Source organism: Azolla caroliniana, unplaced genomic scaffold, assembly GCF_043228905.1.
Source record: "Azolla caroliniana isolate FFs.n. ecotype wild unplaced genomic scaffold, voAzoCaro1.0.p SCAF_1, whole genome shotgun sequence".
Taxonomy (NCBI): Eukaryota; Viridiplantae; Streptophyta; class Polypodiopsida; order Salviniales; family Salviniaceae; genus Azolla; species Azolla caroliniana.
Genome location: NW_028230436.1, coordinates 108,127 through 178,835, shown reverse-complemented (window position 1 = coordinate 178,835; position 70,709 = coordinate 108,127). Strand labels below are relative to the sequence as shown.

General features: G+C 41.0%; 4 protein-coding genes across 6 annotated transcripts; 3 read left to right on the top strand and 1 right to left on the bottom strand.

Moving 5' to 3' along the window:
* The first annotated feature begins 13,815 nt into the window (after positions 1-13,815).
* On the top strand, positions 13,816-16,790 carry LOC147868061 (SPX domain-containing protein 2-like). 3 transcript variants are annotated; one of them, XM_087314752.1, is made up of 4 exons: positions 13,816-13,974; positions 14,210-14,471; positions 15,382-15,529; positions 15,873-16,790. In XM_087314752.1, the coding sequence occupies exons 2-4, from the start codon at positions 14,370-14,372 to the stop codon at positions 16,310-16,312; spliced, it is 690 nt and encodes a 229-aa protein (XP_087170878.1). In that variant the 5' UTR covers positions 13,816-13,974; positions 14,210-14,369; the 3' UTR covers positions 16,313-16,790. The 3 variants fall into 3 exon arrangements, with proteins under 3 accessions (XP_087170878.1, XP_087170870.1, XP_087170864.1); XM_087314744.1 differs by having other exon boundaries at positions 14,199-14,471; XM_087314738.1 differs by lacking the exon at positions 13,816-13,974 and having other exon boundaries at positions 13,994-14,471.
* A 2,328-nt stretch (positions 16,791-19,118) lies between these two features.
* Positions 19,119-21,929, bottom strand: LOC147868060 (uncharacterized). The gene is made up of 6 exons (XM_087314726.1): positions 21,557-21,929; positions 20,581-20,733; positions 20,348-20,441; positions 19,964-20,046; positions 19,727-19,880; positions 19,119-19,646 (listed from the first exon to the last, which is right to left on the bottom strand). Exons 1-6 carry the CDS (start codon positions 21,806-21,808, stop codon positions 19,411-19,413), a joined length of 972 nt encoding a protein of 323 aa, XP_087170852.1. The 5' UTR covers positions 21,809-21,929; the 3' UTR covers positions 19,119-19,410.
* A 10,143-nt stretch (positions 21,930-32,072) lies between these two features.
* LOC147868059 (protein ENHANCED DISEASE RESISTANCE 2-like) lies at positions 32,073-38,021 on the top strand. The gene is made up of 22 exons (XM_087339840.1): positions 32,073-32,334; positions 33,314-33,385; positions 33,465-33,518; positions 33,594-33,659; positions 33,743-33,798; positions 33,875-33,954; positions 34,766-34,894; positions 34,986-35,020; positions 35,163-35,266; positions 35,340-35,435; positions 35,643-35,707; positions 35,801-35,872; positions 35,954-36,118; positions 36,201-36,439; positions 36,532-36,598; positions 36,673-36,848; positions 36,934-37,035; positions 37,107-37,154; positions 37,252-37,395; positions 37,482-37,577; positions 37,660-37,761; positions 37,865-38,021. Exons 1-22 carry the CDS (start codon positions 32,164-32,166, stop codon positions 37,958-37,960), a joined length of 2,235 nt encoding a protein of 744 aa, XP_087195966.1. The 5' UTR covers positions 32,073-32,163; the 3' UTR covers positions 37,961-38,021.
* A 2,307-nt stretch (positions 38,022-40,328) lies between these two features.
* On the top strand, positions 40,329-42,576 carry LOC147868058 (serine/threonine-protein kinase PCRK1-like). The gene is made up of 4 exons (XM_087339851.1): positions 40,329-40,881; positions 41,075-41,338; positions 41,490-41,612; positions 41,732-42,576. Exons 1-4 carry the CDS (start codon positions 40,432-40,434, stop codon positions 42,287-42,289), a joined length of 1,395 nt encoding a protein of 464 aa, XP_087195977.1. The 5' UTR covers positions 40,329-40,431; the 3' UTR covers positions 42,290-42,576.
* Positions 42,577-70,709: the final 28,133 nt, after the last annotated feature.

Here is a 70,709-nt window from a genome sequence, read left to right as displayed (position 1 = left end):
TTGTGGGGAGTCGTGTCGGCGATAAAATCGGATCGGGATTATTTGATCGGAGCTGAAGTGGTGATCGAGACGGATTGTCTTCCGATACTTGGGATGATGCGGTGTTGTACGATACCGGATGTGGCTATGCTAAGGTGGATTGCATATGTCAAGTCACTTAATCCGGAGGTTCGACACATCTCGGGGAAGGACAACGCGGTAGCGGACATGTTATCGAGGGCGCGGTTTGAAGACGACATAACCGAATCAGATAATGAAGAAGTTTCCGAAGACTACTTCACGTCAGAACACATATGCCGAGTGAACGTGATCCGAGAATTCCGGGAAGAAGAATACGAGGGGGAAACCTTGATGATCGGGAAGATGCTACAAGAGGTCGAGGATTCAACCAATGATAAAGAAAGGAGAGCCGAGATCCGAAGGAAGAAGAGGCAAGTCCAAAAGTTCTTCTTGGAAAACGGTTTAATATGGAGGACGCTGAAAAGACCGGATGGGATACCACTTCGAGTAGTCGGGACGAAAGAGCAACGAAACCGGATAATGTCCGAGTTCCACGAATCCGATTGGGCTGGACATCGAGGAACATGGGCAACTTTTGTGAAAATCAAGCAAAGATATTGGTGGAAGAACATGTATAAAGATGTCGCGGAGTTCACAGAAAGCTGCGAGAAATGTCAAGTCTACTCCGGGGTCCGACACCGAGATGAGCTGCATCCGACATTCTCACCGACAATCAACTTCAAGTGGATGGTCGACATTGTAGCTATGCCGACCGGGATTGGACAAAAGAAATACTTGGTGTTAGCTCGAGAAGATCTCACAAACCAAGTTGAAGGTCGAGCGCTTCGGAGGAAAACGTGTGCCGCGGTGTGCCAATTTCTTTTGGAAGAAGTGTTTTGTAGGTACGGCTGCGTAGGACAAGTGATTGCGGACCGGGGAGAACTCGACTCGGACAAAGCTAGGGGATTCTTCGCCAAACATGGAGTTCGGTTAACGTTGACAACGGCCTACAATCCGGAGGCCAACGGGAAGATCGAACGAGGACATAGTCCGATCGTGAAAGCACTTGCGAAGGCATGCGACGGAAGGGTGAAGGATTGGCCACAAATGCTTCCGTATGCACTATGGGCGGATCGGACGACGCATAGCTCCGTGACCGGTTACATGCCGGCAGAACTCATGACCGGACAAGCACCGGTAATGCCAACGGAAACCGCAATCGCGACATGGACAATACTACCGTGGAAGGAAGAGATGAGCCGGGAAGAACTACTAGCGGTCCGGATACGACAACTGGAGGGAAGACCGAAAGATGTAGCGGAAGCGTCACGCCGACAACAAGAAGCACGGTTCCGGAACAAAAGCCGGTTCGACACAAAGCACCGACTACGACCGAGGAGGATTGAAGAAGGAGATTGGGTGATCGTCTATGATAGTAGCTTGGACCATCAACATACAACGATGCGGAAATTCGCGAAAAGGTGGTTCGGGCCGTACGAGGTTCGGAAGGTCTTCGACAACGGGACGTACCGACTGTCCGAGTTGGATGGAACAATACTACGAGTGCCTATAGCCGGGAAGCGGGTGAAGATTTTCAAGAAGCGGACCGACGACAAACCTTATGTGATCCAAGTCGAGGCCGACAACGAGGAGCAATCGGACGAAGACCACAATGATGCGGGAAGCGAAGAAAGTGGATTACAACTCATAGTCGACATAAGGGGAGAATCGGAGGAAGCTTCGGATGAAGACGGATACGAAGAATCAAGAACTTCGGCACATACCGGAGGATGTGCGGGTTTGGAGGGGGCGAGTGTCGTAGTGTAGGTTGCACACTATGTGGAAATTATATTTTTGTCCCTCCGGATAGAGAATGGAGTGCTCGGTGAGAACCGGAAGAAAACGGCATACCGGCAAGGAGGAAAACGGCATACCGGCAAGGAGGAAAAACGGCATACCGGCAAGGAGGAAAAACGGCATACCGGCAAGGAAGAAAACGGCATACCGGCAAGGAAGAGCCGGATAAAGAGACATAAATGTAAAAAGAAAGGAAATACTCACTACTGCGCAAGGCGTGATTCGAACTCTGCACCTCCACGTTGACAAACCCCAACCTTACCATTACATTAACTTATCTTAAGTGCTTTAAATATAGATTTAATACGTATAAGACCTTTATTTATGCATACCTTTATTAAAAGGTAAATCGTGTATTTTTTAATATATGAAAAAGACGAGACACTAAAAATAACTCATGCACATCTAGCGTGCATGAGCCCTATACTTAGGAAATAAAAAAGCATCACATGCACATTTAGTGGACATGAACACTTTTTGTAAAAATAAAAAAGCATGAAGCCATGCTTAGCTCTTCTTTCCTTATATAAGGAGGAGAGAAATATGTAAAGGGTTGTTGATTATTTGGATTAAGTATTAATCAATACAAAATTTATTCGTGGGATTCACGATTTATACATCTACTTCTCTCTTAACACCCTAAGTACCAATTAATATAGTATACTCGTGTGATTCACGAGTTTCTTATCTTTCTCTTTGCTATTTACTCATAATTAATCTCTATCTCACGAACTTCTTTCTCCTAGTCCAAGACCTCTGTGGTTCCCACCCGACTCACGCAACGATCCGGAGCCGAAAGGCACGACAGCGCCATAAAGGCGCCCTCGTTATTCACACTAAATGTACAAGGGTGAGCACACATGCTGCACCCCATCGATGTAGCCAATATTTCCCGGTTTCCACCTCTGGCCGAAATTCTTCACGACAGCGCGAACACAAACACAAAGAATATACATATACGCATGGATAAACACACACACATGTATAGAACATACATACATAGACACGCTACAACACTCTTTTTTAAACGCTAATTGTTTTAAAAAATGGGGGAAGAAAACGGGGGAGACTACATATGTTTGTGTTTTAGCAAAAACTGGAGGCAAAAAAAGGGGGAGTGAGAGAGACCGAGACAGAGAAAAGGGGGTTGTGGGGGTTAAAAGGTGAGAGAGAAAGAGAAAGAAAAATAGGGTGTCTACCCAATCATCGAAATAAAAATAAAAATAAAAATAGAACTAAAGCTAAAAGAGTTATAATATTTGTACAAAACGTGTTATGGTGTAACATATTCGATAAAGGAAATGACTATCTACTAGGCCTAGTTTCATTTCCATCCAAGCCTCTCAAAAAGAAGTGGGAGGTCAAAGGGTTTCGGTGTGGTGTGACCCGTTGTTGTGAAGGATTCCAGCCATAGGAAGAAAACAGAGCCGGATGCGCGTGAATGGGGTGTGCGCGGATGCACACGAAATGTGTTTTCATGTACACAAGTGTATATTAAATAACATAGGACTAGTAAGTACTAGAGAGTGTGATTTTGATGGGTACTTTAATGTCGCACAGAAAGAGAGGAATGAGAAGATATGATATGAGAAAATGGAGGAGAGGATCAAGAACAAAAAGCAGTTGCCTTAATAGCCTGATGTAACGGTCTCTCCCTCCTTGACTATAAAACGAGGGAGAGAAGACTCAGGGGGGCATCCATCGATTGGAGAATGAAGTGCTGTCGGACCGAGCTTTGCAAGCTTCCTTATTCTCTGTTTTCCGGTTTCTTGTCGTTGTGCTGCGAGGCCTCCGTTTCACGTTGGTAGCCTGTGTGCTCCCGATTGGAGGCTCACTAGTGTCTGCGTGAGTGTGGGTATAAATAGCTCAAAGCTCTTTTACCGGCCACGTCCGGTTGTAATCTTTTTCAGTGTTCTCTATTAATCATTAATTTGCCGAGTCTCCCCGTGTCCTTATCTCTGTTCTATTTCCGTTTGAGTATGCACATCCGAGTGCGTGAGCCCTTGAGCTCTTCGTTGTTGTCCGACAACCGTGCGCTCACCATCTGGCTTCTTGGAATCGATTCGGATCGGGTATGTTTCCAAAACCTTTCCGGCGAAGTTGCCCGGAAACCAATTCGGACAACCTTCTTCTCTCATCGACTCCTTGGTTTGAGACCCCGATCGTCCCGCTCGTTTCAACACATACGCATCGATTAGCTCGACATCTTTGGTGAACTCAACATGAGAAGGATGACAGAGGAGTCCTAAGATGAGGGGAAGTGAACTTGAAGAGGCCATGGCCATGGTTGTCGACCGAAGAGAGCGCAGGTGGCCTCAACAAGGCCATAGAGACGGTAGTCGGCATGATAGGCCATTTCAACATAAAAGACGCGAGGAGGTACTTGGAGGGCTACTAGGCCAAAGTGATAATGCGAGACATCTCGGAGGAAAGGTGGTTGTTCGGATTCCCGTGAGTAGTGACACCGAGCATCCATGCGTAGGTGCTCGAGGTTTAGGCCGACTATCGGGACTCGACAGAATTTGAGGGCCGGCTCCTCGAAAGTTTTGGTTTCGACGACTCACTCAGATTGTCGAAGCGGGAGTTCATGGAGTGGGTTGAGGGCCCCGAAAAAGGGAGGAATACATTAGTGCTCGTCCGGGAATTCAAAAAGTGATCCGCCCATCTCTCAGCGTTAGACTAGACTTTGCTTGATACGAGCAACGTCCTACTTTAAGCCTATCGACGCGCTTGACTAGGAGAAGGTAGGTCTCCTCTTGGAGACAGACAAAGGGCTCATGACTGACTTGGCCGTGGTCAAGAGAGTTTGCAACCGTTTCGACAAATGGCAAGAATGGAACGATGCGGGGGAGTCGACAACCGGCCCTATTGCCAAGAGGTTGGAGGAACCAATCCCGACTCGAACATAACAGACAAGACAGTGGCTTGAGTCGGGCGTGGCTCTGGCCAACATAGTCGTTGGACCATCCGGGGGCACATCCCTAGAGGAGTTGACCAAGATGGTGGGTGATCTTCAGATTACGCAAGCTTGGAGGGATGGCAGGGGTCAGTTGCGTGACCAACGCTGAACTACCTCAGGTGCATGTGGTGCGACGGTGTCAGATACATGCAGAGAGACTACGTTGACTCCGCTGACGCACTTAAGAGCAATGTGGTGTACCTTTGGAACAATTGGGTGCATGCGAACGACATGTGAAGGCCCCTGGAAATAAAAATCGGTCGGGGTAGAATGAAAAGGCTGATGGAGGAGGTTGTGACGCGACATGCCGAGACCCTCCGTTATTCGGCATCGGCCGATATTCGGGTTGGAGGGGAGAACGGCAAGACGACGAAAGACACCGGATTCTGGCCGGTGGTGCCTAGAAGGGTTCTCTAGAAAGAAGTTGGTGAAGGAGGACGCGGACTGTGCGGAGAGGAGGGTCCAAGAGGTCACCGGTTGGATCGATCTGGTAAAGGAGAAAACCAACTTTGTGGAAGCCGCGTGCAAGAACTACGAAGTTTTGGTTGAAGACAAATAGCCCGGAAAAGCTGGAGGGGTCGATCCCTAGGGAGGTGTTGGGGATTGCTAGGAAGCAGTTCCACGATTCTATAGTCGACCTCGTGAAAAGAAAGTGACTTTCTTCGGAGCCGGAGCCGGAGAAGCCGATCGAGGTAAAAGCAGCCCATATCGACGAGGTGGTGACCAAGGAACAAAATGTCAGAAGTCACTACATGAAACCGCACTAGGCAATGGCTATGATGGAGACACCAATCCGGATCAGTGATGTGCAGGAGCCGGTGGTGGCATTGATCGACCACGGATTGGAAATAAATATGATGGTGTGATGGTTAAGAGCTTGACCCATATACCATAAGGTCATGGGTTTGAGTCTCGCCATATCATGACACTTTGGGTACATAATTCATGTTTCACTTTCAATGATACATCAAATGGTTTTGCTTCTCAAAATGTGTTTGCTTTTTGCTTCTCAAAATGTGTTTGCTTTTAAACTCTTGTATACTCAATATAGTAATTACATAGAGAGCAATTTAAAGCCCAGAATAGGTAGATTGTTGCGTAGACTAACGAATATGTAACAAGTGGAAGGTCACATTTGTAAAGTAGGAAAATGAAGAACACTTCATTAGACTTGAAGGCTATTTAAAATATGGAGAGGATACCTAGTGAGGTGATCTACTAAATAAAAATATTAAACATATTTAAGCTTCTGAGTGGTTGTTGTAAAGGGGGAAGATAGTCTAGTTGATTGATAAATGAATAATTGTATGTGTTGTAATATAGAACTATTTCCATTACTTTCCTCTAGTCTAATGAATAATTGTTTGTTTCAAACATCATTTGAACCTTAAGTGTAATGGTGTTTTGATTTGAAACATGTTTCATTATTATTGCAAGTTGGTTTTACATGTGTTTGTTTGTTGCAAACTATGTAATATGAGGAAACAGTGTGCTAGAGAGAGATGTTGTATTGCCAATAGTGTGATTGATATGTATAATGTAAGCCAAATGTTGCTTGACCCATGCAACACATATATTGTTTGATAAGATTCACATATTGAATCAACATATATTAATCTCTTCCTCATTAAAATATGTTGTGATGTGAGTAATTATCGAGCATTTGAAGGGACTTCTTGCGGTGGAGTATTCATAATGATTGTTGATGAAATTTCATAAAGTTTAAATAGAGAATAGCTATCAAACCAAATAATGAACTCTTGAGTCTTTATTAGTAAAACAATCCTTAGCACTTTAGTAAACCCTAAACCTTAGGTTCAATGCAAAATTTGATTCATGTTTGTAGCTTCCCATGTTTGTCTCTCTCCCTTCTTGAAATATAGACATGCAAGAATCAATTGCTAGTTGCTAGATTCCCATGGCATCCCCAAGTCTCTCCTATCATGACATTCCCTTCCCTTAAATCAAGTCGAGCCACTTCCCTTATGTCCTTCAAAATTCAATTAATCTTTTCTATGTGTGTGTGCCTACAACTACAAACTTGTGATGTAAAAAAATGAACACATTTAATAATTAAGGTATTGAATTCAATAGCACTATTAGTGCCCCTAAATGTAAATGAAGTGTAAAGTGACTACATACCCTAAAACCAAATGCTGAAACCCTAAAAAAGAAAGAAGTTGAAGAAGAAGTAAACCTAAAAGACCCCAAAATTGACCAATAAGCAAAGTGAACCCTCTTCTCACTAAGAGGGAACAAAGATTCAAACTTTTCACCTATTGAATATAAAGAATGGCTCTAATCACTAGGTCATTCACTTTTAGTATTCTTTTCATTTATCATTTCCGTAGTTGTAACTTGTTGGCCTTTGAGATATTCGGGTACCTAATTTGAGTCGAGTGACTGGCCAGGCGATTGCGTTTGAGTCAAGTAACTCGTCGAGTGACCAAAAACAAGATTTTTTTTATGCCACTTTTTAATCTAAATCGCACACACCCTTAGTTGGGCGACCAATACCTTATGTGGCACGACTCTCTCGCCATGCCTCTTTATGATTTAGGCGCAAATAGACATGAGCCACCACACACACACACACACACACAACACATAGATGTGTACACATATGCCATACATCTAAGATATACAACACATACAATACAATACAATACAATACATACACACATACACACATGTATAAAATATGCATGTGTCTTCTATGTAAGGGCATTTTAAATGAGTTGTTATTAAAATATATAGTGACATGAAGGGGTATTTTTATTAATCGTTTTTTTATAGAAGGGTATCTAAAATAGTAAAAAAAATACGTATAAGGGGTTTATAAAAGATGTCATGCACGCACGTGATACACGCCTTTAGATATAGTGGAGCCCTAGGGATCACAAAGCTCATTGATCTTCAAGGTGTAGCATGTGATGAACATATCCCTTTGTTGGATGTTATTCAACTCTTGGCAGAGTTAAAGCGTTCTCGCGGTTGTGTTGGCAGCGAAAATCTTTCTTAGATTCTCCCACGCTTCCGTCGGCGATGTGGCTTCTCAAATGTAGCCAAGCATGTGGACATGGACACATGTTGCCAAGCAATACATCACTCGGCTCGCCGCTTGCTCCCATGTTGAGTAGTCAAGATCCTTTGGGTCAGGTTTGTTTTCTTGTGCTCATTGAATGTAGCCCCAATAGCCTTGGCTGACAAGGTATTGGTGCATCTTGTACTCCCAAGATGCAAAGTTGTCTCTATCCAACTTCTCTCTAGGGAGAGCGCTCCCCATTCGAGTATTCATTATGTCGATGAAGATTTCTTCCTTCTTCTTCTCTCTTCGACACGAGCTATGTATCGACACTATGATAGTGATGAGCTGGATTTCTTTGAATCGTCAGCGTAGACACAACACACGAGGATAGGTTAGATTGAGCTACCAAATCATTGTGATACCATGTAAAGAATCGAGTGTGATTCTCTATGCCGCAGAAGAGATTAAGGATGTGTGATTTGTGTGTTATGTGTACAGTGTGTGTGTAAACGAGGAGAGAAGAGAGACACAAGATAGGTAGAATACTCAAGATGTATATTAACAAGGAGAATAGTAAGTACAAAGATATAGCATTACAAGGAGAATAACCAACACTTATAAAGTAGGAGGAGGGTGCTTTATATAAGGTCACCTTCTCTCTTCATTAACTAACTAAAACGCCCACTCTCGAACCTTGGGGAATGTGGAGACTCATTAGTCATGGGGAATATGGAACTCATTAGTTATGTGTCATAGAATATGATTCTATGACACATAGTTAATGTGCAGTGAGTAGTGGTGACTTTGACCTTTGAGTGCTCATAGATTCTCAAAGGGTGTGTTCACACACTAGACTAGGTTGAGCTTGATTCTCAACATCACCATTACTCGACCCAACCTCAACTACCCGATCGGCCTCCTTAGCCAATTGATGCAAACACTGTTGGGAGACAGGTCCCTCCGGATGGGAAGGGAGAAGAACAATGTTGATGAACAAACTCGGCCGAGGCCGATAGGCCTCGGCCGAAACCGGATGAGGAGTACTCGGCTACGGAGAGCCGGATGGTGCAGACCCGGTGAGAACCGGATGAGGAGTACACAGCTACGGAGAGCCGGATGGTGCAGACCCGGTGAGAACCGGATGAGGAGTACTCGGCTACGGAGAGCCGGATGGTGTAGACCCGGTGAGGAGTGCTCACCGGATGAAGAGACATATTCGTAAATATGTTTCTGAGAGTCCATCATGGCTATATTTGTAAATAGCCGAAAAGTCATATCAATATAAATATGACTTAGGGCAAACTTTTAGTGCCAGTTGTAATTCTTGTTTGCGTGAGATCGGAGCGCGTAACTGTGTATCGAGAGAGGAAGAGTTCGTTGCCTCAGTTGTAACCGCCACCTGTGGCGAAGACCGTGAGCACGAGGTCGTTGCCTCTGTGAACTCACTGTTGTACACTTAAACATAGTGATAGTTTGCAGCTTGTGGGCTGCCGTGGTTTTTTCCCTAGTTTGGGGTTTTCCACGTAAACATCATGTGTACACTTCTCTTCTTTGTGTCGTGCATTCTTTATTTCCCGTTTTTCTGTGTATGATTCTAAGCTCGGTTGTGGCCGAGCGTTGCGTATAAGGAGCGTTGCAGTTCCTGTCAAACACCCCGTGACATTCATCTGGATTTCGTTAAACAAGTACTAAGGTACGTAAGTGGTACGACGGATTACAGTATCCTCTACAAATCGGTCACACCAATTCGACTCGAAGGGTACACAAAAGCCGATTGGGCCGGCCACACATCCAATAAACAATCAACATCGGGATTCGTCTTCTCCCTCGAAAGCGGAGCCATATCATGGAGTAGCAAGAAGCAACCGACAGTCACACTATCTAGCACAGAAGTTGAATATAGGGGCATAGTTGTCACAACATGTGAAGCCATTTGGCCGAAAAGAGTATTGAAGGATCTGGGCGTTCTCATCAAGGATCCAATTCTCCTCTACTGCAACAACATGAGCAATATCCACCTAGCTCGCAACCCAAATTTTCATGGTCGGACTAAGCACATCGAGGTGCACTATCATTTCATTTGAGAACGTGTTCTAGCCAAATACGTTGACTTGCAACACGTCAACATGAATCTGCAGACGACCGACATCTTCCCAAAGGCCTTGGGAGCCGACAAGCTGCGGCAGTTCACAACAAACCTAGGTCTCTCGACCGCCAACCAACCGAGCTTGAGGGGGAGTAAGGAGTCGCAATGCAATCCAACATGAAGTCAAACGGAGTTGCCACCCGACATGAAGTTGGATGGAGCAGAGTGAGCCGGCCGCGGATCCGACTACCAAAGTCGACTCGAAGACCAATCTAGACCCAAAGCCGATTATCCGACGATCGACAGTTGCGTTTGAAGGGGAGTGTTAAGAATCAAACTTAATTTCCCTAGTGTGGGAACACACCTACAAATACCCAAGTGTATGAACATCCCACCTCCTTGTATCATAAACTAACTGTGATAGAAGTTATTAAGTCATATGACACATATTTAGTAGGTAATTAAGTCTTCACCTCTTTTCCTTCTCTTTGTAAGATGTTGGTTGTTTGTTGTCATGTTAATACAGTTCTCTCTCTCTCTTATCGTAATTAGAGTATGTCGTTTAGACTACTAACACTACATCTTGGGTTTGAAACCCAATTTTTTCACCTTTCTATTACTCAATAGATATCTCTTATTTCACTAGATGCCACTGTGGAATGTAGGGGTTGAACCCATGACCACATGGTTTCCATTGGGCAACCTTACCAACTAAGCTACATCCATTTGCCCTCGCTCTCTCGAAAATATTATTTTCAAAACTGACTCTCCCACACCAATTGTTGCTTCTTTTTTTGTGACTTCCAAAGTGGTGGCGTTGGCTTTATCTACACGACTTCTCAATATAATTTTCTCGCCTTTTTCCAATGAATGGTATATCGCTTGGAAGAAATTGCACCTAGCCGGTCGTGGGCATTGCCAATAGTGATACATTATGAAAGGGTGCCAGATGGGAGAATGGGTGGGACTCGTGTCGGGTGTAAGCCACAATTGTTGATTTCACAAAGAAATAGAGTTAAGCAGAACTTCAAGGGGTTTATAATTTTTTATGCTAACAGTGGATTATGTAACTTATCAGGGATCCGTTCCAGTACAACGAGTGATATTATGTTTCAAGCGGAAACACAAACCGAAGGCGTGACCTAGAGTCAAATCTCATAAGCAGCCGACGACAATCTTGAGGAATCACTAGCAAGAATATGCTTTGCATTTTTCTTTCCACTTTAAAGCAACAATCTTTGAACTTGGAAATGGCAATTTTCCTTGCAAGCTTGAAATGCACGCCTTCCCCAAAAGCGGAACCACCTAACGAGTATTTTAAATAGCAAGCATGATGAATCGGCATGTTCATCAAACATGTTCTTCATGCATGCATGAAGGCCTTCATGATGATGAAAACCACTTCTTTTCTTTGGCCGGCTTCTTCCGCCTTTTTGTCTGCGGAAGCACTTTGCCTCACACACACACATAGTTCACTTCCACTACACATAATCACACCCGATTCTTTACAATTACGAGTACCGACATTGAAGGGCATGAAACCCAAAACAACTACTACTAACACTATCATGCTATATTCTACGTGAAGGGTAATCTAACTAACACATTAGCAAAGACCCCAAGATAATTTCTCAAAACTATACATTGGGAACGAGGAAGACTTGGTCGAACAGTTACGATAGTAGCCGCAAGCAATTATAAATTACCCACAACCAATCTGGTATTCTTGTAGGTACCCCCCCCCCCCCCCCCCTCCCTCGATGTCACATTCTCAATCTGGCCATGCAGTAATTGCAAGACAACTATTATATTCAACGTTTATTGTCGTTGGAAGTCATCTTTTTTTATCATCCATCCCATCTTTGCATGCTTGCAAAAGTTGATGAGCAAATTGGGGAGTGATGGAGGCCTTTTCAGAGTAGTTTGACTTTATATTGGCATAAATGTATGTGACATCATGGTCTTGGCCAAGTACCTTGCCTTCTATTGTTATTGTGTCCCATGAACCTTCTCATCGGTGGAAAGAGGTGTCCCAAGCTTCTCTCAATATACTTGGCTTCTGTTGTTGTGTTTGTGGAGCTTGTGAGTTTGCAAGCCTTTCTGAGGATTGTATGCATTATATTTTGCCCACTAACCGATCCTTCGTCCCTATTCATGTGTGTCTTTGCACCTGCGCTTGCTAATGATGTTTCCCCAAATACGAGTAGAAACATCCAATCACGATAATATGTGCCACCTCTTCTAGCCATGATAATCATGTTGTGGGTTCGAATCCCAAATTATACACCTCTATTCATCCATACATATCTCTTAATTTACTAGATGCTAATGTGGAATGTAGGGGTTGAACCTATGACCTTATGGTATCCATTGGGCAATCGTACCATGCCTATATCTGTCATTCTTTTAGGCGAGAACATACAATTTTGTCAATAAATGTGTGTGAAAAATACTACTTACAATGGCTCTCTTTCTCTCTCCTTTTCTTTTATCGTTATTACCTTACCCTAGTGGTAAGTTGTTAGCATTATAAGCACTGCGTTCTGGGTTTGAAACCCAACTTCCTCACCTCTCTATTATATACTTCTTATATATCTCTCCCATGACCACCTGGTCTCCATTGGGCAACCTTACCAACTGAGCTACATCCATCTCTCTCAAGTTGAAAATGGTCGCTCTAATGGAGTCGTTAGAGAGGAAAGGATATGTAGATTATGTTACGTAGAGATAGAGGATGAGTATCACTTTGGATGCAAGTGTTTCGCTTCTATCGAGATAAGGGAAAATACCAAGACAAACTAGGACCCTCTCCCACTCTTTCGCAAGTATTGCATACTTAAGTTATAAAGACACTAGGTATGTATATCTTAGAGCTAAAACAATATAAAGAGAATTAAGCTACAAAATGTTAACCATAATCTTTTTAATATTCACCAACATGTAACCATTGAAAATTTTAAGGGAGAAGAGGGGACAATGAACGTGGACAGACCTCCACCACCCAACCTCTCCCTCCCTAAAGCAAAAAAAACATTACACTTGCACTAACCCATTGTGGATTCAATAGCCCTACATGTCGCAATGCACACGAGGACATCCCTAAGTGTTCTGTGTATTATTTAAGTACGTGTCTAGCCCAGTAGGATATGACACACTAACAATAAACAGGAACTTGTAATGCACAAGTGGATAATCGTTGGGCATACATATGTCCCATGACTACAACTTTACTCCAACATATTTTGATGCAGTGACAATTTTACAAAAAGTCCTAATGTCATGTTGATGTCCTTATCTGTTCAATGTCATCTCTTGATACAAAATTATCCCAATAAGCTATTGAGTTCTATGTCTTGTCCTCCTAAATATTTAGTTCAATAAGATATTGATACATGGACATGAGAGGGAGATACAGAGGGAGGAGAAAGAGTACATGTTGTCAACAAAGTTTATTCTTAATGTAGATAAGGAAATCTTATGTGTTATTGATTGGATCGGCTCTTAAGAGAAAACTACTCTTTGGAAGGAGAGGGAGATGAGAAATGTCACTTGAGATCTAATGGAGATTTGGCCTCCTTCCATTTCTTTTAATCATGGGATTCGATTGGGGTAGTTTGCAACGGATCAATCGCTCACTACAGATGCATGTATGTATATAATGGCACACATGCCTTGTGAATCTATTCATTCCTTCCTTCCATAACAAACAAACAACGTGTGGATGGGGTTCTATTATAAGTCCGAGAGCCAAGCACACGTAAGTTGCGGGTCGGCTTGAGAGTCAAGTTCGACAAAAAAGAAGAAGAGTGAGGAGACGAGATGAATCATGGAGTTTCGTGAGTAGAGAGTAGTAGGAGTAGGAGTAGTAGTATTAGCGAGTAAGTGAGAGTGTGTTGTGTGAGGCAAGCCTTTTTCCTTTCCGAAATAAATCAAATCAAATCGAAGAAGAAGAAGAAGAGAATATGCGCAAAAATATTCCCTGAGTGAAGAAACAGACTCCATCGAACCTGCAGTTCAAATCCTGTCTCCATCAGCTCTCACAAGGTATATCCTTCTCTTCATGCTTCTTTGGTTCTTCCCTCCCCTACACACAGATATCTATCTATTTATATATACATCTCGATCAGTTTAAGGTAAATCTCTGAGAAGAACTTCCCTCTTTCCTATCTGTTTGAAGCGTTAAAGATAATCTTGAAGAAACTTTCCTTCTGTTTCTCCATTCCTGCATTTTCTTCATTCATCTTCTCATCTCTTCTATTATCATGAAGTTTGGTAAAAGGCTTCAACGCCTTCTAGATGATAGCATTCCGCAGTGGAGAAACCAGTTTATTGACTACAAAAGCCTCAAGAAAGCGCTCAAACACATTTCATTTCTTCCGCATGACGAAGAAATCTTTAGAAATCTTCACACTAAGAATCCCCATGATCAGAGGAGCCATATGCTGCAAGGTATGGATTTTATCGGTCTTTTAAACACAGAGATCGACAAGATGAATAGCTTTTTCCTGGAGAAGGAGGAGGAGTTCGTTATTCGTCTCCAGGTAATGTTATTACTATGTAGGCTGCTTTTGGAGTGAGTCTAGATTCTTGTATCTGCGTTTCAATCATGGTTGGACTTGGAAAGAATGTTAGACAAAGTCCTGCTAAGAATTTTTATTCAACTTGCAAAAGATGTTTATTGATAAGCATAACCATAAAGAAATGTTGATCAAACCTGGAAATTTAACTTACAAGGGAATGTTTATCGGTCAATATTGCTTGCAAAAAAACAGTTGGTCAAACTTGCAACGAAATCTTGCTTGAACGTGCAACTCTAAAAAAAATGTTGATCTTACGTATTTGTCAAGAAAATTTCACTGAAATTTGAGAATCATTTCAGATTAGTACTGCCTTAGCTGAATAATGGAGTTCCCTCTCTCTCCTCAAGTCCCTTTTTGTGAGGATCATACCCCATAGACTGCATCTTCTACGTGTTCACCATATTATCTCCCTAATTTTTGGCAGGCAACATTATATTTAAATCTAGGGCACCTCCCCAAACTTTGTTATTCATATATAATCAAAATGGCAGAGCTTAAAAGAATTCAATAAAATCGAAATTCCAAATAATACAACTGCTTAAATGAGGAATTGATATTTTGTCCTTAGGATGTGATCTACATATATTCTGGAAGCTATGTGCTGCTGCATTATCTCTTGGATTTCTTTATAAATTGCTTTGTATAACCTAAATCTGCTTATAATGTTGACAGAACTGCTTACTGATATGTGTGAGGTCTCTCTTTTTTAATTAAACGAGACATAGGTTAAATTAAAATTTCAGAAAATGTTGCTGTGCACTTCAGATAATGTGGACTAGGCTGTCTCTGGCTAACATTAGGCAGACAAATTTCTGTTAAAATAATTTTGATTATCTCTAGGCTTTATAAAAGGGGTTTGTTATCATCACAGAATGTAAAAGGGAAGTTTGAAAGAATTCAAGAATCTCGTGGTTCAAGTCTTGAACCGAATGCTGAGGTAATGGAGATTCAGAAGGCCATTGTGAACATTCATGGAGAGATGGTCCTACTGGAGAATTACAGTGCTTTGAATTACACAGGTAATAGCTCTTGCTTGATATAAGGTTTATGCAATTTTGTTGAATTACAACTCTTATGTATAGCATTGTTATCTTTCATGAATATAACTTAAAGATGTAGAAGGCTTATGTAAACATGTTGAACAATGCATAGCATTATTTTCTCTTGTTGAGATAAATTAAATATCTAAAAAGCTTATGCAATTGTGTAGAATGAGAGCTCTAATGATCAGCGTTATCCTCTCTTATTGAAGATCAATTAAAGATGTAAAAGGCTTATGCAATTATGTAAAATAAGCAATCAAATATGCCTTCTAATTGTTAGCGTTCTTATTCTTATTATTCTTTTTGTCTTTTCTTGCAGGTCTTGTGAAGATAATCAAAAAATATGATAAAGTAACTGGTGGAGTCTTGCGGATGCCATTCATTCAAAGCATCCTTCAAGAGCCTTTCTTTGCAACTGATATTATCTCCAAATTAGTTCAGGACTGTGAGGAGACCTTGCAATCCTTATTCCCACTGACCAGATCAGCTAATACCTCCTTAACTTTAAAAGCAATGACTACTGGATATGACCAAGAGTTTGATTTATTTTCACCTGGATGGGAGGTAGAGATGAACATTGTAGGTGATGATGATGTGGAAAGGATGATGAAGAACACCATAGCTGCTTGGAAGATACTGAAAGAGTTCAGGAAAGGGAGTTCTACTTATAATCTCTTCTCTATCCCCCCTTTCGGCTACAGTGAAGAACATGATGAATCTGCTCAACATTGTGAGTCAGTTACTACACTGGTATACTAAAGCTACCATAACATACTCCGTCACCATTAGAAATTGTCATACAAAATTGAATGGAATTTGCAACTGTGTTTGACCTCTGTGCGGAATGGATAGTAGTGTGCACTATTGTGGGATCGTGTAATTTAGTTCGAAACAATTCTCAATTCGCCCAAATTGTGGTTGGGCCTCTATCCATATGAACGTGGCAAGTAGCATAGAAGCATAAATTATTGGCCATTTGATCACAATACTCCTGTGTCAACATCAGATCGTGTAGTATGTTCTGTTCAGTGATTTGATCTTGCTGGACATTGCTTTGACCAAGGTCAATGAAATTGTGAAGGGTGCAAAAAATATGAAACATGCAGTTCTAGTCCATGTTTTGCAACTATGTCAATAATTAGTTTTATGTCCAAGACATTACGTAATGCTGATAAACTTTAGCATCAAGGGGGCTACCCCCAAATCAAATATATGAAATTTACCTACCATCCATGCACATATTCCCAACTGAACATCACCCTTAATGAGAATATCACATTCAACATTCGCCATTCTCATGACTCATAACTCTTTTTGTCAAGCCAATGCCTGAGAAATTTCCCCAACATGCTTTCAATGATTAAAAACGTTTGACTTTGTAGCACAATGGCTTGGTGTTTATTAATTTTGAAAGAATTTTATAAAAGATTGCCCTTGCTCTTTAATTATGTTGCTATGAGCATTATCACTAAAAATCTGGTTGTTGACTCTATTAATTAGACTATTCTAATTTATTTGCATGACACTCAAAATAATATGAAGAACATATGTCGATATAAATGAGATTTGTTCTTTGGGTTTCATTAAAAAGTAGTGCTTAAAGGCATTCACTTTACATTTGCAAATGACATTCCAAATTACAATCACTCACTTGGCAATTGACATATATAAAACGTTCTTTTCTTTATATACAAAAATATATCATTGTTTTCTATGTTTTGGTTCTTATAAGAACATGTGGCACTGCATCTCACTATGCAACGTTATTGAATTGTTTTCAGAGAGTTTATTTTATTCCTGTTCTAACCTAAATTAGATTTATTTTTATGTTTCGAATGTTATCAAAATATGTGGAACTGCATCTCTTTGTGTTTTGCATGTAAGATATTATTTTAGAAGAGGTTATTTTATTCGTATTTGCACCATTTAGAGTTGGTTTCAAACAGTTTGGTAATTTTGGAAATCAGAAAACATTTTCATACTCTTTGTTTACTTGTGTTTGGTCAGGGTTGTGCTTGTTTACTATTATAAAATTCTAAGCTATTTATTGTTAAGCAACCCAGTTCTTTGCAACCAACGAATTGCCACCGACATCAATTGTTTTTCTTTTGAACTAGGGCTATTGGCATGTGTCACATATCCAAGTAATAATAGGAATATGCTGCACTATGCTACAAAATATTCTGTCACAGAAATATAGATCTCATCTTTGTACAAGCTTTTTGGAAATTAAGGTGTCTCAATCACGCTTCTCCTTGAATATATTCCCCCCTGAGTATATCACCTTTAGGCTTCAATATTTGATGCATATTTGTGTATAAATATGGTTAACCTTTGAAATACCCTAAAGTTTTTCTTTATCTATGTAAATTGCCATAAGTTTTCGTTTTAATTGGATTCTAAATTACGGGACAATTTTGGTCCAATATATAGATAATTATGCTCCAATTGGCCATGTTTAACAAGGTCAAATTCACCATGTTTTGCCAAGGAGCAAATTGCAAGGGCAAACTCACCATGTTTGATGAGGAGCAAAAGTTCACATTAGACATCGAACTACAGCAAGTGAACTAGCCACAAGATAATTCATTCAAAAGGTGTCATTTGTAGACCTCTCTTCAAGCAAATTAGGATAACAAAAAATGTTAACCTAGGCATTTAGGACGCAATACCATCATCTATTTTCACAAGAATGGAATGTAAAGAATGAACTCTTGAATGTTATCAAACAAGATGCAATGAACCCACCCAAACCACAACATTCAGCAAAATGATCTTAGACTTCAGAAAAATCAAGATTTTCTTGAAAAAAGAGTCTGGTCCCATGATTTAGGAAAATAAGTTCATTATTTCTTCAATGACCAGGAACAAAACAACACAATGGAACAAACGACCTACACCAAGATGGAAGTAGCCCTTGCTCACTATTGTGGAGATAGTATATTTCATACATGTTACTTGGGGAAGCAATATTCACAGCCATTTCAGTGCATAACTGCTAAGGGAAAGAAATTTAACAAAGCTTTCTTTCATCATCATTCTCATTTGTCATGCTCATGTTTTCTCTACAACATAATCAAGGGTTTTCTAGACAATTTCTAACTAATCATTAACAACTTGGTTTTAATTTTTGCCTTTCTACTCATCTTTTCCAGTCTCAAGACATCTTTTCTTGTAGTCTCTTCATCTGTTCTAACTCCATTTTGCAACCTTCGTGCATGGCCCCCTACAAATCAAAGACATCACCAACTTGTGCTCCTGCAATTGACCACCAGTAGATCTCTTAAAAAACAAGCAATACACATACATGTGGATTAGCTAGTGTCCCAAATTGAGCAATTTTGTTATCACACTCAAGCGAGCAGTGACAAGCCTTCAGGACCAAGTTGCATGGCTCATACCTTGTCTTCAAAAGATAAATGCACATTATGTGCTTGTCAACTCCAGCGAGATGACCTAGTGAGACTTGAATGCTTGGATTTAATTCATGGGGAAAAACATGATTGTATCCATCATCTTGCACAAGTTTGCACATAAAGGCAGATTTAACCACCATTCAAGGAAATAGCATAAAATCAATATCTCATTTCTAATTAAATCACTTGCAATCCCAATGACAAACCTGCCATAAAATTTCCTATCTGTGTATCGTGATATTTTACAGATAGTTGTTTCTGGGTCAGAGTTATTGAATCCACCATTACTCAATTGTAACTTTTTACAAAGATGTTAACCTTAATCTAACAAAACAATCTGGACTATCAGTTCAGATCACATCCCCATGATCATAGCATAGACCTTGTTGCACTCCTCATCTTAGTAATCATAGCCTCTGATGTATATATAATGCTGACTGATCACCATGAAACCTCCTGTCTATCCCATGATGTAAACTTGCCATTATCCTCGGGACGAACTTTATTAATGATTCCAAGAAGTCTTTCAACCGCATAGTCTGTAGAGAATAATTTCATCTTTGTCACCCCAGCTGAGTAAGGCTTTGAAAGAGTTGTATTCACTGTCCCTGGATGAAGAAGACATAAAATAACCGGATCTCTTCGGCTCATTGATTCTTGCGCCATTGTTTTAACCACTGCAAATGGAAACCAGACTTGAGTATCATTTCTTACAAACACTTGGAACAAATAAAAGAAGGAAAGACAGGTGACATACACATATTAAGAGCAGTCTTCGAAGCTCGGTAGCCATACCATCCAGCAAGGGTATTCCCTTTCATTGACGAAGCTCGTGTACTAATGTGAGCAATAACAGATCCAGCCCTTCCAGTCTTGTCACCTTTACCTATTTTTAGAAGTTGCCAAAAGTGCTGCAAAAGAAAGAGCAATTTAAATCTGATCATAAAGCTTGTGTCATGAGTGATAAACGAATGAAATATTGAGCAGCACATACCTTCGCTACGAGAGTAGGACCAACAGCATTGACTTCAAATACACGCATCATGTTATCAGTTTCAACCTGAGAAAGGATTGTCTCTGTAAAGCAAAACATTCGCCACTCATATGGTAAAGTGTTGACAAAATCCATGAAATAATACATATAAATTTTTATGGAAAATGAGACATGAAGTGCCACATGGGTTTCTTGAAATCAGAAAGGCGTTTAGGCATCACAAAAAATAACTTGCACCATCTCCATTTCCAGGCTCATTTTCCTTAACAAAATGGATTTAATCAATGTTTTTGGCCTATTCATGTCCATAGTAATAATAGCAATGCAGTTGTCCCTACTGTGAAACAAAGAAACGAATAAGATGATAACCATAATATAGTATACCTGGTTTTATTTCATTGGGTATATGCAGTAAGCCAGCACAGTTAATAATAAGATCCACGCGTCCATATTTGTCATCTATATCCTTTGCTAGAGCCTGAAGCGCATTTAGAAGAAATGAGGTGGGAAAACATCATTTGGTGTGACCTTTTATTCAAATATATGATGAGCTTGTCGCTCAAATTTATACTTCACAGAGAGATGCACAGCAAGCAAATGATTAGGTAGCGTTTAACCTCAATAGTATCTTCTTTAGTAACATCCATTTCAGCAAGTTCACATCGCACAGGATGTCTTCGTTTCAAAGCTTGAAGTCCAACTGATTCATCTGGATTCCTTGCAGTTCCATAGACAACTAGGCCAGGATATTTAACCAAAAGTTGTCTTGTCTGTAACAGGAACAAGATCGGCATCAAACTAGGAAAACTTATTGGCATTAACATAGACATAAAATCTAGAGTTTTATCACGATTATTGTTATGTTACAATCGGGAAGTATTCTAATCCAATCAAAATGCCAGAAAATAAACTTGCACATAGCGTGCAGAAATATGCAATCGCTTGGTATAAAGTTTCAGCATTTGAAATTCATTGATACAACATCGATGCACTAGGTCATTTCATCAGGAATTGACCACTTAAGAACAAACTCCATGATGATGGAAACAACAAGTAATATACACCTACGGGGAATGGGTCCACTTTTTAGTTTTCAAAGACTATCATCAACTCGGACCAGAATAGAAAACCATATCTACATAATACATATCTGTATCAAGATAAATTACATTCAAAACAAAACTCAGATGCTTTACCTACAGTCACAACATGCACTTCTCCAATGTGCTCTCAGTTTAAAAGTTAATACAGACGTTTGGCAATTCAAATCAATAGGAAACAGCATCAAGGAAATATACGACATCATCCAGATTTCAAACCGCTTTGAAAACAGACTCAGTGAGTGTAGACTCAACCAAAAATATTCTAAACATTCTGTACAAATAAATCATTGTAGGCAGACATTCAGAAAAACGACCTCAGAAGAGCAGTATATTTGCTAAACCTGAGACTTAAACTGTTTCAAGAAAACAGACAGATCAAAAGCCATATTTGCAAACTACATTGACATCATAATTCCTGCTAGCGCGGAAGGACTTACACAGGAATCAAAGAAGCTCGAACTAAATAAAGAAAATGACTGATTTTACTTACAAATTCGAGACCCATGCCACGAGAAGCTCCTGTTACAAGGGCAACAGGCTCGTGATACTTGTCTGGTTCGGGTTCAGCTTCGGCTTCAGCTTCCGAAGTGGAACTCTCATCAGGGTCTGAAGTAGTGCTGAAAGATGAAGTGTGCCAGGCGAAAGAGGAGGAAGGTCTGATGCCGGCAGGGATGGATGCAGGCGAAAGTCCTAAATGGCTCCCAACGCGAGAGAGAGACCTCGACAGTAGGGAAGATGCCATGAGAGTTCCTAGGAAGAAGGATGTGGATTTGCTCTACTTGATAGAACTTAGAACTTAGAAGAGAAGAGAAGCGAAGAGAGACAGACAGACAAACAGGCACACAACACAGTCAAGTCAGTCAGTCAGACAGAGAAAGGTGGGGGTTTAGGGTTTAAGGCGTGCTCGCATTCGCTTTGCAAGTGGGGGACATTTGAGGGAGAGGGAAGAGAGAGAGAGAGAGAGAGAGAGAGAGAAGGCTTGGGGTTTTAGAATTTGATTTAGGGTTTTTATTTAGGTCACAGGTGATGACACAGGTAGCATACATAATAATAATTCAGTTTATATGACACACGTAATTTCTATTGCGTATATAGTCAGCTTTCGAGTTTCACTTTCGTTGCTCTACAAAAAATGAAGGTTTCAAATAAACTATGAGTGACATCCAATCAACAAAACGATGAAGAACGCTATAGCACCTACCAACGCTCAGCTCAACCTACAGCAGCCATACCTTCTGTCGCTCAGCCAAACATCACTCCATCTGCCACCGCTCAGCCCATCTCTACCCATAGTGCCGCCGCGCAACCCCCCGCCATCCAGCATGTTGCCGCCGCTCAACCTGTTGTTGTCGATGGGTGTTTAAATCCTGTCAGGGTAGGTTTTGGGATTATTGTGTCTGCCATAATAGCTACAGAAAAGCTGGCGGTCTTCATCGATACACCTGCGAATCAGGAGCAGTTGTTGCATTGTTGCGAATTGTGTAACCGGGGCTCTCGTGTAGCGAACCCGGACATCTCGCTTATTTCGAACAGCGCAGTAAAGCGCCTATTGTCAGAACTGGATCGAGCACAGGTAGTAAGAGAGCTACAATGTATAGAGAAGAGGATTGTCATTGCACATGTTTTAGGCATTTGTCCTCAACGCGTTGACCTTCATTTATTGTTGCAAGCAGCATTGAAACAAGAGATTGATAACATCACAGATGTACAAATGCTTGGACGGAATTACTATCAGGTAGAGTTTGAGTTGGAACGAATGGTGTCGATCTTGCTAGAGAAGAAAGTTGTGGCAGTCAAGGGAGGATGGGTCTCCTTCCATAAAAGGATTCACAACTTCTCCGCAAATCAGGTACTTCATGAGTTAGATTTATATCATACATGTATGGTGGTGTTTCCCAATTTGCGTAAAGAATGGATGCCTTTCGTGCATCTAATTGCTGGTAATATTGGTACGGTTTTGGAAACCTATATAAGCCCCGTCAGATCGAAGAAAAGTCAATGGGAGCTGCATCTGCAAAAAAATTGATTTCTAAATCCGTAGTTCTGCCCTCAAATATATTGTTGCCCAATACAAGCCAAGAATTTTTTTCTCAGAAAATATTGTATAGGGGCTTACCAAATCAATGTTTTCATTGTTTTGGATTTGGACATTTGGCAAAAATTTGCCCAAAAATTACTAAAGATATCGATAAACATGTCCCTATCACAAATATAATGTCGTCTCAGGATAGATCTGATGGTTGGACTGAGGTGGGGCGTAGGAAGACACCTTCACAAGTATCTCATGATAAACCTCACCATGTGTCTAGTAACAGCCTAAAGGAATTTCCTCCCTTACAAAATAGGTATTCTGCTTTGTATGTAGAACAAGACCGTTCACATGAGGTGAATGTTTTGGACCACTCATCATCCCACCTTCCTCAACAGAGGCTGAACCCAGATTCTTCCCCACAAAAGATAGATCCGCATTCCATCCAGTTACTTAAGTCGGCCTCGGCCGAAACCGGATGATGGAGTACCCGACAACGGAAGACCCGGTGAGAACCGGATGTGGAGTACCCGGCAACGAAAGACCCGGTGAGAACCGGATGACGAGTGCCCGACAAGCGCCGGATGATGCAGGCCCGGTGAGGAGTGCTCACCGGATGAAGGGACATATTCGTAAATATGTTTTTGAGAGTCCATCGGGGCTACATTTGTAAATAGCCGAAAAATCATTTTAGTATAAATATAACTTAGGGCAAACTTAGTGAAAAAAAAAGTTGTTGTCATTCTTGTTGGCGTAAGATTAGAGCGCAACAGTGTATAGAGAGAGAGAGAGAGAGAGAGAGAGAGAGAGATAAAGAGACGAAGAGTTCGTATCTCTGTTGTAACCGCCGCCTGTGGCGAAGACAGTGAACAAGAGGTCATTGCCTCTATGTTCATCTATTGTACATTTGTTACATAGTGATAGTTAGCAGTGAGTGGACTGTCGTGGTTTTTCCCGTGTTTGGGTTTTCCACGTAAACATCCTGTGTACTCTTCTCTTCACTGTGTCGTGCATTCATTTCCCGTTTTTCTGTGTTTTGATTCTAAGCTCGGTTGTGGTCGAGCGTTGTTCATCAGAGCGTGTGTTCCTGACACATTTTACCAGGACGGTGGACTCATTTCTAGGTTCCTGCATTTGGCCCTAATGGTTGTCAGGTTGGATTATGCATTGCTATTAGACAACAATTGAAGTCTAACATCGTGTTAGCAGCTACTACTATGAATAAACGAGCACAATTCCTTATTTTAAAAAGAGGATCCCAAAAAGTTGGCCTCATGAATCTCTATGCCCCCAATTCAGCGTCAGAAAGGGCAAATTTATGGTTATCTCTTTTTTATTATGCGGATTTAGCGGATTGCTGGTTGGTGGGAGGTGACTACAATATGATTGAGGATGTTGCTGATAGATTGGGAGGTGTAGGTACTATTATTTCAGGACGGGAGGCTAAGTGTTGGGATTATTTTTGTTTTGCCTTTGGTTTGCTTGATTTATGGAAGGTGCATTTTTTTTTACGCATACAAGGATCCCTTCAGTTCTCTCGATCAAATGGGAGTCTAACGGTTACAAATTTGTCACAACTAGATAGATTTTATGCTAGTAGAGTATTTTGGGAGGCAGGTGGGTCCGTAGGAATTATTCCGAGCTCAATTATCTATGACCATGATCCTCTAAAGTTACATGTTACATTTACCAAGAGGCGATACTCCAAGCAATTGTATATTCGTCCTTCATTGTAATCTAATGATAATCATAGGATGTCAATCACCTAGTTATGGTCGAGCTACAACTTCTCGGACGAGTGTATGCTTAAGATTATGGTTTATGCCATACTCGATACAAAGACTCCATTCACAAAAATAATTGCAACATCGATTTATCATTGCAATTCAGAAATTGCCAACCTACGTCGTGCTCTTGCAACAATACAACAACTGTTGGAAAGGTATCCAACTTCATCTATGCTATGTTGTGACTTGCAACGAGTGAAAAGCATTTTAAAAGAAAAGCAGGAGGAACGCTCAATGTTCTTTTACTACCATAATGTTGCTCGTTGGTCACAAAGGTAGGATCGGGTCAACAAAGAATTCTTTAATCAGTTTAAACGGAAAAATAAACCTCTTTCTATTACCTCTTTGAAGTTGTTTGATGGATCCTATACATCAGATGACTCTGAGATGCGAGATATAGTCTCAGATTATTACCGTCAGTTGTTGTCTACGGAATCTTTTTCGGTAGATAGTCTTTACAAGCGACAAGTTGTTCTTGCAATTGTTCAACAAAAGGTTACATATGTAATGGCATCTCATTTATTGCAACCATTCACACCACAAGAGGTTTTTTCTGCAACTGAATCCTTAGGAAAGGATGTTTGTCTGGGAAAAGATGGAATAGGTGTTGGCTTCTATTTGCACTATTGGGATTTTATGGGTCCTCTACTTATTAGAGCGGTTAATTTAATATTAATGATGTGTACAAGATTGTGTCAAGAACCATTGCTCTCAGACTAAGATTGGTGTTGTCGTCTATTATTCATGATACACAATCTGTTTTTTTGCAAGATAGAAGCCTTTTTTATAACGTCTTTTTGTTTTGGGAAATGGTTGCTTTAACTTGGCAAATAAACAACAACTTGCAATATTATTGCTTGACTTTGAGAAGACTTATGATAAAGTGGATTGGGACTTTCTTGAGGCAATACTATCAAGATTAGGTTTTCCTGTTGCATGGATAAAAGGTGTCTCTTCGTTATATAGACATGCTTCTAGTTCCGTTTTGTTTGTTGGAGGATATGGGCCACTATTTCCTATTTCCAGGTCAGTTCGGCAAGGATGCCCTCTTGCCCCTTCTATTTTTATCTTGTTTGGGGAAGCCTATCCTCCTACCTAAGATAGTCTTCAACATGTATAGAGGCATAGCATTACCTTTTACACAACCTATCATATTGGATGCCAAATTTGCAGATGACACGACCCTTTATGTTGATGGGGAGATTGGTAATCTCAATCGGGCACAAGATGCTTTGCAAGTTTTCTCAGATGCTACAGGTGCATCACTTAACTTGAGCAAGTCATTTGGACTTTGGGTAGGTGACGAAACTCACCCTGCATGGTATCTAGGTCCTTCTTTCTAATGGCTTCATCATGTTGAACCAGTTCTTTATTTGGCATGTATGGTTGGTATAGATCTGTGGCCAGAAGCAATGTTATCGCCATTACTATTGTCAATAAAATGTAAACTACTACATTGGGATGTAGTAGCAAACTCTGTATTGCTGGCTTCAATGTGCTTTATAGCATCTGTTTGGCTATTTTCTAGATCTGCAATAACAAAAGTGCAAAGTTTGATCCGAAATTTCCTTTGCGGGGGGGGGGGGGGGGGGGAACAGGGATCTACAATAGTAGCAAAAGTTGCTTGGAATGTGTTAATCCAACCTAAAAGCAATGGAGGGTTGGCTTTGATAGATCCTTCAATGCAATCAAGAGCCCTTTTGACTAAGTTTGTGATTAGAGGATTGCTGCTAGGATCAAAATCTTGGAAAGGGATATTTCTACATTAGTTGATGCAGTTAAGTCCTAAGACGGGCGGTGTTTGGTCACCCTCTTAAAAATGGTTATTCTTGAATGTTGTACAAACACCAAGGTGGGATCTTGCATCCAATAGATTTTTGCTAGGAATCATAAGGGCATGGGATGTGATTAAGTCATCTTTGCTTAAGACATGATGCCTTCTACGTGGGATGCACTGCTTAATCAACCTCTTCTTGCCGATTCTTTATTTTGGGATAATGTAGGAAAAGTGTTGGGCTTGAGAACTCACCTTGCCTAGGGGAAATTGGAACGAGCGTGCTGCATTTGTAAGAACTTGGAATCAATTTCAGCAAATGTCACAAGAAGATCGTCTTGCACTTGATTACAATCTATTGATGGTGCTAAGATAATGATTGCTAGCATATCAACAACATAGTCTTCGTTTTCTACAACCTTTCAACCTAGGAAGGAACATATGTGGTTTGGATGCTTCATAAAGGACACATTGATGGATGTCAAGGGTTTTTCACCTAATGGGTGCGCTTCTTATTGTCAGGTCCTAGATAATCATACATTACAACCTAACACCTTTGAGTGTAGTTATCTACAACACTTGCAAAGTGCACCAGTCAAAGTGCTTGCTAAATTTGGAAAGAAATGGATGCTCGATCACTATCCTTCAATTGCTCATATGTGTGACATGTTGTGGTTATATGCAAAAGACCCGATTGCAAGATTAACATGGGATCCGAGGGGTTGGTTTTGGTCACATTCCTTGGGGGAACAGACCATAAAGGTTCCTTTCTTTCAATACTCAGTAAAACTTGGAAGAGCACTACTTCTCTCTCTGAATACAAGGATACCAACAACTCAAAAACATTGGACTAGTTGGGAGTCTCAACTTTGCATTTGAAAACCTGCTAGAGATGGATTTGGTCATTCAAGGGGGCAACTAAATTTATTCTCTTCAGATGGCTATCAGTGCATATGGCCTTACCAGTTGGTCACTCATTGAAAGGGAATGTAACATCCAATCTTCGACAATGTGACTTTTGCCATGAAGCTGAGGAGACTGCCAAGCATGCCCTTTGGTCATGTCCCTTAGCTCAACAAGTATGGATTAAAGTGCTTTCGTTATTTTTGACAATTAATGTTGGTTGCCTATTTTCATGGGGAGCAACGATGTGGGGAGTGTTATAGTCCAGTTTGATGTTGTATGAGGCAAACATCGGTTCAAGAGGCAATGATGGTACATAATAGAAGATTGATATTAGTTAGCCCCTTTCAACAACCTCGAAAGTAGGTGCGATCTGTCCATATATGGAAAACAATGACTACAATAACATTATGGGCATTATGGAAATGTCGATGCAATTGATGTTATGATGCAACAGATCAACGTCTCTTAGATGTCTTGCTTTAGATATGGGAGAACTTGTTGGCAGTAGTCCGCGACCAATATAACAACATGTAGGGTTCACCAGAGATTGTGAACAATAGAAAGAAGAAGTTCCTTCACTTATGGAAAAAGTTGCCCCTGTTTACAGAGTCAACTCAAGGGCCTCAATGGAACTATCAACTTCCATTGACCCTTTCTTGAATATCAGTGAAGCATGGCAGAGTGCAACAATAAATTTCAATACCTTTTACAAAGTTCTAGCTTTGGTCTTTGGATTATCGTATATCATTGTACATGAAAATTGTAAGCGTTTAGGCACACAAGCTTAAGTTGTAGCATTCACATGTTTTTTCTTAATACTAATGAGGAAAATCTTTGAAAAAAAATTAATCCAGTTTATACCGACGTGTCTATTATGACACAAATCATTAATAGGACTAGGGAGGGAATCACGGCCTTGGATGGTGCAGGTTGCTCGAAGCATGGCGCATGCAATTTGCACCACCTGATTTGGATAATAATAAAACGCACAACCAAAAAATGTTGTGAGAGGTCGCCCAACTCTGAGTCCTTGGTCGCCCAACCCTATCAGAGGTTGCCCAACTACCTATTGTGGTCACCCAACCTACATATTCTAGTTGCCCAACCTACCTATTGTGGTTGCCCAACCTTTGTAATGTATGTGGTCGCCCAACCTTTGAATCGATGACTATAAAACCCTAAAACCTGTCATTATCTCTCAATTTTTCAAACGAGATTGACAGGTTTTTTTGCCGAGAAATGATTTTTCTTCAGGCGACTTGGAATCAACATTCCCAACAATCACTTCTGCAATCGGTGCCCTACTATTTCCCAGGTATGTGTTTGTCTCTACATTTTCTGTTTTTTTTTATGTGGTTGGCTTTTTCATGTCGAGGGATTAGGGTTTGGGAGAAGGTTTTGGTTGATATTATGATTTTAATGTGATATTATGGCTTGATATTAGGGTTTAGGGTTTAGGTTTAGGGTTTAGCATGATAGTGTGATTGTAGAAATTGTTTAGGGTTTGGTTAGTATAGTGAATCGGTTTATCTCTCAAAATTTGTTTAGAACATGTTTATTGATATGTGATCTTAGAATGTAAATGGTTTACGGTTGGAGTGTGTTGATATTGAATTTAATTAGCTTGATGTTGATTATTAATGGTTTAGGGTTGATATTATGATTTTAATGCTTGATATTAGAATGTGGCCCAAGTTTAGCTCATTGAGCATTGAATAGACTTGCAAAAATTGATTGATTATTAATGGTTTACGGTTTAATCCTTTGCTTGATTAAAGTTAATGGCAAGGAGCAAAGGAGACTCTTTGAGATTATATACATGAAACCAAAAACCTCCATAATATATGCGAAAGAGGGCATACATGAATAGGATTCAATATTTATTTGTCGTGTGCGTGAATGTTTCGTTTAATGTGTAGGTATAATTTAAAATGTACAAGCATACTAGTATGCCCGTATGTATACAACATGTGTATGCGTGTACAAAATGTGTATAAAAAAGGTTGTCTCCATTGTATAAATTTGTGCACATGCTAAAATATGTGCATGTGAGAATATGATGCATATGTAAGGGTTGGATGTGGAACGGTGTGAGTTGGTCCGCCTCTTGACGTGGGATGTTGGTTAGTGTGGGTTGGCACATGGGGACAAGAGAGAGCTTTTGTTTGCTTGCCAATGTTGTTGCGCTGACCCGAGGAACAAAGCATGCACTATTAGGTGGGTTCTAAGGGTATTAGTTTTTGAGAGGGAACTTTACGAATCATCTTCTAGTTTGTTAATAAATTGTCTATGCCGGGCTCGTGTATTGTTCGTCTCTTCCTCTCCTCTCCTCTCTCTTTCTCATGTACGCACGCAAACACTTGCACAATCTAACTTGTCTTTGTTGCATAAATACAAATATATATCAAATAAAACTAAGATGGGTTGATGTTGGTGTTATTGGGTTTGCATAGGAATCACTTGTATATGGATTTAAGGATGACTAACAAGTTCTTCTGGTGATGCAATAATAATGTCATCCAGTTGATCTTGACCAATGGTCTCATCCATTCCCTTCACATTTGAAATCGAGGATGTGAATTCTTAGTTAATCTCACATTAGTAAAGTAGGATGTGTAGCTGTCGGTCTAGGTGTATTCTCCTTTCCTTAATATGTGACATGGCATTATTATGACTAACCCACATCGAGGCAACAAGGTGGTCTATAGTTGATTATGCATCTATTATTAATTGGAATACCTACCTCAACACTGTGTTTTGGAATCTAAACAATTGGGATTCGATTAACACCCTTTGTGGGAGAGGTATAGCCCACGTAAAACTTTGCCCAAGGCACTCTTCTTTGCAATGAAACTTGTTGTAGGAAGCTACGTGGTTCCTCTCCAAGCAATTGCAATTTCCTCACAACCAACAAATGTACACATATGCACTTCAGGTTTTAAGGTGCATATACGCATATTATTACTAATTTGCTTTCCCATAGAGGCATGCTCAAAAGAGCTACAAAGCCAATGAATCGAGACCATTCCTGAACGACAAACCACTCGATAGAGAACACATAATTCTAAGTTCACATTTCTCGAAAGTGAAGGCACAAATCTAAATGGCTAATAACTAATCATTCATTTGATGAAGAAAAATGATGCATATATCGAGTTATGATCACAAAAATAATTAAAATATGGCTTATGTGATAGATGCATCCGATGAGTGAACGACTCAAAGACGAGAGAGGGTAGGGTGACTTCCATGCGATGAAGAGAATGAATGATAAGTAAGCCTCTTGTCCATAAACACAAATTGCAATGGCTAAGTGGGACATTTCAGAACGAAGGGAAGAATCACAATTGGTTAGAGGCGCTAGGGAGCTTGTCATCACACACATACAAGTTCAACCACACAGACACACAAATAGATTTAATTTCAAGTAAGGAAGGTTTCAACGAGACTTTGAAATCCTTAAGCTATCCATAACGTACTGTGTAAAAAGGATGCTTAATTGAGGGTTTGGTCTATCAAACTTGGAAACCCACACCGTCCATCTACATATCTATCCCATCACCCCCCCCCCCCCCCAAAAAAAAAAAAAAAAAAAAAAACCCAAACCAACTACCCACATAAAAACGAGGCCTCTTCCCTTCCCTTCCCTTTTGCCTTAGACGCACACACACACACACCATGACAACAAATCCTTTCTTTGCTCTCTCTCTCTCTCTCTCTCTCTCTCTCAGCAGCGAACGGTCACTTACATGTCACATCTGAAATTTCAACGGTACAAGAACCAAGAACCCGGTGCTCTCCCGTCTGAAACGCTTCTATAACCGGCAATAGCCGGTGCCTTTCCGAAGATTCCTGTCAGCTCTTTCTTCTCTGCTTGCCTCTCATCATCATCATCATCATCATGTCTGTCCCCCCCCCCCCCCCCCAAAATTACACAAAACAGCAAATTACAAACCAAAAACATTTCTGTTGCTTCCCTTTCTTTCTCTCTCTCTCTCTCTCTCTCTCTCTCTCTCTCTCTATTCAAACATCTCTAACGTTGGGCCGCCATGTCGTGCGTCATTATGATACGATAATACATACATACACAGCGCAGCACAGCTCTCGCCTCTTCCTTCTTCTCCTGCCATACATACATACATACATACATACATACAGAGATAGCCATAGTAGCCGCCCTTAGCCTCTCCGCTCATCTCTGGAGGTCTACCCCTCAGTTTTTCTTCTTCTTCTTCTATTCCATCTCCTTCTATCTTTGAGAGCCTCCATCCATAGCCTGTGATTGTCGGGCTTGTATTCTGTTCCTCTCTCTCTCTCTCCCTCACTGACTCTCCGTATTATTGTTTTCTAGGCCCCAATAATCTCGAATTTGGTCTGTTCTTCTTATCTCTTTCCGTTGTTTCTCCTCCTTCCTCGTCCGACAGTGCAACGTTTTCATTCTGTTACAACGTTTTCTGCACCATATTTATCTACATAACGGATAATGTTATACATTCGTTAGGACTTCGTCATCCGTTCCTATAGTATCTCTATTCACATCGTTTCCTGAATCATATTTGTCTACTTCGGCAGACGGTCTGTATCCTTGCCAAGGGAAAGCTATGGCTTTTGCTTCTGCGGAGAGGCCTAACAGTGGAGTATCCTACGAAGGATGGCTTTACCACGTTGGTGTGAATTCTCTCGGCTATCAGTTCTGCCGTTCTCGCTATCTCGTCATCAAAGGAAATCGTGTAGAAATGTATACTACAAATCCACAAGAAAGGCCAAGAAAGGTGTGTTTTGGTCTCCCACCGAACATTTGCTTCCGTTCGTCTTTAGGATGAAAATGTACGCTTTAATTCTTCTATACATGGCCATAAGTCATCGACGAATATGGATTTGTGTTTCTGGATAGCTCTATAAGCATGCATTCATTCCCTGCATTCGTTTTTGTATACATTGAGCAATGGACACCTTGCAGGATGGCTTGATAACGGAAACCGACTTATGTTGAACTTCTTTAATACTAGAGTTGAGGTTCTTGAAGAAGAAACATCTGCATTTCTGGATAAATTAACAAACTTTCATTTTAAGCCATTCTTTATAAGTACATCGACCAATGGAGATAATGAAGGATGCTTGGATCAGAATGATATGCATGAGTAATCATTCTCATCTCAGTTAAATTCCACAAATCAGATGAAGAAACTGCGTTTGTTTTAAGCAGACATACGGATTCCTATTTGTGGTAGTACAAAAGCTGGCTCCGCTTTGAATTTTGTATTCAGAAGATAAATTTTAAGTTTATAGTGGACATACTGAAACATCATGTGTATTCAAAACCTATTTTTTGAGGTGTTTCCTTCTTGTCATCAAGCTTCATGTGTGAGCAAGAGGAACATGGGGTCCTCGTGGGAGAGGATGGTAAGACCAACAGAAAGAAGGGGAAAGGATCAGTAATTTATGTCTAATGTAATTGGTTATGGTGTTGGTCCGATTTTTATTACACTTTATGTTATTTTACTCCCACTCCTAGACCCAAGATGCTCATTATATACAATTTGAAATATTATCAGTGAGATACCTAACGGCACTTCTGCTTGTCTTACTCCAAAGCTCAATGTTTACAAGAGATGATGGCCTTTAGTGTTCAACATTAGTGGTAATTTGCTTGGGATTGCTCTGAAGCATGGTGAATTTGAGTTCTTTTGCTCAATGTCAAACCAACTTTTTATCCTTTGTAGAAAATCTGAACTGTGCTATGTTTGTCAGCCCGTACGTTGTGGTGTCGTTGGGAGCAGCTTAATGGTGGAGGAATTAGGTCGGCAAATATACCATGGCAGGGTAAACATTGCTTTCACCTAAAGAATTGTGATTCATATAGGTTTGATATATTGATATATACAAAATTTTCTGTCTTCAGGCCCTATATGTTCTCAAAATCTATAGCTTGGTAGACTGCCACAAGCAAGGAAAGGTACTGTCATCACTCTCTATGCTTTTCTCCATGTGCTTTGCTTTGTGATGGATGCTGACCTGTTTATGGGAACAGCTTGCCTGTGGTAGCGCTTGTGAGGCAGAGAAGTGGCTTTCTGCATTCCAACATGCAAAAGAAGTGGTAATTATAAAGTGATAATGGAAACTTCTTGAGAGTTTGTCATTGCATATTCTCTTTCTTATCCTCGGAATTACCATTTACAGCATATGTCTGAGAGCGAGAAAGGAGGCACACGAAGAATGCTTGCAGGAGAAGGAGAGTAAGATAGATTGCCTTATCCATTTCAATCTTCACTCTTTTTTTCATTGCTTGAATTTGTTTGTATTGGTGTGCAGATTTAAACTCACTGGTTCAATCCGCTCTCAGGCACGTTCTTGCATGAAATTACCGCGCAATTCTATCAAAATAGGAAGAGGTGTGCAATGTTTCCCGTTGATCAGTTATTGAGAAATTATAAATTGTTTCCACTGACGTTGATTTTAATATCCCCATGCATATGATGGAACTAAAATAAAATATATTGGGAACACTAGTAAAACAATGCATGCAAGAATGTTGTCTTTGTATGGGCAGATCTAATTCATATTTGAAGAAGCAAGTGATTAGGAAATCTCAGGAAAACGGTTCTCATTTTGACGTTGATTTTAATATACCCATGCACATGATGGAACTAAAGTAAAATATTTTGGGAGCACTAGTAAAAGAATGCATGCAAGAATGTTGTCTTTGTATGGGCAGATCTATTTCATATTTGAAGAAGCAAGTGATTAGGTAATCTCAGAAAAACTGTTCTTGAAGCTGATTTTACTCATCGATGCAGGGTTTTAAAAGCCAGTGGCATGTAAAAATTCAAATCTGTTTAACCTATGGCTGTTACATTAGATTCAATATAAACATCTATTTTGTAAAACCCTTCCAGATGCAAACCCAGGATACAAAATTTACAATGCCAGGATTATGGTATTTCCCCAGAAATTTTGGTTAGGACTGGGCTTTATTAACCAATGTATGCATTCAACCTGAGCACATGTGTCCTGGTTCCCAAAAATAAAACTGTCGACACATAGTCAAGTGCGCCTGTGCAGTCACAACGCGCACACACGCGTTCACAATGGTTGTTCCTGTTTTGTCTTCAAAAGGTCCTTATAATAGTCTCAGATCACACTTAGAAAACCATAATAGAGCACAGTATTCAAAATTTGCCGATTTAAGTTTGATTGCTACAGGTCCAGAGTCATTGTTATGGCGTCCATCCATGGTTGCACAAGATCCAGATGACATGGATAACTACTACAAACATCAGAAAGATGATGCCGTTGAACAGGAAGATTGGAAGTGCATTATGACAGTCAATGGTAAAAAGCGTTTAGGGTTTCGGTTGTCGACATCTAGTCGAAGATGTCCTTCGACGTTTTATCCTGACCTTCTTTAGCCAATTTCACGCAGGTCTGAGGATCTTTGAAGACGTTTCTTCTGGAAAGGTGAGAAACCAAATGCACTTAATATACTTAACTTTATTCATGTTCTGTACCAGGTTTATGGTAATTGTATTTCCTGAAGGTCAATGGTAGAGGGAGGAGGAAAGGTTTGTTCTCATTCTTGACTCAAATGTTTTTTTTGTAGGGAAGAAAAGGTCCGAAATGTATGAAGTCTGTCGGTGTTGTAGATGCGACACCAGATCAAGTGTTTGACATGATAATGACTCTAGACAAGACTCAACGTCACCAGTAAGTATTTTCATTAGCAATGTGTCATTAGTAATGCCGTCCTGATGCTCAATACTTGGTTCTGTTATAACAGGTGGGACATTGTGACAGGTGACTTGGTGCTTGTAGAAGACATTGATGGCCATTCTGATATCACGCATGGCATTTATGATCCCAAATTTTATAGGAGGTTCCATTTCATTCCTATCAATTTTTTAGGTGTTCCATATACATACATATAGATACATATACATACACATACATACACATACATATACATACATATAGGTACATATAGATACATATACATACATATAGATACATATACATACATATAGATACATATACATATGCATATCTATCATGCAGACTATGATAAAATCTCCATGTCTACCAGGTGGTGCCTTAAAAGGGATTTTGTTTTTTTGCGCCGATGGAGACATGATCAAGACGGTTCTTTCTGTAAGCAGTTTCCTGATTAGAACTTCCTATATAAATATCTGATAGAGTAGATTCTTATGTGGAGGCCTTGTCTATGTTATGCCATTTTGACAGCCATTACTGAAGATTCAGCAGTACATAAGAAGTGTCCTCCCCGATTCGGTTACAGGCGCGTGGATCTCAATGGTTTGTTGTGTTACTAAAGTTTTAGTAGCCTTCATATCCATTCAAAACTAGTTCTAAACTTTTTAACAATATTGAAAATAGCAACAGTTTGGGAAATCAGTCCTCTTCCCTCAAGGGGTGGCACACCAAGGTCTCTAGTCACCCAAATAGTGGAGATTAGGAGTTCAGGATGTAGTTTAGCACAGAAAATGTTCCCCCCAAATTTCCAGGTGACAATGCCATACTTCTTGCTCTGCAGAACAGCAGGTTTGCATGTAGTACATACAGTGTGATTTTCCAGTGCTAATATTTTTGTCCACATTTAAAAACTGATTTGCTTCTCTGGCAGGTTTAAGGGAGTTTTTTGCAGCAAATAACGAATCTGGAGTTTCCGAGGAGAATGTAGAAGAGGATGGGAATTCAGTTGTACTTCAGAATGAGAAAGACTTACCTTCTCAACCTATGCATGACACTCAGATCCAAGAAGTCAGTGAACAGTTCTATGATGCTATTGCCTTGGATGATCTATCTGGTGAAGATGAGGATAGTGAAAATGAGGAAGAACAGTCATTGCTGAAGAAGTCTAAGGTAACCAGTGATTTTAAATTGTATATAGTGCTGAAAGGAGTCGCTCATGAATTTTGCTTTGCATCATGTTTTTTGGTGGTAAATGCAAGCAGTCTAAACTTCCGGAGAGAAGTTCATCTTGGACTTCTAGATTGGGTTTGCCAAGCAAGAGACCACCAAGTAAGTTATATGTATTTTGGTTGTTCATTGTGTAGTTCATTGTGTATATACTCACCCTTGGTTGACTTTTTCAGGCCGTCAAGAGAACAATGAGTTAATTAGAACTGCTGAACCTGTTGTCATTGATGTCAGCTTTTGTAAATCGTCTTTAAGCCAAGGAAATGACGAGGCTGGTTGTGATTGCTGGAGTGATCCTGGAGGGCAAGGGTTTATGGTTCGTGGACGGACATACATTCAAGATAATATAAAGGTGAGATGTGCACCAGAGAAGTCAATTATCTGTATAGCTTAATCTTCTCCAATTACTAAAATGTTTCCTTCCTTACATTTTATAGGTTCCTGGTGGAGATCCCCTATTAAAACTTCTGGGAGTGGATTGGCTTAAAGATGAAAGCAGAATCGATTCTGTTGCTCAACATCCTCGCAGCTTTGTTAAGGTTATTTTCTTTCAGTGCCATATGTTTTGTTCCAGTAGCTTTATAGTGCTGATGCTAATGCTGCTTTGTAGAGGGATGAAATCCAAAAGTTACCATTTGTTCTAGTGATCAATCTCCAGGTAACTGAATGGTGGTTTATCAAAGTATAAAAAATTATATAAATACATCCTCATTCGGATTGATTTTTAACAACATTGACATTATGGCATTTGACAGATCCCTTCTAAACCCAACTATAGCCTAGTATTTTACTTTGGAGCTGACAGACCCTTGAGAGTAGGCTCCTTGCTACATAAATTTGTAAATGGGGATGACACGTTCCGCAACACGAGGCTGAAACTCATCCCAAGGATAGTAGAGGTATGCAATAATAAACAAACACAACGATATTTTGATGGCAGGGATAAGAAGATGATGAATGTATATGAACCTTTATTTTATTGCAGGGATATTGGGTTGTAAAACGTGCAGTTGGGACCAAAGCTTGTTTGCTTGGCAGGGCTTTAACTTGCAAATACTTGCGAGGAAACAATTTTCTAGAGGTCTGTCATTGAGTTGATTAACTTTCGTATGCATTCTGGGTTTGCCTTAAAACAGAAATACCTATCTCTCTGGGGATTGCAGATAGATGTAGATGTAGGATCTTCCTCAGTAGCTCGTAGTGTTTGTGGTCTCGTGCTGGGTTATGCCACCACCGTGGTGATTGACTTTGCAATGCTGATTGAGGTATGCTCAGTAGCGTTCTGTTTCTAGCAAAATACTAAATGTTTGCTAGACTTCTTCAAGCAAAAATGCAAACTGTAAGTGGGTGATGATATGATGATCACAGGCACAGGATGAAGCTGAACTGCCAGAGTATTTATTAGGTGTGAGCAGAATACACAGAATTAACCCCGAATCGGCAACGGCTTACAAAGATTTGTGACACGTTTAATTGAATCAACTACAAAATAGTGCCTAGGCAAAACAATCCTTTAGAGAAACATTCATATATTAACAAACAAAACATTCGTATTCTTTTTTGTACATCTGTGGAAATACCCTTAATTTTTTTGTTTCTCCATTGGAAGGAAGAAACATAAACTGTAATAAAGCCAAGTCAAAACCATATATTTTTTTGTGAACTGGAATATTATTCTTGATCATTGAAGCTTTACCACCGAAACCATATATGAGGCAAACCAACAATTAACTTAGAACACAGAAGTATCCTACACGTTAAAGCATTAAAAATACATATGTAGCAGTATTGCGCAGTTCTTTGTGGTCACACGGCTGTGGTTATTTTCTAATTGCAAGCTGTAATTGCAACCTAATGTTCGAATTAATGTTGAATGGGCTGATTATTTATCAACATTACATTCACATTTGTATTCTTATGATTATATTCTAAGGAAATTGCAGTATATACAATATTCCTCCAAGGAATGAAGTTTTGTTTCATAGGGACAAGCACTAATGTACACAAGGAATTTACACAAGATTATATTTGGATGTGATTCTTTGATTGAGGTACACAGATTGATTGGATGATCTAAACTGAGTTTAACATAACATAATATTTTGGTCTATTTTGTCTTTGTTTTCTCTACGTTTTGGAGTTCTAAACAAGTTTAGGTGTTCTTAAAGTGTATACATGGCCACATATCAACACAAAGAGGTGAAAAAATACTTGCTAGCTCTATCAAAGCACTCTTGCTAGTGGGATTACACCTTTCCATCTTTGCCAATTCTTGAATTCACATTTGCATCACTAACTTGTGTTACCTGGTGGGACAAGTGTGAAATGAACCAAAGGGAGCCGAGCAACAAAACTAAGACAAAGCAAGGGAAGCCGAACATCAAGGAAGGCATGGGTGGAAAGCGCCAAGCAAAAGAGACTATGTATATTGAGTTCTAGAGAAAAGGAAAGGGGGACCTAGAGGGCTAAGGATAGGAATAGACAAACTAAGAGTACATGAGTGTTAACCGAGAGTACTTGGTGTTTATATTTGCATATTGCACCTTAATCGAATATATAAGTTTTGTGGGTAACTTCGGTGTTCTGTCTTGTCCGTATTCCGATATATATATATATATATTTATTTATAAGTTTGGTATGTGTAAAGCACGTATCCAAGAATCGGTTTTTGCCGATTCCGCAACCTATCCTTTGTATTTTCCGGTTGTAAATCCCACCCTAAGTGGGACAATCTAAATAACGATCACGACCCCCAAGAAGTCATATAACCGTAACGACTTTGTTGACGATATCGGTAGGACATTGTGACACAACTCTCCTTCGCACCACAATACCTTGACTCGATTACTTAGGAGGGGTAACCGAAGGTGTTCTCCAGGAGGGAGTAACAACTCGAAACAAAGTACATTTACATAAGTGGTGTTCTTGCTTATTTGATGTAGATAATTCGATCTCACGCATCTACTCAAGTCATTATGAAGACGTTAGTGGAGATGGCATCATGGCATCATGCATGTTGATTGTGACAAACCAACCCCTTGAAATTTTTGTTTGAGTAGCATTATCTTGTTTGAGGAAACCAAAGTAATTTCTATTGGAGTTTATCAACTTGGCTTTAACAATCGGCATCGGTTCGATTCGTTTTGAGAGTGTCCAAACCGAACCGTTTAAAATGTTTGAAACCTAAACCAAACCGAACCACGAAACCGTTAAACAATTTTCAAACCATTAAACCGTAAAAATTGCGGTTTCGTGGTTTAGTTTCGGTTTTCAACATAGTTTAAAATTTAAAATTTAAAATTTTAAAGATGTTCCTAAAATGTGAGAATAAGGTCTAAAAATGAAAATATTGTTTAAAAACAATTTTTTAAATTCTTTACAAATTTTGTTTTTTAAAAAAACAAATAAAAAATAAAACCGTTAAATTGTTTAAACCGCGGTTTCTAGCTGTTAAAACCGAACTGAACCGATTTTAAAAACTTAAACCGAAACTGGGGCATAACGGTTTCAATGGTTCGGTTCGGTTCAAACCGAAACGTTGCCGATTGTTACTTGGTTTCATTGGATATAAAAAAGGACCTTTGGCAAGAAGAGGGAGACCATGCATATAGGTGTATGGAATGAATTAGGGTGCAGTGCTCACGTAAACTTCTCCTCTATTACATTTCCTATCACTATGTATGTATATATGTATGTACATACTGTACATATGTATTGTCACCACTCTCCTCTCTCTTTATTCCTTGACTGAGTCTCTCTTTCTCTCTCTCTCTCTGGAAGCGCGTAAAATGCAGTGAAAATATAATCTCTGCGACGTATATCGATTTTGTCACACACCTCTCTCTCTCTCTCTCTCCATCCCAACAGAGAAACAGAGGAAAAGGGGGGTGGACAGAGAGAGAGAGAGAGAGAGAGAGAGAGAGAGAGAGAGAGAGATGAAGTGTTTATATTTCTCTAACCCTGACAGAAGATCCGGTTCCAAACACAGATTCTCATGGAGTTTCTTCAGCCAAGGTTCCTCGTCTGCTTCATCTGAGGCGAAGAAGTCATCACACCACTTATCATCATCCTCATCACAACAACCTGATACTTTGGAATCATTCAAGCAAAGAACCTCATCGGATCATGACGCTAATCCAATTGAGATAAATTCGAAATTTGTGGTGGCGTTACCAGTGCATGGTCCAAGTTCCTCTGCTTCGAGGCCTTTGGAGAGGATATTCACCTACTCCGAATTACGAGCTGTCACAAAGAATTTCTCGGGGGGCAATCTTATTGGTGAAGGAGGATTTGGTTGTGTGTATAAGGGCCTTCTCAAGAGCCTTAATCCAAATGAATCACCTATAGAAGTTGCTGTGAAGCAGCTCAACAGAAAAGGGCAACAGGTGATGCGTACTCACTTAACCCCCCCCTCTCTCTCTTTTAGTGTTCTACACTCTGCATGCATGCATGCATGCATGTATATGTATGTGTATGTGTACGTATGGATGGATGTGCAAAGGATTTGCCTTGTGTAGTCTGTCTGCTCATACACACACGCACACCCTAAAAAGCTGTAATTTTGGCTGGCTTGTTCAGGGTCATAAGGAATGGCTGGCTGAAATTCGTTTCCTGAGTCTTGTAGAGCATCCAAATTTGGTGAAATTGATTGGATATTGTGCTGAAGATGATGTCAGGGGTATCCAACGGCTTCTTGTGTATGAATATATGGCAAATGGGAGTTTGGAGGATCACCTCTTCGGAAGGAGCCAGGAAGTGCTTTCGTGGCAAAAGAGACTCTTGATTCTGTTAGGCGCTGCACAAGGACTAGCTTACCTTCATGAAGGAATCAATGGCATCCAGGTGAGAAATTGGAGGTTTGATTTCTGAGATACGTGTGTATGTTTGTATGTGTGTGTGATATGTATGTATATTTTTTGAACTTTGTTAAATGGGGATAATGTTTCCATATACAGTCTAAAAGGCTTGGGTTTCTTTTGTTCGGTCTTGCAAGGTTATCTTCCGGGACTTCAAAACCTCGAATGTGTTGCTTGATAAAGATTTTACACCAAAGCTCTCAGATTTTGGGATGGCTAGGCAGGGTCCAGAAATGGGTGAATCGCATGTTTCAACTATGGTATGTCGGATATTGTACAACTACAAAATCAAATCTAGCTGTCATTTTCTTTGAATAACCAATTCAAGAGTTCACCACTACAACAATGAGGACATAACAATAACTAATGACGTTTGTAGGTGGTTGGTACTCTAGGTTATGCAGCTCCAGAGTATATTAACACTGGTCATCTCACATCGAAAAGCGATGTATGGAGCTTCGGGGTTGTGTTGCTTGAGATTCTCTCTGGAAGGAGATCTTTGGATAGGAACCGTCCGAAAGGCGAGCTAAAACTTGTAGATTGGGCAAAACCATATATTCAGGGAAACCCCAAGGTTGAGGTTATAATGGACCCAAGACTTGAAGGTCAATATTCTCTGATACAAGCTCAAAAGATAGCTTCTTTAGCTTATGGATGCCTAGCAAAACATGCACGAGCACGCCCGTTAATGAGTAAAGTTGTGGAGTGTCTTAAGGAGATACTTGAGCAACATATGGATAATGGAAACCTCCGAAGGGATGTAGTATTGAATGAGAATGAAAAACGAGAAGGGAAAGAAAGAGACATAAGTAATCTAGCAAACTTGAAAGATTCGAAAAGGCGGCGCCTTATATTTAAAGATGTAATGAGTCTGAAGAGCAGGGAAGATGCACGAAACTTGTGGCGAGTATGGATACCCAAAGAGATTCAAACATGAGAGGGAGGATCATTTGTCGTGATCAAGGAAAGATTCAACAACTGAATATTGAAACATTTGTATGTACTTCCAAGAGGCCATAAAACTTACAACATAATTTCATAGCTAGGAATATTGCTCTTGTATGAGATGGGTGTTAACTTTGTAAAGCTATTTATTGTGTACGGTTGGTTAGGTTGCAAAGGCAGAGATTTTGTGACATCTTTGTTTGGAAGATTGCAGGGTTCTGGAATCAAAATATTAGAATTATGTATATTTCTCCTCAATAGTGCACTACTGTAGAACTCTTTGGATGTGGTGTTTATGTGATTGGAATGTGTTCTTTATATTAAAATCTAGGGTCAAGCAGATCGTTAAGGAAATAAACCCTAAACCCCAAAATTGTGTTAAAGGAAATAGTTTTCAACTATTTCAAAAGTACTTAACATTTTATGAAAAATGTGGTCATACAACATTGGAAAAATATACTCTAATTTTCTATGATTGGGGTGTGGTCTTCATATCAATAGGGTCAAGAGGAGAGTCGATAATCCTAGAACTCCAGATTTTGGTAAAGGAATAGTTTTCAACCCAGACAAAGGATTATTGTCTTCATGACAATGTGGTCCACACAACAAAGTGTACTTGAATTTCTCAACTCATATCTCCCAATTTGAAAAGACTTGTTTGCATATGTTAGACCCTTGTTTTGAATTGCTACATCACAATCTCTTAAATGTCTCCCATATTAACAAGCCAAAAAAACATATATTTATAATATAGTTGCAAAGGTTAATTGTTGCTAGAAGACTCCTATTTTGTGTGACCCTCCCCAATGAAATTGCTACATCACAATCTCTTAAATGTCTCCCATACTAACAAGCCAAAAAAACATATAGTTAGAATATAGTTGCAAAGGTTAATTGTTGCTAGAAGACTCCTATTTTGTATGACCCTCCCCAATGAAATCAACGCTTGGATTAAGTTTTCAAATGCAATCTCAATCATCTGCTTGACATGCCTCTAGTTGGTGGGAGCAAATTTTTTTGTTGCCTATTAGTCTGACCAAGTAGACATCCATGTACCTTAGGCTTTGGAATCCATTCTAACTAAAGATCATGAATGATGTTTGTAGTGGCTCCCTTGTTGTAAGCCAAAGTCTATTGGCTATAGAGTTGCCATAAATATTGTCTTAATACCATGCTGCTTTTGTCATTTGTGAGAGGAGCACAATATTGAAAGGGTGGCAAGAGATGTCAAAGTTATGTTTTGTTTTCACCATTTGCTTTGATGCTTCAAACATCTTGTAAATAATCAATTGTGTGATTATGTGATGCGGAAATAGATTAGAGGTGTGTGTATCCATATGTATATGAGGGAAGAGAAAATAGACACAAGATAGACAAAAAACAATAGAAATAATATATTCACAAGAATGACAACAAAAAACATTTACAAAGGGAGAGAGGAGGGTGCTTATAAGGCCACCCTCTCTCTACTTTCTCTCACTAAAACAACTCTCTTGGGAAAGGGTGGGAACCTTAAGTAACTCTTTATCTATGTGTCATAGAAGTTATATTCTATTACACATTAGTTTTTTTTTTTTCCAAAACAATATTCTTCATTAGTATAAATTCTTCATACATGAGAAAGTGATTAGTCTGACAACATCGTAAAAGCTGTGGCCATGATAGGCCAATAAAAAACTCAAAGACTCAAAGTAGAAGACTACAAAGAACGGTGGACACACATACATGACTCTTCTTCCCATCCCATGTGATGATAGGCTAAGACCCAATGTTCCTCCATCTTCTTCCATTCTCGCATGTTGATCAGCCTACAAATAAACGCTCATCACCATGGCTTCACAATATATTTGACCTTTATCTACCATGGCTGTATGACTACAAGCATTTCCAACAGGATTTGCTACAACTCCATTTCTTCTCATTTGGCCATACCCTGCAAATGTGACAGAATTAGGAGAGAGATTCTCTTCTTTTGCATCCACTCAAAAGCATTAAGAGTCTGCTCTTCAAGCTCCTAGTGCACATAACCTGTAAACAATGTATTCCATGTCACATCATATCTACTAGTGCATTTCCAACAAGTTGGCTTTTTCAGAAAAGCTCTTTCCTCTCAAAATGGAAATGTATCTCCTCGCCCTTGTTTGTGGATCTAATGCACCCACAAGCTTTCAAAATGCCTGTAGAAAACTATGATAATTCAACATCTGTTGGAGTATCCATCAACTGTGTGATTGAGCTGAACTGATGTACACAATCTTTGGCAGGAAAAAGGGGATGCAACCAACCAAATGTCCACAATTGCACTGTAAGCTCTCGCATTCAAAAGCAATTCTGATTATCTATAACATCTTGTTACCACTTCGAATTAAGCCGAAATCAACAATCTTTAAATCACAGTCTTCATTCACTAACAGATTGTCTGGCTTCAAATCTTGGTGAAGTACATTTACCGAATGAATGTATTTTAATCCTCGGAGCAATTTGTATAAATTCTCTCACTGCAAGAACATTCTCATGATTCATGTGAGCAAGAATCTTAATTTCCTCGAGCATATGAAAAGACTAGTTCTCTACTAAAATCCACTCTCCTTAGACCCTCACTAAACTTTGCTTCTGCCTCTGCCACCATCTTCGCTCATCGTTATATAAACTATAAACAAAAATGTGCTTCAAATATTTCCACATCAGCCATCTCTCCATTTACCAAGAAAAAATTAGCTGTCCCAATCCACTCATGACGTTGACAACATTCTTGCTCATCCTTTCAAAAAAATAAACAACTTCCTTTTCCACAACATCCATCTTGGCAATCACTGCTCGTTTTCAACAATTTCCTATACCTACTCATAATATTCTGCTTCACCCCCCACACCGTCTTCGCTCATCCTTATCCCTCAAAAAATTCTTCTTATGTCCACATCAACCATCTCGCCGATTATCGCCAAATTACAACTCATGATAATTGTTTCATCAATCCCCACACCATCTACACTCATCCTTATCGCTAAGAAGAAATTGCTTCTTACATCAACAACAACCATCTCGCCTTCTCGCTAATTGGCACCAAATTTTGGCTTGCCATGTCCTTGATTTCCTTCCATCAAGCATCCTGCCATATAGACCAGAAACAAATTAATGTAAAAAAAACCCTCACCAACTCATGATAATATGCTTCTTCAACCCCCACACCATCTACACTCCTCCTTATCACTCATAAGAAAATTGCTTCTTACATCCACAACAACCATCTTGCCTTATCGCTAGTCGGCACCCAATTTTGGCTTGCCATGTCCTTGAGTTTCACCAACATCAATTATCCTGACAAAAAGATCAACGGTCATCTATGTTATATCATGTTATTTCTACTACAGATGGTGCCGGTGGCGGGAATAACCACCGAGGTGGTACATAGTTCCACTTGACATTTGCGGCTTCATTCAACATAATAGGTATAGACGACCAAACTTTACGAATTCTCATTCTTTTCTTATTAGTTGTGTGTCTAGAACCCTTATAACTATCATATTCACCTTTAACTGTATGTACCAATAAGTTCCAAAAGGACTTAACCTGATCCACGATGTGAGTGTTTTCATCATTGTATAGCTTGGAGCACCTAGCTTTCCAAAGAATCCATAAAGCCAAAGAGGAGACAATTTGCCAGACGTGACTCCGGGAGAAAAACTTGATTCCCTGCAATGAGGTTGAAGTATAGTCTACCTGCAAACTTGTGACACGTAATGACAAAGAAGAGTAATGTTGATGATAGAAAGTCATTTGTTGATCTAACTTTCCCCATAAGATTGCACCCCACGTAAAAATCCATGACCTATACTTATGACCTAGTAGCCTAAGAATTCTAAACCAAAACTTTTTTGCGACAACACATTCCCAAAATACATGATGATGACTCACTTGCATAACCACACATAACACACGACCGATCAGTTACAGATCCCCTCATCAATTCACCTATTGGCAATGCATAATGAATCATCAACCAACGAAAGTGTAATATCTTGTTCATACATTTAATTGACCAAAAGTGCTTCCAAAACATCATCATCTGAGAAGATGATACATTACCTTCGTCCCAATACTTTTTTCCCGCAGGTATTGACTCAATCTGACACAACATAAAGTTTCTCTCGAACGCCACCGAATATGTGAAGAATGGTAGGACCTTAGTGGAATTATTAGGCATGGACAATTTTCAACCATAATCCGTAGGATCCCACTGTAGATCCACAAGTGGTCTAGCGTGTACCACCCAAATATGAGATGCATAGTTAGCAATTAAGGGACTAGGGTCAATAACCAATTTTTTATCCAATCTAGCAATTACTCGCACTGGTAACTGCTTCGCAGCAGACATGATTGGAGACTCGACATCTACTAATACCAACCTACCATTATCCAACACTTCATAGAAGTGAATACTGCCATTTTGATGATATAAACGAGCACTTATAAGTATATTAAGTGTCGAAAACATACCGTACCACATTTGAAAATGATCGAGTTGCAAAGTTGGTACTGTGACTTGATACACCATGGACAATTGATCTACCATTATATTTGCCCCTCTTAACCTATACAACCTATTCTTTCGGTCCTGAGCCAATGTCTGCAAGAAGTTTATCCAAATGTCTGCAAGAAGTTTATCCAATCCGCAACTGTATGGGCTGGACCATTATCCATTGCAGCCCAAGATAACCTAGGCCTTAGACCCAACACACATGCGGCTTCATCCGTAAATAAAGGGTTCCATATCAAAGGTTGACGCATGAATTGAGTATAAGTTTTCGGAGGCAAGAAAATGAGTGCTTGGCGAATACTTTCCGATGCTCGAAATATTCCATTAAAAAAACGTAAGGATCCAACATTAGACTTCGGCAATGGAAAATCTGCATTAAAAAATCATCTAAGACTATCTTTCCATTGACCACTTGTTGATGGCTTAACGTTATGCAAATGCCGAATCCATAGCTTTTTCCATAACTCCTCTCCTGGCAATAAACTCCTAACAACATGTTTAGAAAGTAAGGCTTTACTTTGCATAAAAGGATCAATCAAACCTAAACCTCCTTTCCGCTTAGGTTGTATAAGAACTGTCCAAGCTACCTTTGCTACTGAATTGTTAGACGCGTTGTTCCCCCAAATAAAATTCCGTATTAGGCGTTGAACTTTAAGCATTATTGTCCTCGAAAATAGCCATGTAGATGCTATATACCAAATCAAGGACAAAAGGACCGAATTAGCTACAACTATCCGACCTGCTAAAGATAACTTTTCCTTATTCCAGTAAATTAACTTATTCCTTAATCTTAATAACAAGGGTGCAACCATATCCTCTGCCTTTAATTCCAAGCCCACTCTACAGCCTAAATACCTAATGGACTGACCTTGAGGTATCCATGTGAACCCTGAGGAAGGCACATTAACTGGTGGCTCTCTTGGAGCAACCCAAAAGCCTGATGACTTATTCCAATTTATCAATGCACCCGATGCATCTGAAAAATCATCCACAGCCTTTTGCACCTGTGCTAAATTTCATCGTGAAGCCTGAACATATAAAGCTGTGTCATCAACAAACTCAATATCCACAGCAGCATACGACACTGGTAATGCTAACCCTTTGATATTTACATCTTGAGAATTAAGATGTACAGAAAATGCTTCAGATACTAATAAAAACAGGAAAGGCGCAAGTGGACATCCTTGTCTTATTGATCTTGAGATCGGGAATCTCCTACCAACATCCCCTGCAAATAAAAGAGAGCTATACGCATCACGATATAATGGTGATACTCCTCTTATCCATGTGTTTGGGAAACCCATCCTAACCAATGTTCCCTCCATAAAATCCCAGTCCACTCTGTCATAAGCCTTTTCAAAATCAAGAAATAATACTGCTAAGTCTTGCTTACGCAATTCCGCAAAGGCAACCATTTCCCAAAAGAGAATAATGTTATAAAAAATACTTCTCTCTTGTATGAAACTAGTCTGAGAATCATGGATCAGCTCCGACAGATAAGGCTGTAGCCTTCTAGCTAATGTTTTTGCTAATATTTTATAAATAACATTCAACAAGGTAATTGGTCTCCAATGTTGAAGTTCTTCTAATTGTCCACTTGATTTAGGTATCATATAAATTAAACCCTCCTTCCATTCTTGTGGCGTATTTCCCGAATCTAATATCTTTTGGTAGGCTTTGGTCAATCCATCACCTATCAAATCCCAATATTGGATATACCACTGGACTCCCAACCCATCCAAGCCAGGACAAACATCTTTAGCAAGGGCTTTAGCAGCCTTAAAAACCTCTAGAGAATTTAACGGTTGTAACAGACAATCTATCAGTTTTACAGATACCCTATTCTGAATCTTTGACCATATGATGTCCCTTTTAATCAAATCATTCTCCGAAAATGACCTAGCTTTCAACAAAGTCTCATAATAATCTGAGGCTATTTGCCTCCTCTGACTAGAATCCGTGGTATAAGAGCCATCTTGACATTTTAACCTCAAAATCCTAACAGATGTCTTATGATGATTATGCACTGCAAAAAACAGTTTATTTACTTTATCTCCCGATTCTGCCCATGAAGACAATATATTATGATAATTAAAATCCGCTGAAATCTTTTGTAATTCCAATATCTGGTTCCCTACTTGTATCACACGAGAATTTATATACATCGAATATGGTCTTCTCTCTTGTAGATGTTGCAAAGATTTCAACCCCCTACGAAGTCTTCCTATTTTAGTACAAGACTCATAAAATACTTGTTTAGCTTTATAGTGGAAAAATTGTTGTGTTTCGCTAATAGCGTTTTGAACACTAGATAATGCATAATCATATGAATAGTCGTATTTGTTCCAAATATTATGCACACTAGGAGCACAATCTTGTCTAAGAAACACATGATTCGGAATTTTAAACCTAGAATTTCTATGTTGCTCTTGCAAGACTATAACTTACCGAAGTGGTGCATGATCAGAAAAGGAAAATGAAGGTAAAATTCCAATTGAGCCTCCTTTGTCCCACAAAAAATTATCCGCATAAACTCTATCTAACCTAGAAAAATTGGTATTTGATTGTTTTCTATCCGAACGTAAATAAGCTAAGGAATCTTGCATGCGTTCAAAGGAAGACACATGCCACAAGTCTATTAAACCTAGAGAAAAGATCAACCGTTCCCATTCATATAATTCTGAACCAAATAATGGTTGAAATGTGCCTCCTAACCTATCACACGCATCCTCCAACATATTAAAGTCACCCGCAATTGCCCAATGTTCAACAACTGGTAATTGTGGCACTATGCTCTTCCATAATGCCGTTCTATCTCTTGCATGATTCGCTGCATAAATATTCAACAAACCCCACTTCTTTGAACTGATTTGAAGAATTATATAGTCCTCTACCACAATCCAAAACTCCATAATGCATGAAAGCAGACCACCAAATATCACTTATTGCTATACAAAGACCTACTTTCAAACTATTATCCCCAGTCGCAAGCACCCAGAATTGTTTCCACTGGCCTGGCAACAAATTTCCATATTTTTGAATTCTTTGTTCATTTAAATGATGCTCTTGAATAAGCAAAACATCAATCCTACCGATCAAAGATTTTCTTAGCTGACGACGGAAAACACTCCTTACCTCACAACAATGTCTACCTCCTAAGCCCCGTACATTCCATGAAATAAGATTTAACCTATCCATCATTCATGTTTTGCCCTCCTACTCTTTTTTCGGCTAGTGCACCTTCTCTACCTTTCCTTCCATCCTCCGTGGCCCTTAATTGTCTCCTATTTGACCACATGTCTTTTCTTGACAACTTATGGGCACGCACTGGCAAATGTTTATCTGCTATAGAGACCCTATCGGAGGACTTAACAACTGTAAACGCCGCTATATTGCCACAATCCATATCCGTATGTGATGTGTCTATCTTGACCACTTCCTTTGTTGTAATCTCATTCACTACTATGGACCTATTATCTTGTTGTACTTTATGTAAAACCAACTGCTTGTCCTTACTTGATTGATTATTCACCCTAGAAAAAGATTCTACCGTTTGCACCTTATTTGTATTATGATCCAGCTGATGCTCCATTGTGCCAACTGGAATGGACAAACCACCATCGACTTTACTACTCCCTGCTTCCTTTTCAAGTGTTTGTAAAGATTGATAAGGATTAGCCTCTAGTAGTAACAATGGATTAATTATCTTATTAGTTGGTTTAAAAACATGTTTATTAGACACTGTAGACCAACCATCTTTACTAACATGTTGTCGAGTAGTTGGATGAGCATCAATATTGACATTCGAGCGTCTCTTTTGACAATCTCGACCTAAATGCCGAAACTGTCGACACACAAAACATTGATCGGGCAAACCTTGATAATATACCTTTTGTATAATCGGCGGTTTATTTATAAGTAGATTAGGTAAAGAAATAGTTGTTGGCAAACGTCTAGATCTTGGTGCGATTATCCTAACTGCAGGGGCCCCACCCGCTCTATCTATTCCATAATCCTGTCCGTAACGCGTAGCAATCACCTTACCAAACAACGCCCCAATACTAGGCAGAACATTCCTCCATTCCTTTCTCAATCCAGGAAATATTGCCGTAAAAAGCATAGTAAACTCTTGATCTTGCAATATGTCATCTACCTTAATATTATGCGACCATTTATAAAAAGACAACCACGCACCTTCCACTCCAGCCTCCTTAATTGCCAATAACTTTGTGACGGATTCCTCATCGGCAAACTCCACATGGTAGCATCCTCGAGACATGAATTGAATGTCGACAATGTTATCCGTTTCCTCCGAAAAGGCAGGGTACAAAGTATGCCGAAGCTCCGATCTATTCAATCTCGCACCCTGTACTTGCACAACCAAAGAAAACACCTCTAAACGTTGAACCTCTCCTAAGACTGTAATCTTATCCTCCTCCGACAACATTAGGTCGACTTTCTCATCACAAAGATGAAGCGAAAGTTGGGGGGGTACACTAGACTCCCCTGTACGCATGTACGGCCTAGCCATAGATGGAACCTGTGTTTTATCCGTCGTCGACCTCTTGCTCGTGGTGGAAACAAGTCGCATTGTGGCGGCATTGTTTGCGCCACATGCGACCTGCTCCTTTTCTACATGCTACATCTGCTGCATCGTTCCTCGCTCTAAAATTACACATTAGTTATTGTTACAAAGTGGTGGAGTGTTCACACCCATTACATATCCGTACGGTGTGTTCTCACACTAGGTTAAGTTGAGTTTGATTCTCAACACGCCCCTTCAAGCTCAACTTTTGGTCGTTGGACAATCAACTTTTGGCTTCGGCTTTGCTAGTTTGTCCACTTTCAACTCCACTAGTGTCCATCTTTTGGTATGTCTAGCTCCGGTCTCAGTTTTCTTTCGATCGATACTCCACCCCAAGCTTGGCAAGTTAGAGGTTGACAAACCAAGGTCCGATGTGAATTGCCGAATCTTGTTGGTCCCTAGGGCTTTCGTAAAGATGTTGACAGTCTGAAAATTCATCCTGATGTGTTGAAGATTGACATCCCCCGCAATGACACGTTACCGAATGAAATGGTAGTGCACCTCAATGTGCTTTGTTTATGCATGGAAGACCAGGTTCCGAGCAAGATGTATACAATTGAGATTGTCAAAGTAGATCAAGATTGGGTCGTTGATGGAGACGTCTAGATCTTTCAATATCCTCTTAAGCCATATGGCTTCACATGCAGCCACGACTGCACCCCTATATTCGACCTCTATGCTTGATCATACGACTGTTGACTGCTTCTTGTTGCTTCATAGAGGGAAGACGAACCATGAAGTTAAACGCCAATCGTCTTTGTAGCTAACCTAGTTGGCATTTGTGTACCATTCGAATCAAATTGGCTTTGCTGACTTGTAGAGGATGGCGTAATCCATATGCTACTCACATATCATAGCACTCTCTTAGCACAATCTACATGAATATTACATGGTGTTTGCATGAATTTGCTAAGGAGGCCAAGTGGATAGGTGATAGTGAGGTAGATTAGGCTGAAGGAAATTTGAGTGCAAGAAGCCTTTGCTTGGTACCATATCAAAGGCCGTATAGAAATATACAAACCATTTAATACACAATGTTCTTCTTTTCTGCCTTTGCTTGGTCCACCAAGCTACTTAATTTAAGGACGTGGTCGGTTGTAAAGAAGGGTTTCCTAAATCTCACTTTTCATGGGGATTGTATACCTTCAACCTAAACTTAAGTGTTGACCTCTTTTTCAAGCATTCCTCCATGAAGGTTAGTGATATGTGACCAGTCATGATAATTCATGTATTTCAAGCTCCACTTTAAAGTTTAGCCATTTAGTTAACCACTTAACTTAGTAGTTACCTAGATAGAATCTACTAAGTTAGAATGTTGACAATAAAGTCTTAACTAAGATTGTGTTCCTTGTACTTAAGTGGGATACCTTCTAGATCCCCAACTATCAAGTTCATTTAATATAGGACTTACACCCTTGTACCTATATTCTCCTCACACATGTGCACCTTTGCACATGAGATGTATATATACCTCATTGTGGGTATTTTTATTTTTTGATGTCTCTTTAATATTAGTAAGAGTTCCTTGAGCTACACTTATTAATCATCCCCCATTTATTGTTCATAAGTGTAACTTCCTCTCTCTCTCTCTCACACACACACACACATATCACATAATCTTCCGCAACTTAATCATATACGTGATTAACTATTCACGTAATTAGATACTAATTAACCCTTAGTTAATTACCTAATTATTAACAATTCATAATTCTCTAGCTAGAGGGGTTCCTATATATGGGCCCAATCGCATGCATGCTCCATATGTTGGGAAGGCCCTCTACATATGAGGTGTTTATCTTGTAGTCGGGTGGTTAAACAATTGCCCATGTTGAAGGCATCCTATCATCTTCTCATCCTTATATAAGGTGTAGAAGGTAGAAGAAATGGGGCGAATCTTTGATGGTTCTGGTAAAGGAGGTTAGTGAGGAACTTTATTCAAGCATTTAGGATAAGAATTATACAAGCCTTTTGCACTTTGCAGAGTTTGCGTTGTCGCGGAAATCCACATGTGCGTGTAGGCTTGGGCAGGACCACGGGGGTCTTTGACCAAGAAGATTAAGAATGAACAACGGTTGCGGTTAGCCGTAGTCAATCCGGTCTGGTTACCAGATTCTGGAAGTTGAGCATACGGGCTCGCAAGACCAACTTGGAAAAGCACAAAACGGAGAAGGAAGGACGATACCTCCCCGGACACCACAGACAAGATACAAATTTGATGCAACACAGAGAGACACTTGGATACAACAATACCAAATAATCTATTAGAAACAAAGAAGAATACAAAAGATGGCCTTAGGCCAGCTAGTTGAACTTCGGGCTTAGCAAATGCACATACAAATGTGAGCTTGTGGTCGGGAGCACATAGGCTTCCTACGCGAGTAGAAGCCTCACACCACCGACCTGAACAAGAAAAACATAAACCCTGAAGTGCTCAAGATCACAATCCGACAACACCTTCCCCTCCCAAAATGACCAATTCCCACAACAGACTTTTTCCCTCCCTTTTATAGCTCAAAGGGGCCAGAGGGTCGACGTTACATCATGTTGTTATTACAACTGCTCCTATTAGAGATTCCCTCCCGATGTTTTGCCATCACACACTATCATTCCCCACTTTTTGTGGTATCATAAAAGTACCTATTAAAATTGTTGAGAATCAAACTCAATGTCACAAGACATGACAACAATCATGTCATGACTCGAACTCTTGACCTATTGTATGTGAACAAATCATATGTCTTAACCAACACATCCAATACATGCTCATATTATATTAATGGATTACCATAGATTATGTATTCTACATGTAGGAGATTTTAGAAGCTTCTAGAAGCTCCAGAGCTGGAACATTCCAGAAGGTTGTGCATGAAAAGGAGTCTCTGCATGGAACTACATTTAGAGCCCACAAACATGTATAAATACAATGGTTCACCTTGTCCCTAGTCACGAAACCACTGTTCGTGAGATGTCATGTGATGTGAGGCACCGGAGTCAACAAACCACACATCTTCCGAGTTGGAGGTGCTTGCGGAGTTGGAGTCCGTCATAGAGTTCGCTCTATGCCTCATTACGAATTGTTGAGAATCAAGCTCAACTTGGTCTAGTGTGTGAACTCACCTTGAGAGTGAAGAGACACCTCAACGGTCAAGAGTCACCATTATGTCACCACTTTGTATTCTAGCATTTAGTATGAGTCATAGAATCATATTCTATGACACATAACTTATGAGCTTTCACATTCCCCATGTTCCATGAGCCTTGTAGTTAATGAAGAGAGAGGGTGACTACATAAAGCACCCTCCTCCCACCTTGTATAATGTTGAGTCTTTCTCCTTTGTCAATATACCTTTACCTTGCGTATTCCTTGTCTCTCTCACTCTCTCTCTCTCTCTCTCTCCCTCATATACACACACATAACTCATATCACTTCCACTTCACAAGAATCAATCTCTTGATTCTTTACATGGTATCAGAGCGATTTGGTAGCTCGATCTAGCCCATTCGCCTCATCATGATCGTGTGTTGTGCTCTACGCTGACGACCAAGAACCGACTCATCGCTATCGTAGCTTCGCTACATAGCTCGCATTCGAAGAGAGAAGAAGAAGAAGAAGAATCGACATAATGAATACTCAAATGGGGAGCGCTCTCCCTACCGAGAAGTTGGATCGAAACAACTTCGCATCTTGGGAGTACAAGATCCACCAATACCTTGTCGGACAAGGCTATTGGAGCTACATCAAAGGAGTGCATGAAGACCGACCCGCCGAAGCGGCTCCCGGATACGCGACATGGGAGCAAGCCGCAAGCCACGTGATGTATTGTTTGGCGACATGTGTTCACGACCACATGCTCGGTTACATTCAAGAAGCCAAGACGCCGAAGGAAGCGTGGGAAAATCTACGAAAGATTTTCGCCGCCAACACGACCGCGATGAAGCTTCAACTCCGCCAAGAGTTGAACAACATTCAACAAAGGGACATGTCCATCACGACATACACCTTGAAGATCAAGGAGTTTTGCGACTCGCTTAGCTCAATAAGCGTAAGTATAGATGATGATGAGATGGTGCAAATATGCCTCGGTGGCCTCGCACCACGGTTCGGCGCGATGCGAACTGCCGTTCTAGCACGGGAGAAATCTCCCTCCTTCTTCGAGCTCCAATCAATGCTATTGGTCGAAGAAAACCACGTGCGTACAAGGAGCAATGAGGCGGAAGGCCACATGCTCTACACGCACTCTAATGGAGGAAGAGGACGCGGACGAGCGAGAGGCCGATTCAGCCAAGGACAAGGCGGACGAGGTCTGACCTACGACAACAACTCCCAATTTCGGCCGCAAAACGGAGGCCAACGAGGAACCTTCGCAAGAAGGGGGAGCTTCCACTCTGGCCCGAGCCGTCAATATGCAACCGAATGCGGATATTGTGGAAAGCTCGACCACCACGAAGAAGAGTGCCGAAAGAAGATGCGTGAATTGGCTTCCACAAGCCGACAACTCACGAATTACGCGCACAATTCCGACTACGAAGAGTATAGAGGAATGTACGGGCACAACTCTGACTACGAGGATCGTGGCGGAATGTACACATACAACTCCGACCGTGGCGGAATGTTCATGATGAAACATAGAGCAAAGTCTATGTCGGCCTTTACCTCAACTAGTGCCCTCAATCCGGAGGACGTATGGTTTGTTGACTCCGGAGCCTCAAACCATATAACATCCCACAAAGAATGGTTTCTCGAACTTCGAGAGCCGGAGCGACCCAGTTATGTCGAAACCGGAGATGACACTACGCACCCGATTCGGCACATCGGCAACGTTCCGTTCGGCGAAAGAGGTAAGCAAACATACATTAGAAATGTCTTGCATGTACCCACCATCACAAAGAATTTGGTCTCGGTTGGCCAAATGGTTGAGCAAGGGATGCAAGTACGATTCGACCGAGAAGAGTGCTTCATCGAAAAAGAAGGCCGAATCATCGCACGTGGAAGAAGAGAGGGCCGGATGTTCATTCTCGATTCACAGGAGATGAAATCCTCCATGTTCGCGAAAAGCACAAAAGCCGACTCCGACATAGAGCTATGGCATAAGCGAATCGGCCACATCAATGTCAACAAACTCAAAGCAATGAAATCGAAAGGAGTCGTCATCGGACTCCCGACATTCAAAGAGAAGGAGATTGAAGGTGTATGCGAAGCGTGCCAATTCGGCAAGCAACACCGACACCCATTTCCGAAGGAGCGGAATGTGAGCAAAGGTGTACTCGATGTAATTCATTCCGATGTATGCGGTCCGGCTCAAACGGCTACATTCGGCGGATGCCGCTATTACTTGCTCTTCATCGACGATTTTTCTAGGCACACTTGGATCTACCCGATGCGGCAAAAGAGCGAAGTGTTCGGACACTTCCAAAATTTCAAGAATGAAGTCGAGAAAGCCACGGGCCGACATGTACGATGCCTTCGATCGGATGGCGGGAAGGATTACTTCTCGGACAATTTCATGGCGTATCTCCGAAAGGAAGGAATTCGGCGAGAATTCACTTGCCGACACACTCCGCAACAAAATGGAGCAGCCGAGCGCAGAAATCGGCACATCCTCGAAGTAGCACGGGCCATGATGAACGAGAAGCATATGCCCAAGTCATATTGGGCCGAAGCGGCAAATACGGTCGTCTACCTAATGAACCGGTGCACAACATCTGGCGTGCACGAGGTCACTCTGCACGAAAGATTCTTCGGAAAGAAGCCGAACCTATCACATGTTCGGATATTCGGCTCCATTGCGTACGTGCACATCCCCGACGAGAAGCGTCAAAAGCTCGACCCGAAGTCGGAGAAATGTATCCTCGTAGGATACTCACTGGAGCAAAAGGGGTACAAGTGCTACAACCCCTCAACTCGAAAATCTTGGGTAAGTCGAGACGTCGTCTTTGACGAGTCCGGATCCTAGTACGCACCAAAGACAACTTCGACTCCAACCCCGCTCGACCCGGAATCCACCGAACAAGAGGTAGAGGATGAAGATCACCTTACGCGCATGTTTGAAGAAAGTCCGATCACGACCCGACCGAGCGGACCACAAGAGCCTTTGAGCGATCAAAGCACATCACGGCCTAGCCCGAAGATGGACAAAGGAAATGCGAAAATGGCGGAATATGAAGACAATTGCTTCGACGACGATGAATTGACTCACTCACTCGACAGTGAGTTCGGCGGTTTCGAGGTACCAATCGGAGCCAAGAAAGCCCTCATCTCTGCAAATGGAAAGCTCCGCCGATCCACTCGTGAAAACAACCCCGTAAGCTGATTCGGCTACAACGATTACATGTCATACCATTACGCCTTTATGATGAAGGTAGCGATAGTACGGGAGCCGGAAACCTTTTCGGAAGCCGCGAAGGACCCGCGATGGATCGAAGCAATGAACGAGGAGATGTAGGCACTACGGAAGAACGAGACGTGGGATCTCGTTCCCACCTCACCACACAAAAAGGCGATTGGATGCAGATGGATCTACAAGGTGAAGTATAACGCCGATGGCTCCGTAAACCGCTACAAAGCTCGACTCGTAGCGAAAGGATACGCTCAGACGCATGGCGTCGACTACGAAGAGACCTTTGCCCCGGTGGCAAAGATGACGACGGTACGGACCGTAATTGTGATTGCCACGGCGAAAGGGTGGCACCTCCATCAAATGGACGTCAAGAACGCCTTTCTACAAGGTGAATTAGAAGAGGAGGTGTACATGATACAACCACCCGGCTTCAACTCGCGCACCCATCCGAAAGCTGTATGCCGACTCAAGAAGCCACTCTATGGCCTCAAGCAAGCACCGTGTGCTTGGCATTCGAAGATAACGCAATATCTTCATCAAATCGGCTTCCGTATGTCAAAATCGGACAACTCCCTCTACATACGAAGTGATTCCGCAAGTCCAATCATCATCATTTTATATGTGGATGACCTAGTCATTGGAGGTGAGCATCTCGTCGAAATCAATAAGGTTAAATCCCTCCTTTCCGACAAGTTCGAGATGACGGACATGAAGGAGCTCCACTACTTCCTCGGCATCGAGGTAATTCGGACTCCGGCCGGAATCATGATCTCTCAACGGCACTACATCCTCAACTTATTATACAAGTTCGGGATGGCTGAGTGCAAATCTGTGGCAACCCCACTCGATCGTAATCTCAAACTAGATGCGAACTCCGGCACCAAAGCGTGTGAGCCGACTCAGTATCGGCAACTCATCGGGAGTCTCATCTACCTCACGATCACTCAACCCGATCTCAGTTATCCGGTCGGTCTCCTTAGCCAATTCATGCAAACACCGCGTGATACTCACTTGGATTGCGCTAAGCGAGTTCTACAGTACGTGAGCGGCACAATGGATTGCGGCATCCTCTACAAGACCGCGATGCCAATACGACTCGAGGGGTACACAGACGCCGATTGGGCCGGCTACAAAGTCGATAGAAGATCAACCTCCGGATTTGTTTTCTCCCTTGGCAGCGGAGCAATATCCTGGAGTAGCAAGAAGCAGCCCATCGTCGCTCTTTCGAGTATGGAGGCGGAATACAGGGGCGCAACCGTAGCTGCGTGTGAAGCTGTATGGCTCAAGAGGATTTTGAAGGATCTGGGCGTACCCATCAAGGATCCGACTTCCCTTTACTGCGACAACATGAGCAATATCTATCTGGCTCGGAACCTGGTGTTCCACGCGAGGACAAAGCACATCGAAGTGCACTATCACTTCATCTGAGAGCGCATTCTGGCTGGCGATGTCGACCTACAACACATAAGCACCAATCTTCAAACGGCTGACATCTTCACTAAAGCCTTAGGAACCGACAAGCTATGGCAATTCATGACCGATCTCGGATTGACGATCCCTGATCTGCCAAGCTTGAGGGGGAGTACTGAAGACACTACGCAATAACGCGTAGATTCTGCAACCACACACCGTAGCAGCAAAGAGCCGATCTATCGCGAAGAAAGACGCAAGCCGAAGCACAGACTTCGTAACTACACACAACGCAAGCTGGAGCACGGATTCCGCAACTCCGCATAAAGCGAGTCGACGCGGACTCCCGAACGTGAATTGAAGCGGATTTCGGATACCGTTTGAAACCGACCCGACTTGAGCTTGAGGGGGCGTGTTGAGAATCAAGCTCAACTTGGTCTAGTGTGTGAACTCACCTTGAGAGTGAAGAGACACCTCAACGGTCAAGAGTCACCATTATGTCACCACTTTGTATTCTAGCATTTAGTATGAGTCATAGAATCATATTCTATGACACATAACTTATGAGCTTTCACATTCCCCATGCTCCATGAGCCTTGTAGTTAATGAAGAGAGAGGGTGACTACATAAAGCACCCTCCTCCCACCTTGTATAATGTTGAGTCTTTCTCCTTTGTCAATATACCTTTACCTTGCGTATTCCTTGTCTCTCTCACTCACTCTCTCTCTCCCTCATATACACACACATAACTCATATCACTTCCACTTCACAAGAATCAATCTCTTGATTCTTTACACGAATAGTCCGCCGTAATCATCGTATTCGGAGTTGACGACGTAATTCGTGTGTTGTCGACTTGTGGAAGCCGACTCACTTATTCTTTTTTCGGGATTCCTCCTCGCGGTGGCCGATTTTGCCGCAATAGTTGCAAGTTGTAGGCCTGATTTTCCGACCATGTTCGGCGTGGAAGCTCCCCCTTCTTCCGAAGGTTCCTCGATGGCTTTTGTGAAGGTTTGAGTTCCCTTCATGTGATGGGTCGAATTGATCTCTTCTACCGCCGTGACCTCCTCCTCGACCACTGTTGAAATTTGAGAAGAACATTTGTCCTTCCAACGTCTTGCTTTTGTTCGGACGTGGTTCTCTTCGACCAATAGCATTGATTGGAGGTCGAAGAATGAAGGAGGGTTTTCTCTTGCCAAGATTGTTGTCCGTAATGGATCGAATCGTTGTGCGAGGCCGCCCAAGTATACTTGAACCATCTCGTCTTCGTCGACGTTTATTTTGATGGAGCCAAGCGAGTTGCAAATGCTCTTGATCTTGGCGGTGTAGTCCAACACAGACATGTCTTTTTGCCGAATGTTGTTCAACTCTTGTCGGAGTTGAAGCTTTCGGGCGGTCGTGTTGGCGGTGAACATTTTCTTTAAGTTCTCCCACGCCTCTTTGGGCGTCTTGGCATCTCGAATGTGGCTAAGCATGTGGTCGTGGACACATGTTGTCAAGCAATACATGACTCGACTCGCCGCTTGATCCCATGTTGCATAGTCGGCATTTTTCGAGTCAGGTCGATTTTCTTGTGCGTCGTTGATATAGCTCCAATACCCTTGGCTGACGAGGTATTGGGTCATCTTGTACTCCCAAGATGAATAATTGCTCCGGTTTAACTTTTCACTAGGGAGTGAGCTACCCATTTGTGTGTTCATGTTGATTGTGTCTTCTCTTCTTTTGTTTTTCTTCCTTCGATCACCTGTACGTGCTACGTAGTGACACTACGATAGTGAATGGCCAGAATTTGTCGTCGGCGTTTCGAACACACAATTACGAAGAGTTGGGTGGGCTTAGTGGATGTGCTAAACCACACGCTCTAATACCATGTTAAGAATTAGGTAAGTAATTAAGGGTTAATTGGTACCTAATTATGTGATTAAGTTAAGTGCGGAAGATTATGTGATATGTGTGTGTATGTGTGTGAGAGGAAGAGAGAGAGGAGAGATACACTTATGAGCAACACAAGATGGGGGATGAGTAACTATATTAAATTAGCTTTATCATCATCATCAAAATCCAAAAATACCCACAATGAGGTATATATACATCTCATGTGCAAGGGTGCACATGTGTGAGTAGAATATAGGTACTAATGTGTAAGTCCTATATTAAATGTACTTAGGAGTGGAGGATAAAAAAATATCCCACTTAAGTACAAGGTCCTATTTAAGGTGTTATAGTCGACACTTCTAACTAGATTCTATCTAGGTAACTACGAAGTTACATGGTTGACTAAGTAACTAAACTAAGTTGAGCTTGATCTCTCAACACATGGGAAACAAGCAAAAAGATCCAAAAGACACAGAAAAGAAAAATTTTGTGTTCCGATTGGATGCAAGATATAGAAAAATGGTTTCGTAGATATGATGCAAGACACTTGCTTCATGATGCATCACTAGATTCTTTTGTAAATGAGGCCTTTTTGTAATGCCAATGTATCATGACATGGGACAAATGTGGAGGCTCACGCTGTCGTGATGTTTTTCGTCCATGGTGAGAAAACCGAGCGGGATAGAGAAAATGGAGATGTGCAACATTGCACATGAACTTAGGGAAATTGTAACATAGGGACAAATAAGCAAATGTAAAGTGTAAGGAGTTAAGGTGCTCTACAAAGTTGTTAAGTGTAATTGTGATGTGCACTTTGGGGACTAGAGGGAAGTACATAGAGAATGAGTGTAAGAGTGATGGGCATTGAGAAGGACGACTAGAGGAGAGAGAGTTAAGGCCCATCAATCTCGAGATTGGGGCAAATATTCTCCTTTGAATGAAAGGGGAATTGACCACTCCTATTGTAATGTGCCTCACCCCTTACCACTATAAAAGGGAGTGAGGGGTCCCTTTTGAGGGGTTGCCTATTTTGTGTATGGGAGGTATATCGCTTAGTCTAGAGTTCTTACCGTTTTAGGGTTAGGGTTTCGTTTAGGGTTTCCTTATTCATCTTCGGTCATAGTCGTTTGGTGCGGCCTACGCAGCCACCATTGTTGTAATCATTCGTTTGTTTTAATATAACTTGTTGAGCAACTTGCCTCGACCGATCTCTCTTTTTATGTCATGGTCTTATTCTTTCTTCTTCTCCTCTTGAGCTAAGCTTCCGAATCATATCTTATTCTTTCTCCTCTACTCCCTAGTCCGAGACCCCCGTGGTCCTGACCCTTCTACACGCACGCGCGTAACAACGCGACAACGCTTCACACATTACACTACACATGTTGCACCTAACTACAAAACAATATTCTTTGCGGAACGGGGAAACCGTACACATCGATACATGTTAGAGCCCATGCCGTTATTTTCCATTCGAATCATTGCTTCCATGCGACTTAGCTCACATGCATTGCAATGTGAGATAGGGCGTTGGGGCACAAGTGATGAGAGTGGTCGGATATGCACACTTTGCCCTAAACAAGTTCATGAGTCTGAGTATCACACTTTGATACAATGCTCTACCTTTGATCATATTCAACCATGCTTTCCACATCTCTTTGACTGAGCCCAATCCTTGCATGAATTCCTCTCACAACCACAATGTGCACTCTTGATTGCAACATTCATTGGTAAAGTTCTTGAACATCGAGAGTCACTACTCACTTCCACAATGTAATATTTTTGGTCTCGCAAGTCATATTTGACCTCCGAAGACGATAATATAATCTCTCTCTCTCTCTCTCTCTCTCTCTCTCTCTATCTCTCTCTCTCTCTCTCGTCTACTCGTCTGTGATAGTCTCTATCTGTTTCTTGTTCTCTTTATTACACTCACTCTCTCTTAGTATTTAACCTCGTCTACCCGTCCGTGACACTCAACTTGTGTGAACATGTGCTTATGAAGAAAAGGACGATGTGTGAAAAAGTGTGTGAACACACTTTATTGTAATCCGTGTAGTTGTCAAGTGTTAATGTGGTCAAAGAATATTGGATATTCTTATGACAAAATCATACTCAAGTGGATATCTTGGTCAGATTCCACCAATGCATTTAATAGGGCAGTCCCTTGAGGACTTGTATAAAGAACCCCCTTTGCCCATTCTGTTTTGTTGAATCATAATCTTTAGTTAATTAATATACTCTCTTTAGTGCATAAGTTGTAATCCCCCTACTGTGTATTTTCTTATTCTTTTTTGGTTATTCTCTTGCTTATATACATCCACTCTCACACATACTACGTTTTTGAATACCTAGAGTTAGATTCTTCACATGGTATCAGAGCGTGAGGGTTAGAGATCCTTCACTGAGCTCTACCAATGGAACTGTGTGAGCAGCTAGAGACGTAGTTTCAAACTGAGTATCATCGTTGTAGTGTTGCATGACAAGAGGGTCACGTTAACAGGAGCATACGAATCAAGCAAAATCAGAAAGATGAATGCACAAATGGGTAACGCACTTCCAACAGAGAAGTTGGACAGGCACACCCTATGCATATTGGGAATATAAGATGTAACAATACTTAGTTGGGCAAGGGTATTGGAGTTATATCGAGGGAGCTCAAGAAATAGTCCCCGATATTATAAATCCCAACTACCCCACATGGTAGCAAGGTGCCTGTAGGGTAATGTATTGTTTGGCCACATGTGTGCAAGATCACATGTTAATCTATATTTGAGATGCGAAAGCCTCGACAGAATCATGGAAAAACTTGAAGAAGATTTGCGCGGCTTCAACCACAATGAGAAAACTTCAACTCTGGTATGAGTTGAACAATATTCAACAAGGGGATTGTCTGTTGTTGCGAAAATACGACCAAGATACGTGAACTTGAGGCAGGACCTCGGGGCTTCCGACTAGAGGATACCATATTCGCGCATTTATGTTTTACGAATTAATCGAAATGAGAAAGTAAAGAATTAATTTTTATTAGTAAAGAAAAGACAAATTACGATCTATCCCAAGATTGGAATTACAAAAGTTTAGGCTTAAAGACATTAAGAGATTAACATATTAGGATTTTGTGGATTATTGGGCTCTTCCTGAATTTCGGGTTCGAGTTTGTTGAGAGATCAAGCTCAACTAGAGTTAGTTAGTTAGTCAACCATATAACTTTGTAGTTACCTAGATAGAATCTAGTTAGAAGTGTTGACTATAACGCCTTAAATAGGACTTACACGGTTGTACCTATATTCTCCTCACACATGTGCACCCTTGCACATGAGATCTAGATATACCTCATTGATGGTATTTTTGTATTTGATGAGGCTTTCTAATATAGTTACTCATCCCCCATCTTGTGTCATTCATAAGTGTATCTTCCTCTCTCTTTTCCTCTCACACACATATACACACATATCACTTTTCTGCTTCCGCTTAACTTAATCACATAATTAGGTACTAATTAACCCGTAGTTAATCACATAATTCTTAACATGGTATCAAAGCATGTGGTTTAGAAAATCCACTAAGCCCACCCGACTCTGTGATTGTGTGTTCGAGACATCGACGACAAAATCCAACTATCCGCTACCATAGTGCCGCTATGTAGCACGAGTATGTGATCGAAGAAGAAAAAACAAAACGGAAGACACTACAATCGACATGAACACACAAATGGGTAGCTTGCTCCCTAGTGAAAAGCTAGACCGGAGCAATTGTTCATCTTGGGAGTCCAAGATGACCCAATACCACGTTGGCCAAGGGTATTGGAGCTACATCAATGACGCTCAAGAAAATCGACCCGACTCAAAGAACGCCGACTACGCAACATGGGAGCAAGCGGCGAGTCAAGTCATGTATTGCTTGGCAACATGAGTCCACGATCACATGTTTAGCCACATTCGAGACACCAAGACGCCTAAAGAAGCATGGGCGAACTTAAAGAAAATGTTCGCCGCCAACACAACCGCCCAAAATCTTCAACTTCGACAAGAGTTGAACAACATTCGGCAAAAAGACATGTTCGTGTCGGACTACACCACCAAGATCAAGAGCATTTGCGACTCGCTTGGCTCCATCAACATAATCGTCGACGAAGACAAGATGGTTCAAGTATGCTTGGGTGGCCTTGCACAATGATTCAACTCGTTGAGGACGGAAATCTTGGCGAGGGAAAACCCTCCTTCGTTCTTCAACCTTCAATTAATGCTAATGGTTGAAGAGAACCATGTCCAAAGCAAAACCAAGACATCAGAAGGACAAATGTTCTTCTCGAATTCGGATGGTGGCCGAGAACGAAATCGAGGTAGTAGAAGAGGTTGATTCAACCCATCGAATGAAGGGAACTCAAACCTTCACGGAAAGCATCAAGGAACCTTCGGAAAAGGGGGATCTTCCATGCCGAACAAGGTCGGCAAATGAGGCCCACAACTTGCAATTATTGCGGCAAAATCATCCACTACGAAGAGGAGTGTTGAAAAAGAAGAAGCGAGTCGGCTTCAACAAGTTGACAACTCACAAATTATGCCACCAACTCTAAATACGTCGACTACGGCAGACTGTTCATAATGAGGCATAGAGCGAACTCTATGTCGCCCTCCAACTCCGCAAGCACCTCCAATTCGGAAGACGTGTGGTTCGTCGATTCCGGAGCCTCACATCAAATGACATCCCACGAAGAATGGTTCAGTGATTTGCGCACACCCAATCGACCCGGCGTCATAGAGATGGGTGATGACAACACACATCCTATTCGGCACATCGGCAATGTCCCATTCGGGAAAGAAGGCGAGAAAATTGCATCAAGAATGTCTTGCACGTGCCCACAATAATGAAGAATTTGGTCTCAGTCTGCCAAATTGTGGAGCAAGGCATGCAAGTCTGCTTCAACAACGAAGGTTGTTTCATCGAGAAAGATGGCCGACTCATAGCCAAGGGACGGAGAGACGGTAGCATGTTCATCCTCGATTTGAACGAGGTTAAATCGGCCATGTATGCCAAAGGTCTCAAAACCGAGACAAGCATCGAGTGGGCATCGAGTTGTGGCACAAGAGAATCCTCCACATAAACCTCCAACAAGACAAGCGATGCAAACCAAGGGAGTTGTCATCGGACTTCCAACATTCGAGTCGAAACGAGTCGACTGAGTATGCGAAGCATGCCAACTCGGCAAACAACATCGACTCCCATTCTCAAAGGAGAGCCATGCAAGCAAAGGCCTCCTCGACATTATACACTACGATGTATGGGGACCGGCTCAAACGCCGACGATAAGTGAATGCCAATTCTACGTCACCTTCATCGATGACTACTCGCGCTATGCGTGGATCATCCCGATGAAGAAGAAGAGCGAAGTGTTCTCCCACTTCCAAAAGCTCAAGGGCCAAGTCAAAAAAGAAATCGGTTGGCACATTCGATGCCTACGATCGGATGGAGGCAAGGAGTACTTCTCCAGTGAATTCACATCCTACCTCCAAAGTGAAGGCATTTGGAGAGAATTCTTGTGCTGACACACACCCCAACAAAATGGAGTCGCCGAAAGGAAGAATCGGAAAATACTCGAGGTAGCACGCGCCATGATGCATGAGAAGCACATGCCAAACTTCTATTGGGCCGAATCGGCATCCACGACCGTCTATCTCATGAATCAATGCACCACTAATGGAGTGCATGAGCTAACTCCATATGAGCTCCTTGTCGGAAGGAAGCCGATCCTGTTGCATCTCAAGGTGTTTGGAAGCATTGCGAATGTATGCATCCCGAATGAACAACGACAGAAGCCCAACGCGAAGACAGAGGAATGTATCCTCGTAGGATACTCGTCCGAGAAGAAGGCATACAAGTGCCTCAACCCCTCGACCCGAGCGGTTCGGATAAGTCAGGATGTAGTCTTCGACGAATCAGCATTTTGGTATAAGCCCGATTCAACTCCACCCGACCCGACCGAGGAAGAGTTGAACATCAACTCGGAGGATGATATTCGGACAAGTCCTCTACCAAAGGACAACCCAAGCCCACCTGAGCCTTCAAGCCTTCCAAGCACGTCACGACAAAGTACGACCTTGGACAAAGGCAAAGGTAAGATGCCCAAATACGAAGTCGATCACACCAACGACAGTGATTCAGATGTATCGGCTCACTCACTAGACAGTGAGTTTGGTGTACCCATCATGCAGTCACCCGGAGTAAAGAAGGCGCTCACATCGGCAAGCGAAAAACTTCGACGTTCTTTTAGAGAGAAGAAACTTGTCACTCGGCTTGGCTACAATGAGTACATGGCCCATCATTATGCCTTCACGATGAAGGTATCAGCCGAACAAGAGCCTAGGAGCTCTACAGAAGTGGCTCGTGACCCACGATGGGTGAAAGCAGTCGACCCAAGCCTTTGTCATAGGCTTGAGGGGGAGGAACTAAAATTGCCACGACGCAGAAGCCGACAATGAAAGTCGCACAGAAGCTGACATCGAAAGCCGGACAACACCGAAAGCAAAACCAGATGTTAGACGCCTCACACTTGAGCTTGAGGGGGCGTGTTAAGAGATCAAGCTCAACTAGAGTTAGTTAGTTAGTCAACCATATACCTTCATAGTTACCTAGATAGAATTTAGTTAGAAGTGTTGACTATAATGCCTTAAATAGGACCTTGTACTTAAGTAGGATATTGTAGATCCTTCACTCTCAAGGTCATTTAATATAGGACTTACACGGTTGTACCTATATTCTCCTCACACAAGTGCACCCTTGCACATGAGATCTATATATACCTCATGCCATATGTTTTTTTTTGTATTTGATGATGCTTTCTAATATAGTTACTCATCCCCCATCTTGTGTCATTCGTAAGTGTATATTCCTCTCTCTCTTCCTCTCTCACACATACACACACATATCACTTAATCTTCCGTTTAATTTAATCACATAATTAGGTACTAATTAACCCGTAGTTAATCACCTAATTGTTAACACATGCTTTAAACTCTGTAATAAACTCTTCAAAATTATTTAACAATGGAGAGCCTTTTTCTAATAAAGGGGCGAACCATGCCAGAGTTGTGCCATTAAGTAGCGTGCTTACTAGTCCCACTCATGATGCATCGGTGGGATATCGAGAAGGATGCATTTGAATCACCAAACGTACCTGATTAAGAAATCCTCTAAACTGTGACCGCGTTCCATCAAACTTCATAGGAAGACCGATCTTGGGTTCTTTGGGAGTCCCTTGAGTACTTGATCCCTGTTGTTGTAGTGACACAATAGTTGCTTCAAGTTGTTGCACACGTAACGTCATCTCCCCATGTTGTTGTTTTTCTAGAGCTATTTGTTGAAGATCCTCCAACAAACGTAACTTGGTTTTCTTGTTCTTGTGCTACAAACTTCTCTTTTAAGCACTGGAGCTCCGAGAAAACGGATTGGTATTCTTGAGCGCTAACAACTGCCATTTAGTAGGAAGGATAAGAGGATTAGTATGAAGGGAAGGAAGGATAAGAGAATGAGGAATTCTGTTCAAACGGTCAAAGATTGTACTAGAGACAGGGAGAATTAGTACTAAAGATAGAGAGGAAGAATGAGGATTAGTACTAAGAAGGGGAAAAGTGTGTGGAGAGTCACGAGAGAGGGGGGGGGGGGAGAGAATGATGATAACAAGTGGTATATTATATGAAGATAAGATACAAGAGTAGCTAGGAGGCTTAAGACTGACGTTGAACTGAATTGGTTCTGAATAAATCCATGCGCCTCTATCTATAATACTGTTGAAGTTTCTAAAATGTTCCAAAATAATTTGGAATATACATGAATTTCCTATGGTGAAATAATAAATGAAAATAATATTTTTTGTATTACAATGCATGGTTTAATGGTAAGAGTTCAACTCATGCAACACAAGGTCATGGGTTTGAATCCTTTTGGATGGCCATACCATGCCATATCATGACAATATTTGTCTTCTCCATCGGCAATGGAGCAATCTCTTGGAGTAACAAAAAGCAGCGGACAGTCGCATTGTCGAGACAGAGGCCGAATATAGGGGCGCGACAGTCGCCGCATGCAACGCTGTTTGGTTCAAACGCATATTGAAGGATCTGATTCTCCTATACTGCGACAACATGAGTAGTATCTACCTGGCTCTGAACCTAGTGTTTCACGCGCGAACTAAGCACATCGAAGTGCACTATCACTTCATCCGAGAGCTCGTTCAATCCGGAGATGTAAACCTACAACACATCAACACGAATCTTCAGGTTGCCGACATCTTCACAAAAGCCTTAGGCGTCGACAAGCTCAGTCAATTTACATCGGACCTTGGTCTCACGATAAGCACATTGCCAAGCTTGAGGGGGAGTATGGTAGCAACCGAATAACAACAGTTGATCAGTCGATCGATGCCGACCAAAGGAGTCGAAGTAAGATGATGACAGTCAAGTTGAAAGAGGAGCTCAAAACAATCAAACCCGAAAGCCAATTCAAACAAATCGAAGTATTTTGAAGACCTAACCGAACCAATTTTTCGGCGTCAAGAAGTTGTGTTCGAAGGGGTGTGTTGAGAATGGAACTCAACTTCCCCAATGAAGTGCTTTCACACTAGTAGTGGACACACTAGGCTAGTTTTGTAAATAACAAAACGGGCAATTGCTCTAGACTAGTTGGTATTTAAACCAACCTTTTGTAACTTAGTTGTTGTTGGATGTAATTCAATTTCTACTAATATAACCACTTGTTCAGAGCTCTCTCTCTCTCTCTCTCTCTCTCTCTCTCTCTCTCTCTCTGCTTGTCTTACGTACACACACACACACACACACACACACACACACACAGTTTACTTCCACTGCAAAACATCACCTACATCACTCACACTTCTTTACAAAAAGGAAAAACCTGATATACTTCAAATTGTTCTCACACAAAGTTTTGATGATCATTGTAGGCCACCAACGAGTGTAGCAAAGGGGATCCATCATTTGCTTCGTAGATTTGGAATACATTGGTAGCTTGGTGCAGTGAATTGTCTAAAGGTATTGGACTTTGGTTGCCAGTGTCGAGGTTTTGTAGTTATTTTAGAAAAGGGATAGTTATAAATAAATAGTTTCCCTTGAAAATCAAAAGAGAGACACTAAGGAAAAATAATTATGGAAAGACACATTCTAAATTATGAGAAAAATCAAGCAAAGGTACATCGCAAATGAGGGATTCCAAAGTCATTAGAAAGAAAAAGATAAAAAGCAATAACGGATCAAAATGATTATTACAACAAATCAATAATTGTTGAAATCATTTTTAGCAACATCATAACTTTGAAATTTCTAGAGGCATGCCTTCGGACCCATCCAATAATATCACACAATTGTCAAACAAAACACAAAGTGTTGATTCTCAAAGCATGTATTTCTTTTCATTTATTTCATCAACAAAGCTAATTCATCCCACTTTTGATGTTGGGCTCCACGAGATTTTAGTGATTGCTATTAGTACTTTCTAGATTGTTTGAGAATAAGCCACACTATTTATATAATATGTTTTTCTTGACTCCTAAGCTTTCTAGATAGAATGGAGGACCAATCATTTCCTCTTTTTTCTCTTCCTATTCGTGTGGTGGAGTGCATTGCACTATGGTTTCTCATATTTTGACCCAGAG

Excerpts from the sequence above, each read along its gene's own strand:
- LOC147868061 (XM_087314738.1), top strand. The coding sequence starts at position 14,193 with ATGAAGTTTGGTAAAAGGCTTCAACGCCTTCTAGATGATAGCATTCCG. Across the intron at positions 14,472-15,381 it reads AGTTCGTTATTCGTCTCCAG|AATGTAAAAGGGAAGTTTGA; the intron begins GTAATGTTATTA and ends TTATCATCACAG. Across the intron at positions 15,530-15,872 it reads CAGTGCTTTGAATTACACAG|GTCTTGTGAAGATAATCAAA; the intron begins GTAATAGCTCTT and ends CTTTTCTTGCAG.
- LOC147868060 (XM_087314726.1), bottom strand. The coding sequence starts at position 21,808 with ATGGCATCTTCCCTACTGTCGAGGTCTCTCTCTCGCGTTGGGAGCCAT. Across the intron at positions 20,047-20,347 it reads ACCCAATGAAATAAAACCAG|AGACAATCCTTTCTCAGGTT; the intron begins GTATACTATATT and ends TTTGCTTTACAG. Across the intron at positions 19,881-19,963 it reads GTCCTACTCTCGTAGCGAAG|CACTTTTGGCAACTTCTAAA; the intron begins GTATGTGCTGCT and ends TTTCTTTTGCAG.
- LOC147868059 (XM_087339840.1), top strand. The coding sequence starts at position 32,164 with ATGGCTTTTGCTTCTGCGGAGAGGCCTAACAGTGGAGTATCCTACGAA. Across the intron at positions 35,436-35,642 it reads GATCCCAAATTTTATAGGAG|GTGGTGCCTTAAAAGGGATT; the intron begins GTTCCATTTCAT and ends CATGTCTACCAG. Across the intron at positions 37,578-37,659 it reads GAGGAAACAATTTTCTAGAG|ATAGATGTAGATGTAGGATC; the intron begins GTCTGTCATTGA and ends TGGGGATTGCAG.
- LOC147868058 (XM_087339851.1), top strand. The coding sequence starts at position 40,432 with ATGAAGTGTTTATATTTCTCTAACCCTGACAGAAGATCCGGTTCCAAA. Across the intron at positions 41,339-41,489 it reads AAGGAATCAATGGCATCCAG|GTTATCTTCCGGGACTTCAA; the intron begins GTGAGAAATTGG and ends CGGTCTTGCAAG. Across the intron at positions 41,613-41,731 it reads AATCGCATGTTTCAACTATG|GTGGTTGGTACTCTAGGTTA; the intron begins GTATGTCGGATA and ends TGACGTTTGTAG.